The sequence below is a fragment of the Leopardus geoffroyi genome, chromosome X (genome assembly GCF_018350155.1).
Source record: "Leopardus geoffroyi isolate Oge1 chromosome X, O.geoffroyi_Oge1_pat1.0, whole genome shotgun sequence".
Lineage (NCBI taxonomy): Eukaryota > Metazoa > Chordata > Mammalia > Carnivora > Felidae > Leopardus > Leopardus geoffroyi.
Window position 1 is genome coordinate 116,604,237 of NC_059343.1, and position 72,089 is coordinate 116,676,325.

At 42.9% G+C, this 72,089-nt stretch overlaps 1 long non-coding RNA gene across 1 annotated transcript; it reads right to left on the reverse strand.

Annotated features, from left to right (window-relative positions):
* Positions 1–28,700: 28,700 nt before the first annotated feature.
* On the reverse strand, positions 28,701–31,006 carry LOC123594999. Its single transcript, XR_006710973.1, has 3 exons — positions 30,832–31,006; positions 30,382–30,468; positions 28,701–28,909 (listed from the first exon to the last, which is right to left on the reverse strand). It is a non-coding gene; the product is annotated as an uncharacterized LOC123594999 (long non-coding RNA).
* Positions 31,007–72,089: the final 41,083 nt, after the last annotated feature.

Genomic DNA, 72,089 nt, shown 5'->3' on the forward strand with positions numbered 1-72,089 from the left:
ATCAGCCCAGAGCCTGACGCGGGGCTCGAACTCACGGACTGCGAGATCGTGACCTGGCTGAAGTCGGACGCTTCACCGACTGCGCCACCCAGGCGCCCCTAACTTTCATCTTTCTACGTAAAGTGAGGTGGAGTTGAGACAACTATTTAAGCATGTGGAAGTCCCGTATTTACCTCAGTTGTTTTGTTGAAAGGCTGGCTAACTTCCTTCCTTGAGCTTCATGATCTGGGCTCCCTTGATCAAGGCCAAGTATACTTCTTCTGAACTCTAAAGTGAAGTATGAAGCATGGAAGAGTCCATTCTACACACATGCTACACACAGTCAGTAGCTTTGGGAACAGAGCTATCAGCTCATGCTGTCTGAGAAGTATTTCCTCATGTTATTTTTTATTTTTTTAATTTTTAAAAAATGTTTGTTTATTTTTGAAAGAGAGAGAGAGAGAGAACAAGAACAGAGGATCTGAAGCGGGCACTGTGCTGACAGCAGCGAGTCCAAGGCTGGGCTCGAACTCACAAACCGCGAGATCACGACCTGAGCTGAAGTCAGACGCTCAACCGACTGAGCCACCCAGGCGCCCCTCCTCGTGTGATTTTAATTTGAAATGTCATGAGTGACAGTCTAGAATAGAGAAGGGACTGCCACTGAGGGATTCCAGTACTGCAAACAGAGGTAGCCTTGTCATCATTTCTTTTTAAAGGGGATGGTACTGTTTCCATATGAAGATGACGGTGTTCTGGAAAGATGTGGAGAGTATTCAGCATAAGGGCCTCTGTCCTTGTATGGAATATCAAGTGAGGAGATGGGTGTTCAGGGATGAACGGGCCCTGTGCTTGTTGAGCAGAATAGCATCTTGTTACCTGGACTTATGTAATTTTTCTGTCTCTGTTGCAATTATTACCCGGTAGAGTCATTGTCTTATTTTTTTCTTTCTCACCCCACCCAAATTTAGTCCAAATATTTTGGGCAAAATCTGCTTTGTCCCTAATTCAGACACCTGAACTGTAGAGTGAGGTGGGTGAGGTGGCTTGTCCGGAACTTCCGCATCCCATTAGGAGATTCCAGACACGGACTTCAGTCACAATTTCCTTTCTCTTCACTTTGACGGGGCGAGGGAGGGTGGGTTGCCCGATCTGTAGCAGGGAATCTTGTGGTCTGTTGTGCCATCCAAGTCGCGAAATGAGTTGAACTCACTTCGGCCGTAAGTAACTCTGGAGCGTGAGCGTAGAACGCTTTCGTAGCATTGGCCGTGTCTACATAGCTCTAGTCCCGAAAGGTGAGGGATCAGTCAGATCGCTACCTGCCCGCCTACAGTCTGCTTCCCACACTCAAGCCCTGTGAACAACAGTGCCCCGTCCCATCCCGGGTGCCAAAGACACTCGGCACTACCTGAGAGAGAGTGAGGGGTGGGGGCGGGAGGTCATGCCTGGGCCAAGATTACCCGAGCATTCTGTTTCAAGACTCAGCCAAGGATCCTGAGAAGAGGGAGGAAGGCGCGGGGGAAAACGCAACGAAGGATTTCAGCAAGTCAGCCTGCACTCGGCCAGGCCGCTCCCCTGGCACTCGGTGTGGAGCGTGGCCACAGCCCTTACGCACTTACGGTTGGGGGAAAGCCACATGGGGTTGTGGAAAGGGCTTGGGATCTGGGGTCACCGGGCCAGTGTCTGAATCCCTCCTGGGTCACCTGAAGCAAGTCACTGCCTCTGTCTGCACCCTGCTCACCCCGCGGGCTGTGGTGAACACCTAACCCAACAATAAACCTCAAACGCATTTTTTAAAGATTTTATTTTTCAGTGATCTCTACACCTGTCGTGGGGCTCGAGATCAAGAGTCGCGCGCTCTACTGACTGAGCCAGCCAGCCACCCCCTCAACACATTTTCTAAAACCACAAAACACTAAACCAATAGAGTTTTTTTTTGTGTGAGAGCTTAGGACTGGAAGTGTTGATTTGAGCCATGAATACAAATGTAAGAAAAAAAAACCAGAGCTTTTGTCTGTCCATTTCAGTGCTTTAGATGATCAGATTTTATAAAGCCAGATTTCTCCTATCAATTTTGCTTCTCATGTCGTTGACCTTTTTCTTAAGAGTCTTTCCCCTCGACGGTGAATTTGGACCCTTTCTTTGCAAAGCCATAATCCTGGCTGGGAGACTCTACATTTATCTGTTCAAAAAGAGACTTCTGCTGTTAAGCCTTGCCACTCTGTCCTTTTACTGCATGAGATATCTCTTCTTGAGCCTCCAAAGTTAAGCTGAGGAACCAGTTAGCCCAGTTGGCCTCCTCTGCCCTGATGCCTCAAAGGACATGCACAGCACAGTGGGGCACCAGGGATGCATAGGTCCCAAAGGGGGGCTGGAACTCGAGGGAACTCCTAATCGTTCTTGAGTAACAGTGGCAGAGACTCCACCCCACTGAAAATGAGAGTGGAGAATTAAAACTGCAGATTTGGGTTCTTCCTTATTTGGTACTTAAATCCCACAGATTTCAGTGCTTGTTTTCAGGGGGTCAGATAAAGGATTGGGGCGTGTGGGCATTGAGGCACTGAAAAGTATGAACTACAACTAGATCAAATTGCCTACAATACATAACTTGACACAGTCATTTCATTTCAGACTGTGGCTTTCGTCACGTAGCAGGCAATGATCTGTGTCGTTATTTTCATGTCAGCTTTCTGAAAACATCGTAAATCCACAGTGTTGGCTACCTATTCAAAATTGCTAAGCAGGGAGAACCTTCTGAACAACACAACGCAACAAAACACAACCCAGGACACTCTCGTGGAACGGCAAGAAAGGCCATAGCTATAAGCGTAGATGCTTAGAAATAAGTTAGAGCAGAGGCTACTCTGTTCCCTGTCATTTTTTCCATACTGTGAAGATTCAGAGTGGCATTATTTGGAGGCAGGTGTTAGACGTGCAATTATCATAAAGACTCTGTGAGGAGGATGACCACATGATAGAAATTTATCTTTATTCTAATATAGTTTACAGAGTTTTTTTCCTGACAAATTACACTACACTTTATGGAAATGTAACATTTTGTGTGAATGGGGAGGATAAGCCTGGTTGCATGCTAATGAGGGAGACAAAGTAGCCTCACTCTTATTTGCAACTGGCCCAGACCTTTCCATTAGCAAATTAAAATCTGTTCAAATTTATTTACTAATATATTAGGAGAAGCTTCAGGCTAACCCCTTGACCTGTATTATATAGCAAACAACTGTAGCAGTGAAAATAATTAATAGCATGTAATGCACCTCCTGTTTATTTCTTCTTCATGCCCAGGGGTCAGCCGTATAGTGGGTTTGCCATCTGCATTCGGTTACAAGGGTATATTTACTTAAAAATTATCAATTATAGTTTTAAATGGCTTTCCTTAATTGCAGCCTTCTTATTCAACTGTGATACATATCATATGTATGCTTTGTGTTTATTTGTATATTATATCACCTGCTCCTGACCAATTCTGAGCGGAGCCTATTCATTTGAAAATAATGTCTCCTGAAGCCCGTTATGTTGTTTGTGTTTACTGCATGATCACGAGAGCCATGGCTTTGTTCATCCTCATTATACCAATACTGAAACGATCAGTAGTGTTCACTTTATACATCTAGGAAAACCTCTCGATTATCTTGTGGATCCTTATAAGAGCGGTTTGGTTGCTAACGGACCTGAAATTTGCAATATGAATGTCAGAGTCTGCAAGTCTTCCCAGGAGTAGATGAGTGGACTGGGCTTTGCTGACCTCTGCTGTCTGTTTTTTAAATTTTTTTTTTTCAACGTTTATTTATTTTGGGGACAGAGAGAGACAGAGCATGAATGGGGGAGGGGCAGAGAGAGAGGGAGACACAGAATCGGAAACAGGCTCCAGGCTCTGAGCCATCAGCCCAGAGCCGACGCGGGGCTTGAACTCACGGACCGCGAGATCGTGACCTGGCTGAAGTCGGACGCTTAACCGACTGCGCCACCCAGGCGCCCCTCTGCTGTCTGTTTTAAAAGGCAACGGTGGGTTTTCTTGCTGCAGAGTTGTTTCGAGGCACTGTTGGGTGTCTCATTGTACAGAGAGGCTGCTGATCACAGCGTGGGGAGCAGTGGAAATGAAAAAGTGCTGTTGGGATAGCAAGTGCATGTACCAGAAGGATATGGTCTGTGCCTGTCTCACTTGAGAGCCAAGCCCATACACCTTTAACAAATATCACTCAAAATTTGCAGCCAGGAATTTACATGCATGCAATGTTATCTTTTTGTTGCATTTTTTTTTCAAAATCTTTGTCAGAAAATGTCCTAATAGCTCATTGGTTTAAAAATAATATATATGCTGGGATGGTTTTATGATGAGAGGGTCCTCCTGGTAAAAGTAACTCTCAAAGAGAACAGATGGAAATAGAAGTATAAGTTGTGGGAGTGGTTTGGGTGATTATTCGGATAGACTAGCTGGGTGAATGGGAGACTTCCGATTTCTTTTTTAAAAAAATGTTTATTTATTTTTGAGAGAGTGCAAATGAGGGAGGGACAGAGGATCCGAAGCAGGCTCCTGGCTGACAGCAGCAAGCCTGACATGGGGCTTGGACTCATGAACCGCAAGATCATGATCTGAGCCAAAGTTGGATGCTCAACCGACTGAGCCACCCAGGTGCCCCTCCTATTTTTTACAATGTTTTATTTTTATCGACTTTGAGAGAGAGAGAGAGAGAGAGAGAGAGAGAGAGAGCCAGCAAGTGCGCACAAGCAGGGGAGGGACAGAGAAAATCCCAAGCAGGCTCCAAACTGGCAGTGCAGAGCCTGATGTGGGGCTCGAACTCACGAACCATGAGATCATGACCCGAGCCAAAATCTAGAGTTGATTGCTTAACCGACTGAGCCACCCAGGCGCCCCAGGAGACTTCTGATTTTCATCTGACAAAGGTGAAAAGTATATTTCCTTATATTTATGATCCCAGGAAATTGTATTTTCCTTTCTCTCCAAAATTCTCCGGGTGAAGTTTTTTTCTGGCTGTCGTCTACCTGCTTGTGAAACTCAGAAGCAATCCTAAATTGGGGTGATGGAAAGTCAAGGCATTGTTCTTAGATGAACTCTCTGTAGCCTCCATCATGTCAGTATCCCCACATTTCCAGATGCCAAGAAGTAGGGCTAAGGACAGTTGTTATTTTTCTTATCCACAAAAGCAATCCTCTCGTAGGGTATAGATGGGTGTGGTTCTGTTTCCTGTTTCTACCTAACCCAAGCTGGAAAAATGCCTTGAATCACAGCAGTCCCTTCTATTTGAGTGATGTTCTAGGTCTCCCAAATAACCCGGGGAGACTGCCAACAGTTGTTGGCAGCAGTTATTATTTGCCTATTTCACAGGTGAGCAAACAGGTATGGAAATTGCACGACATGGGTAAAAGTCACTAGATGTAAAACAAGATAGATATAGAATAGAACCTGAACTCCTGACTTCGAAGGTTTCAAAAAAGCATTTAGCCCTGGCAGGATTCTGAAATAAGAAATCCTTGTGAGGAGCGCCTGGGTGGCTCAGTCGGTTAAGCCTCTGACTTTGGTTCAGGCCATGATCTCGTGGTTCTTGAGTTCCAGCCCCGCATCGGGCTCTGTGCTGACAGCTCAGAGCCTGGAGCCTGCTTCGGATTCTGTGTCCCCCCCTCTGTCTGCCCCACCCCCACTCACACTCTGTCTCTCTCTCAAAAATAAATAAAGATTAAAAACACAGAAATCCTCGTGAAATGCACATCATGCACTAACACCATCTCTTTCCCTGGCATCCCCAATCCCTTCCTTCCGTTCTTCCCTTACCACCTTCCTACCCTGTCCCCCAAATTCCTGGCCAGTGCCTTTCATCCTGCTTCTCCTGTGGCAGCCACTACCAGTTCTTGCCTTGACTCTAACTACTCAAAGCCCAAGGAGCCACGACATGCCCCTTCCAGGTTTGGGTCCATACTCTTCCTCTTCTGAGGGGGAAATTCAAGGACTTGCTTATCCTATGACAAATGACTCTTTTTTTTTTTAATTTTTTTTGTAACGTTTATTTATTTTTGAGACAGAGAGAGACAGAGCATGAATGGGGGAGGGTCAGAGAGAGGGAGACACAGAATCCGAAACAGGCTCCAGGCTCTGAGCAGTCAGCACAGAGCCCGATGCGGGGCTCGAACTCACGGACCGCGAGATCATGACCTGAGCCGAAGTCGGACACTTAACCGACTGAGCCACCCAGGCGCCCCGACAAATGACTCTCTTCATAATTAAATTGCTCTGCTGGTGCCGTAAGCAAAACTACTTTTGTCTGTAAAATTTAGCCCCCTTTGCCTAATGGCTCTCAGCTTCCCCTCTACCTGCAGGATTAAGATCTCTATTGAGAGGTGGCATAGGAATGTAGGCTGTTAGGTTGTTCCTCGACATGTTGCAATCAGTTTTTTGATTCTGCTGATTGCGTACTTTCTCTGCAGTAATAAACCAGAACACTGTCAGTAGGTCAGTGGTTCTTACCCTCTGAGTTATACCAGGCATTTACTGTGGACTGAATAAATAATATCTCAGAAAACAAATATATTGTAGTTTTTTTAAATGTATGTAAGTACTGTTATGCTTAATGCAAATTGACTTTAAAATATTATCGACCTTATAGTAGCACTTTATGAGTTAAGAGTTTCTAAATGAACCAATGCTACTATTATGTGGGAGACAATGAAACATTTCAATAGTAAAATAGTATCCTAATATTAAGAGATAGGTAGATACATAGATAGATAGATAGATAATCTATAGCAAAAAGAACTGACCTGGAGTTTAGAGGACTTGGGTTCTAATTGTGGCTCAATTATAAATTCTGGATCCATTATATACTGAGTAATTTGGAACAAGTGAGTTGTTCTCTAGTCCTGTGTTTTCCCAGTCTAATTAAAACAATTCATTATTAATATTTATTGAGATTCTGTTATACTGCTAACATATCAATATGTCATTTATCAGCCTTTTTAACACTCTTAGTGGCCTGTAAGGTAGGTACTGTTAGGTCTTCTTTCAGAAAAGGAAAAAGAGGTACATAGAGAAGGTATTGGTTCTTCCCTATTATTTTATTTATTTATTTATTTATTTATTTATTTTTAAATGTTTATTTATTTATTTTGAGAGAGAAAAAGAGCCTGTACACGCACGTGTGCACTTGTACGAACTGGGGGGTGGGGAGGCAGAGGGGGCGGGGAGAGAGAGAGAAAGAGAGAGAAAGAGAGAGAGAGAGAGAGAGAGAAAGAGAATCCCTGCTATCAGCACAGAGCCTCGACACAGGGCTCAGTCTCATGAACTGTGAGATCATGACCTGAGCTGAAATCAAGAGTCGGACACTCAACCGATGAGCCACCCAGGCGGCCCCAAGTAAAACTGACTTTGTGATTACTGTTGACTGAATCCTTTTATAACTTATTTTAAAGTCAACCTTAGGACACCTGGGTGGCTCGGTCTGTTAAGTGTCTGACTTCGGCTCAGTCATGATCTCATGGCTTGTGAGTTCGAGCCCTGAGTCCAGTTCTGTGCTGACAGCTCAGAGCCTGGTGCCTGCCTCGGATTCTGTGTCCCCCTCTCTCTCTGCCCCTTCTCTGCTTGTGCTCTGTGTGTCTCTCTCTCTCAAAAAGTAAACATTAAAAAACTAATAATTATTAAAGTCAACGTTTATCATATGCTTAAATTCCTATATATACAGGATCTGCTTCTGGACTCTACTGGTCCATTGATCTGTCATCCTAGTCCTGCGCCATTTCACTGTTTCAATGACTAGCTTAAGATGTTTTGATACTTTGTAAGGCATGTGTAATTTCCTTATTTTTTCTTAACACTTCTAGAGGTTAAAAAATTCACACCATTTTTGCCCATTTTCCCTTCTGGATGAATAAGTCTGAGATGTTCGTGTTTAACGGGAAAAAATGCATTGGATTAAAATTAATTTGTGGAGAACTGACTTTTCCAGACTGTGGTAGATGGCTTCATCTGTCCTCATCATTCATATCCTTCAGTAAAGTATTATTGTTGCATTCATGTGAGTCTTATGCATTTTGTGTTAGGTTTATATCTAGAGAAGATTATTATCGCTGTTGTGAATAGGTAGAGATAGCTTTTGGATGATGGGTAAAATTTGGATTTGGGAAACGAAACTAGCATAACTGAAGGCTTAGTGAAGAAAATAAGCATGTAGTGACTGGGAGAAGTTAAGGGTTAATTACTGGATGGTAGCAGCTATATGGGTGGGTCCCTATTATCTCCAGGATAGATTTTACTGATAATACTTCTCTTACCTCCTTGATATGGCATTTATGAAGGTTCTTGAGGTACATAAAAATTAGTCTTCTAGTCTAATGAAAAATTAGCAGAATTGTTAATTGGGGACTATTGAAGTGTTAGATGAGCACGTTCTGACACCTTGTGGTCATTTAGGGGTATGTGTGATGTTGTAATTCCGTTGGTGGAATTGAAGGCACATGGATTGTGCACAGAATCACACTTAGAGCTAAAGGAGAGGTTTAGAGGTAATGTAATCCAATTTTCTGGTTTTACACATGAGAAAAAGTGAAGCCCAGAGAGAGAAGGGGCTCCGCCTAAGCTCACACAGCTGCCTAGTGACAGAGCTGGGATCAGTTTTTCTGACCTGTTACTCTTTTTACTATATAATGTTCCTTTTGCTGATTTCCTACACTTGTAGGAAAAAGGGGTCTAAAATCAAATTATTATAATTTTAAATCTCAGAGATATATCTTTATGTAATTTTGATGTCATCTCTGAGGAATTTAAATAATTTATGTGTGTATGTGTTGGGGGTGTTTTCTGAGCGTGAGAGGGAGAAGTAGGGCTGGTTTCTGGGTGTTCTTAAAGCTGGCCCAATTGTAACCCCTAAAAGACTTAGGCACTGTGGCTCAGTGCAGTGGGTCTACACAGCGCTTTGAGCATCAAGGACCTAGTATATTTTTTAGGCTATTCACAGGTTTTCCTTAAGGAGGTCTACATCTTCCAGGAATGGGTCTTAGTGTGCCTGCTGCTCTCAGTCATTGGGAGTGTATTCTTAGCCTAAATGTAGCATTGGCTTCAGAGCATAGCATCTGGGGCCATTGGTCAGTTTCACTCCCTGGAGCTCTGAATGATGTGTTTCCATGACTGTTGGAGTCCTCCTGTTGCTTTGCACAGATCTGTTTTTCTCCTCACAGGTTTAGGGAGCACCTGCTCCATGGTTCCCATGTACTTTTGTCTGGGAACGCAGAAGAGGGAGGTTAGTGGGATGACCTTCAGCCCTACACGTTGCAGTTGATGTTGTGGCCATAAGTGTCACACATCTTCTCCCTCCTCCACTATCCATCCTAAGTTATCTCCTCAACAGGTGGCTTGCCTGGTGGTATGACCCAAACCTACACTCATGAGTGCACCGAAACCTTAGAAATCATCCCTTCTTAATCTGCACTTGTCCATTCACAGTTACCATGGGGCATGGGTACCCAAGTGGATCAAGCGAGTTCCACACATAATTCCTCCGGGCCCCCTTGTGTAAAAGTAGTCCTACCTTTTTTTCCCACCAATAAGGGGCAGTTATCTCTGCTAGTATCATGACTCCTCTTGTCTTCTGGTCCTTTGGCACAAGGGACCAAAGTGCTGGGGCATCAGCCCTCATTGGAGTTCAACAGAACCTTTGCTGTGTTCCCTGGAGTGTGTCCCCTTTGGGAAACAGGACCCCCATCCCTGCAGAGTTCAGAGTTGAGGGGACAGAAAGCACTGTATTCCCTAGTTGCTCACTGGCAGTCATATTCAGTGGGACCAGACCTGCTTCCTCAGTTCTTGATCCATTTATTCTTCCTAGTTGAGGACACAGCACTGTATTGAGGTCTTTAATGAACACATACACTGCGTTTCTCTGGGTGGCTTCCCATCCTTTCAGAGTGTTGTCTCCAAGCTAGCGTTTCAGCTGTGTCTTTAGAAAGCCATTCCAGGGGCACCTGGGTGGCTCAGTCAGTTAAGCATCCAACTCTTGATTTCAGCTCAGGTCATGATCTCACAGTTTGTGGGATTGAGCCCCATGTCAGGCTCTGCATTGACAGCGTGGATCCTGATTGGGATTCTCTCTCTCTCCCTCCCCTTTCTCTCTTTCTCTCTTTCTCTCTTTCTCTCTTTCTCTCTTTCCCTCTTTCCCTCTCTCCCTCTCTCTCTCTCTCTCTCCCCCTTTCTCTCTCTCCCTCTCTCCACCTCCCTCTCAAAATAAAATTTAAAATGCCCTTTAGAAAGTGATTCCAGCGCTCTCTGGACTGGCTGCAGCTATATAACTGGTAGGTCCCATGGTTATGAGTCCACTCCCACGCCTCCTTCATTGTGAATTGGGTCTTCTGTCCATGCTTGTGCCTTCTGTAGGCTCCAGGATAGTGGTGCTGGCTGAGGTTCTGCTACCAGGAAAGGAAAACTCATTGCCAGAATAAGTATCTATCCCTGTGAATGTGAATTGTCAGCCCATTCAGAATGGGAAGGTCAGGTTATAGTCTCTTTAAAAACAAGTGGCTAGTTGCTCTCTTTGAAGAACAGTGTCATATCAGGAGTGCAGGGTTGGTCTCTGTTGCTGACAATGTGGACATTGAGAGGTAGTGATAGCTAGTTTGGCTTTTGTAAGTGGGGGTTCATGCTGCTGGGCCCATATACAGACTCTGTCTTTGCACTGTGGTCATTTCATTCCTGTGCCCATCCTGATGGTTCTGGGCTGGCTGGTGACAATGGACAGCTAATGTCAACTGGTCAAGTTATTTTTCTACTTAGTAAGTGTAGCTTCTTAGTCAATGTTTAAATTGAGAAGTAGAAGTTCTCCAGTTTTGTTCAAGACTGCTTTGCCCATTATGGGTCTGTTGCATTTTCATATAAATTTTAGGATCAGCTTGTCAATTTCTGTATTAAAAAAACCCTACTGACATTTTGATAGAGAGTGCATTGAATCTATTAGTCAATTTGGGGAGAATTTCCATTTAATGATATTGTGTCTTCCAATCCATGAAGATTGAATGTTACTCCATTTATTTAGATCTTCTGTAATTTCTCTCAGCAGTCTTTTGTAGTTTTTAACTTGCAGGTCTTATGTTTGTACAAGTGTTTTTATCTTGGGGTTTTTTCTGGTCATGAAAGTGTTTTGGATTTTGTTGGATGTTTTTCCTATGTCTGTTGACATGATGTGATTTTTAAAAAACATTTATTTATTTTGAAAGAGGGAGGGAGAGAGTGCAAGTGGGGGAGGGTCAGAGAGAGAGGAGGGAGAATCCCCAAGCAGGCTCCACGCTGTCAGCACGGAGCCCGGATGCAGAGCTCGACCTGATGAACCTGTGAGATCATGACCTGAGCCGAAATCAAGAGTCAGACACTTAACCAACTGAGCCACCCAGGCGTCCCAGTTTTTTTCCCCTTTATTCAACTAATGCAGTATATTACATTGACTGATTTTTGTATTTTCAACCAGCTTTCATATCTGGGATAAATCCCATGGCCATGGTGTATAGTCCTTTTTGTATGCTTTTAGATTCAGTTTGCGAGTATTTTGTTGAGGATTTTTGCCCGCATATTTATAAAGGGTATTGGTCTGTGGTATTCTTTTCTTACGATGTCTTTGGCTTTGGTTTCAGAGTAATATTGGCCTTGTAGAATGAGTTAGGAAGTGTTTCCTCCTCTTCTATTTTTTGGAAGTTTGTGCAGAATCAGTGTTAATTCTTTTCAAATGTTTGGTGAAATTCACAGGTGAAGCCATTTGGGACTGGACTTTGTGGGAAGTTTTGGAATTACTGATTCAATCTCTTTGCTAGTTATAGGTTGATTCAAACGTCCTATTCGTTCCTTAGTCAATTTCAGTATTTTGCATCTTTCTAGGAATTTTTCCATTCCATCTAAATTTTCTAATTTGCTTACATATAGTTTCTTATAGTATTTTCTCATAATCCTTGTAATTTCTATAAGGTCACAGGTGATGGCCTCTCTTTCATTCCGTGTTTAGTCTTGCTAATGGTGGCCAATTATTGTTCATCATCTCAAAGAACCAGTTTTGGTGACACTGATTTTCTCTATTGTTTTTCTGTTTTCTATTTCATTGATTTCCACTTTCCTCATTATTTCCTTCTTTCTGCATCCTTTGAGTTTGGTTTTCTCTTCTCTCTTTTTTTAAGTGAAGTATAATTAACATACAGTGTTATATTAGTTTGAGGTGTACAACATAATGGTTCATCGATCCTATACATTAGTCAGTGCTCATCATGACGAATGTACTCTTGATCCCCTTCACCTATTTCACCCATTCCCACTTACCTCCCTTCTGGAGTCTGTTTTCTTGTCTCTCTCTCTTTTTTTTTTTTCATTTGTTTTGTTTCTTAAATCCCATGTATGAGTGAGATCATATGGTATTTGTCTTTCTCTGAATGACTTATTTCACTCAGCATTATACCTTCTAGGTCCATCCATGTTGTTGCAAATGGCAAGATCTCATTCTTTTTAAGGGCCAACTAATATTCCATTGTGTATGTATATACCACATCTTGATCTATTCATCTATGGATAGACACTTAGTTGCTTCCATATGTTGGTTATTGTAAATAATGCTGCAGTGAATATAGGGGTACATATATCTTTTTGAATTAGTGTTTTTGTTTTCTTTGGGTAAATGCCCAGTATTGGAATTACTGGGTCCTATGGTAATTCTCTATTTAATTTTTTGAGGAACCTCTACAGTTTTCCACAGTGGCTGTACCAGTTTGCATTCCCACCAACAGTGCAAAGGTTCCTTTTTCTCCACATCCTTGCCAACACTTGTTGTTTCTTGTGTTTTTGATTTTGGCCATTCTGGCAGGTGTGAGGTGATATTTCATTGTAAATTTTTTGCATTTCCCCGATGATGACTGATGTTGAACCTCTTTTGATGTGTCTCTTGGCCATTTGTATGTTTTCTTCGGAGAAATGTCTGTCCAGGTTCTCTGCCCTATTCTTCTAATTTGTCAGGGTGGAAGCTTAGGTTAATGTTTTGAGATTTCTCCTTTTCTAATATGAGTGTTTAAAGCTATAAATGTTCCTCTAAGCACTTTTTTGCCCAAATCCCACACATTTTGTTATGTTGTGTTTTCTTGCTCAATTAAAAATATATCCCATGTTCCCTTATGATTTATTATTTGACATTTAACCTGTGTTTTTTTTTTTAAAAAATCCAAGTTAGGGGGTGCCTGGGTGGCACAGTTGGTTAAATGTCTGAGTCTTGATCTTGGCTCTGGTCATGATGTCTCAGTTCAGGAGTTTGAGCCCCACATTGGGCTCTGTACTGATACTTGGGATTCTGTCTCTCCTTCTCACTGCCCCTCCCCCGCTCGTGTGTGTGTGTGTGTGTGTGTGTGTGTGTGTGTGTGTTTTGTGTGCACGCGCGTGCACACGTGCACACACACATGTGCATGCTTTCTCTTTCTCAAAGAAATAAACATAAAAAATTGAAAAAAATATAAGTTAACCTATAGTATAATATTGGTTTTAGGAGTGGAATTTAGTGATCACTTACATATAACACGCAGTGCTTGTGACCCATGGGTTATTTTTAAGTGTATTATCTAATTTCCAAATTTTTCTTGTTTTCCCAAATTTCCTTCTGTTGTTGGTTTTTAATTTAATTTAAATTAAATTTGGATGGAGAACATACTTTGTTAAATTTCAATCTTTTTAAATTTATTGAGATTTGTGTCATGGCCTAGTATATGAACTGTTCTGGAGAATGTACTGTGTGCACTTGAAAATGAGGTTTTCATTTCATTTGAATATACTGCAATCATTAGATGTGGTGTTCTATAGATAATCAGGTCGAGTTTGCTGATAGTGTTTTTCTAGTCTTCTTTATCCTTGCTAATTTTCTATCAATTATGGAGAGGAGAGGAAGGTATCAAAGTCTCTATTACTATTGAATTGTCTATTTTTCCCTTCAATTCTGTCATATATTTTGGGTTGTGTATTACATTTAATTGTTATAGCTTCCTGATAAATGGACATTTTATTATTGTAAGACGTTCCTCTTTATTTCTACCAAATTTTGTCTTAAAGCTGCTTTTGTATGATATTAGAATAGCCACTCCAGTTCTTTTTTGGTTACTCTATATATGGTATATCTTTTTCTATCTTTTGCTTTCAATCTGTTTGTGTCTTTGAATCTAAAGTGCATGTCTTATTATTTTTATTTTTTAGAGTTTATTTATTTTTATTTTGAGAGACAGAGTGAGCACATGCATGTATACTAGTTGGGGAGGGGCAGAGACAGAGGGGGAGAGAAAGAATCCGAAGCAGGCTCCATGTTGTCAGTGCAGAACCCAGTGTGGAGTTTGATCTCAGGAACCATGAGATCATGATTTGCGCCAAAATCAAGATTCTGTCGCTTAACCGACTGAGCCACCCAGGCATCCCTGGACTGTATTTTTAAAATTCAGTCTGAGAATATGCCTTTTAATTTGTTTTTAATCCTTCTGCATTTAATGTAATTATTCACATGATTGGATTTACCACTGCCATTGCGCTACTATTTTCCATATGTTACATATCTTTTTTGTTCTTCTGTTCCTCCTTTGCTAATTTTTTGTGTTAAATATTTTCTAATATACCATTTTACTTCATTTATTGATTTTTTACTATATTATTTTCTTAATAGTTTCTCTGGGGATTACAGTATACATCTTTTTTTTTAATGTTTATTTTTGAGAGAGAGAGACAGAGTGCAAGCAGGGCAGGGGCAGAGAGAGATAAGGGGACAGAGGATCAGAAGCAGGCTCCACACTGACAGCAGAGAGCCTGATGCAGGGCTTGAACCCATGAACTGTGAGATCATGACCTGAGCTGAAGTTGGATGCTTAACTGACTGAGCCATCCAGGTGTCCTTACGGCATGTATCTTAACATATCACAACCTACTTTAGTGAATGCTAACTTAATTCTGGTAAAATGTAAAAATTTTCTTTAATATTGTTCCATTCCCTCATCTCTTCTTTGTGCTATTTTTTCATGTATATTCCATCTTTATATAAGTCCAATCATTCAATTTTATAATTATTATTTTATGCAGTCATATCTTAAGGTAAGAGGATAAAAGTGAAGTGTATACCATGTTTATAATTAACTATGTCATTACCTTTACCAGATAATAGTTTTCTTCATGTGAATTCAAGTTACCATCTGGTGTCCCTTCTTTAAACTTGAAGGATTTCTCTTAATTATTTCTTGTAGGGCAGGTGTGCTAGTAATGGATTCTCTCAGTCTGTTTTTCTAGAACGATTTCTCCTTCATTTTTGAAGGATAGTTTTTCTAGATATAGGATTATTGATTGATGATTTTTTTCCCTTTTTCTGTAATTTGGTATGTCTCCCAATGCTTTCTGGCCTCCATTGCTTTTGACAAGAATTCGACTGTTAATTTTCTGCATTTCCCTATATATGATGAGTCTGTTTTTTTTTTTTTTTTAACTGCTTTTAACACTTAGATTACGAAGCATTTAGGCATAAATCTCTGTGTTTATCTCTTTGGAGTTTGCTGAGCTTTGTGGATATGCATCTTCTGAGGGCAAGCAGCCTCATGTGTGTGTAAAGCCTTCCAGGACACCGGAAATATCTGGTAGCCTGTCAGGGCTCACTATGGCTATTTTGTTTCTCTTTAAATTTCTGGCTGGTATGTTGCTTGTCCCACGTAGGACTGCAGCTCCAAGCAGCTGTGACAACAGCCTTTCCCAGTTGTTTAACACTGAGGTCTGTTATTTTTGTCGCTGCCCCTTGGCTTTGGGCTTTTTCTCGAGTCAGGGCCCTCTGGCCACAGGGCAATAATTCTACCAGAGCAGTTTGGGGATAGGAGCTCAACATCAAAGACACACAAGTTCAGTGCATTCTCTTGTATAAAAGCTTTTCAATCTGTTGTGTGCCTTTGGTCAATTTACAGAGTCCTGAAATAACTGTTTTTGACAACTTTGGCCGGTTTTCTCATTTCCTTTGGGGAGAGGATTTGCCGGACTCTCCGCTGTACGATTCCCACACTCCTCCTCCCTCCGACAGCCCCTTTGTTCCTTTTTCTACTGTCCCGAATATTTTTTTCTTGCTGAATATTGGCCATAGCTTTCTCCAGGCTACTAAAATACCCCCAGTGACATATGTGCACCCACGAGGTCCTCACTAGGGTGTTAAATCTTGTGTCTGAAGAAAGTACTCCCAAGTCAATGAGCTCCCGATTATTAAGTCTTATGTTCCAGCCCCCTGCAGCGAATGGCCTCAGAATCCCATCTCAAGAATGCTCCCATGGATCCCGTGGATCCTACAGACACACACAGGGTAATGTTTACAGTTTTTTCGGCATACGGTCACATTTCTCACTTATCAGGCCCAGCACATCATCATCTGGGTTACCCTGGAGTTTCACCTCAGCTATTGGTCTTAGGAGGTACTCGGGAGAGGGGGTTAAGGCAGCTCCTTGCCCTAGCGTCTATTATCTGGCAGCATTTTCTAGTATAGGGGAAGTGCTTGTACTTACTAGGCAAGGTTGGGCCACTTCTGGGATCCTGTGTGTTCAAGAACTACCATCTTCAGGGACTTTCATTCAGATAGATGTTCTGTTTTCATCGTTCAGTGTCCCACGTTTCCTCCACCAGGGCCCTAAGATTTCCATAACTCATCTTACCTTGGCCAAGCATCTCTAACCCTGCATCTTTAACACTTAAGGTTTTAGTTGTGTTTGCTCTTCACTGCGGGAGAGAACAGCCTCTTCGTGAGCTACCCTGACGCTTTGCTCTCACACTTGGCCATGAACTACTCGTTAGAGGCCCACAGACTCTCCTTATCCCTCTCAAGGGCATCAGTACAACTTACCGGTAACTGGCCAACTTCTCTGTTTTTGGAGGCACTATTACATCCTGGTCTCTCAGATGCCTCAACCGTCACTCCTGCAACAGCATTTCCCTCCACTAGGGACATTCCTCAGCTCAGCACTGGGGAACCCTCAGCACTTCTACAACCACTGGGTGCCAGAGACCATCCGTGTTCCATCTACCAACCAGGATGCCGTCCTCTTCCTCTACTGGGTCGCGGGTGAGCCAGTCCCCAGATATGATTCTTCTTGCCTGTTTTCTCGGCCCACGCTCGGTACCTTTTGTGCAAGTTCTGGTCCCCAAGAAGCAGATGCTCAGGTGGGTTCAGACGTGCCGAGAATTATTAGGAAGAGTGCTTTCTGGGAAAATGTGAAGGTTGCCAGAGGAGGCTGGGAGAGCTGAAAGATCACAATGCAGTTTAATCCTTATGAAGGAAATGGAGTGGGAGGGATGCGTGAAAGAATCTTAGACTAAGAGCCATTCTGAGCAAGTGTGGCAAGGCCAATGGGCAGGGCCGGGGGTCTCTGAACTGAAGCTGGCTGCAGAGGTGTTCTGCGTCAGGCAGGAACGGGCCTGTGTCACCATCCTGGCCTTGTTCAGTCACTGCCTACGAGCAGCTCGTGGGAAGCGTGGCTTCGGTGTAAATGCAGGCATAGATCGCAGAGCGCAGCCGCTGCGCCCATCAGGGAAATGTACTCCTGAGTGTTGGGAGTTCTGAAAGGCCCCGTAAAGAGAGATTTCGTGACTACTGACATTCATTCTGTGTCTTCCTTGAAACAGCTTTTCCAGATTTTCATTTTTCCTTAGTCTCTTCTTTCCAATACTAATCTCCCTCTGCATTTCATAATTCATATTTAGGCAAGGTGTCATTGAGTTCCTAATTGTTGAAGAGTAAAAGTAGAAGCAAAAAGAGTCAGAAAAAAGTATGGGAAGATAAAAGTGGGAACAGTGGAATTCCAAGGGAATATATGCTAGTTGCCACAAAAGGATGCTGAAAATTGCAGTTTAAAATTGTTTTCCCACACCCCTTAAAGTTTATAAAGAATATAGAGAAGTTTTTAATCTCTGCTAGAAATAATATTAAAGTTTTGTTTTCCATAGAGTATGACGCTGCCCATCTACTGTAGTAACTGTCCATTATCTCTATGTCTCTTGGGCCCCTTAGTCCTTTTGAATGCCTTTCTGTGTATGCCTTGAATCGTCAGAGGTAACCTGTACATAACTACTACCTAAATGTTTTCGCTTTGTATTTTCTTAAGCAGGTAACCAGGGGCTCCTGCACTTCTCAGTGGGTTGAATGCCCGACTCTTCATTTCTGCTCAAGCCATGATCCCAGGGTCGTGGGATTGAGCCCCACACTGGGCTCTGTGCTGAGCGTGCAGCCTGATTGGGATTCTTGGGATTCTTTCTCTCTCCCCCCCCCCCCCTTCCCTATTCATTCTCTCTCTCCCTCCCTCCCTCTCTCTCAAAAAAAAAAAAAAAAAAAAAAAAAAAAGAAAAGAAAAGAAAAGAAGTAACCAGAAATCTTAGAACTTTACAAAATCAGGTTTATATGATCATATATGTTGCATTCCTATTAGTATAATGCAGAATACTTTTATTATAGACACGCCTCTAAAATAGGGATCTTTCACTGGGGTGAACTTTTTCCCTAACATTCTCTGATGTTAGGGACACAATTAAGTGGGTGCGGGTCACATTTCTTCATCAGATCAAAGCAGTTGGCATGGGTGGAAGAGATCCCCGTCTGTGTATTCCTGTGTGTTGGAATAACACAGGTTCCATATGTATGTTTATGGGACATGTTTTGTCTAAGAAAACAGTTTGTTCACAGAACCCTGTTTTAGATGCTTAGAATTTCCCTGCAAAATGAAGCAACCAAATAAGCTGTTTGACCCTCAGTATAATTTGATGAAAACTGCCCTATTTCTGTAGCTTTGGCCCTGGATATTCATCTTGATTATCTTTAATAGAATTAAATCCCATTTAGCATTGTCCTTGAAAGTCATATTGTCATTGCTAGGTTAGCTTTCATGTAAACCTGAATCTGATAGATTAAACTGGTAGATTTACTCCCTGAAAGAACACATCTTTGTCTTCCTGGATATCTTTTTCCACCACCAATAATGGTGTTTTAACATTTTGATAGAACCAGTTGGGCTCTTTTACATTACTATATATGGATTTGGGAATAAATTTTAACTGGGAATCATCATCTTTTATTTTTGCTTTGATATTATTTTTTTTAATTAATTAATTAAAAAATTTTCATCTAAGCATCTAGTGCAACAGTGATTTCAGGAGTACATTCCTTAATGCCCCTTACCCATTTAGCCCATCCCCCCTCCCACAACCCCTCCAGCAACCCTCCATTTGTTCTGTATATTTAAGAGCCTTTTATGTTTTGTCCCCCTCCCTCTTTTTGTATTATTTTTGCTTCCCTTCCCTCATGTTCATCTGTTTTGTATGTTTAAGTCCCATATGAGTGAAGTCATATGATACTTGTCTTTCTCTGACTAATTTCGCTTAGCATAATACCCTCTAGTTCCATCCATGTAGCTGCAAATGGCAAGATTTCATTCTTTTTGGTTCCTGAGTAATACTCCACTGTATATATATACCACATCTTCTTTATCCCTTCAGCCGTCAATGGACATTTGGATCTTTCCATACTTTGACTATTGTTGATAGTGCTGCTATAAACATGGGGGTGCATGTGTCCCTTTGAAATAGCATACCTGTATCCCTTGGATAAATGCCTAGTAGTGCAATTTCTGGGCCGTGGGGTATTCTATTTTTAGTTTTTTGAGGAATCTCCATCCTTTTTTCCAGAGTGGCTGCACCAGTTTGCATTCCCACCAACAATGCAAAAGAGATGCTCTTTCTCCGCATCCTTGCCAACATCTGTTGTTGCCTGAGTTGTTAATTTTAGCCATTTTGACATGTGTGAGGTGATACCTCATTGTGGTTTTGATTTGTATTTCCCTGATGATGAGCATCTTTTCTTGTGTGTGTTGGCCATCTGGATGTCCTTTTTGGAGAAGTGTCTATTCATGTCTTTTGACCATTTCTTCACTGGATTATTTGCTTTTTGGGTGTTGAGTTTGATAAGTTTTTTATAGATTTTGGATACTAACCCTTTATCTGATATGTCATTTGCAAATATCTTCTCCCATTCTGTTGGTTGCCTTTGGTTTTGCTGATGGTTTCCTTCGCTGTGCAGAAGCTTTTTATTTTGATGAGGTCCCAGTAGTTCATTTTTGCTTTTCTTTCCCTTGCTTCTGGAGACGTGTTAAGTAAGAAGTTGCTGCGGCTGAGGTGAAAGAGGTTTTTGCCTGCTTTCTCCTCGAGAATTTCGATGGCTTCCTGTCTTACCTTTAGGTATTTCATCCATTTTGAGTTTATTTTTGTATATGGTGTAAGAAAGTGGTCCAGGTTCATTTTTCTGCATGTTGCTGTCCAGTTTTTCCAGCACCTTTTGCGGTCTTTATTCCATTGAATATTCTTTCCTGCTTTGTCAAAGATTAGTTGGCTATATGTTTATGGGTCCATTTCTGGGTTTTCTATTCTGTTCCATTGATCTGAGTGTCTGTTTTTGTGCCAGTACCATACTGTCTTGATGATTACAGCTTTGTAATACATCTTGAAGTCCGGGATTGTGATGCCTCCAGCTTTGGTTTTCTTTTTCAAGATTGCTTTGGCTATCTGGGGTCTTTTCTGGTTCCATACAAATTTTAGGATTGTTTGTTCTAGCTCCATGAAGAATGCTGGTGTTATTTTGATAGGTATTGCATTGAATATGTAGATTGCTTTGGGTAGTATTGACATTTTAACAATATTTGTTCTTCCTATCCAGGAACATGGAATATTTTTCCATTTTTTTTGTGTCGTCAATTTCCTTCCTAAGCTTTTTATAGTTTTCAGTGTATAGATTTTTCACTTCTTTGGTTAGATTTATTCCTAGGTATTTTATGGTTTTTGGTGCAATTGTGAATGGGATCAATTCCTTGATTTCCCTTTCTGTTGCTTCATTATTGATGTATAGGAATGCAACCGATTTCTGTGCATTGATTTTATATCCTGCAACTTTGCTGAATTCATGGATCAGTTCTAGCAGTTTTTTTGTAGAATCTTTTGGTTTTTCCATATAGAGTATCATGTCATCTGCAAAGAGTGAAAGTTTGAATTCCTATTTTCTGAGTTGGATGCCTTTTATTTCTTTGTGTTGTCTGTTTGCTGAGGCTAAGACTTCCAATATTATGTTGAATAACAGTGGCAAGAGTGGACATCCCTGTGGCGTTCCTGACCTTAGGGGGAAAGCGCTCAGGTTTTCCTCTTTGAGGATGATATTAATGGTGGGTTGTTCATACATGGCTTCTATGATCTTGAGGTATGATCCTTCTATCCCTACTGTCTTGAGGGTTTTTACCAAGAAAGGATGCTATATTTTGTTAAATACATTCTCTGCATCTATTGAGAGGATCATATGGCTTTTGTCCTTTCTTTTATTGATGTGACGAATCACGTTAATTGTTTTGCAGATATTGAACCAGCCCTGCATCCCGGGTGTAAATCCCACTTGGTCGTGGTGAATAATTTTTTTAATGTATTGTTGAATCTGGTCGGCTAGTATCTTGTTGAGGATTTTTGTATCCATGTTCATCAGGGAAATTGGTCTATAGTTCTCCTTTTTAGTGGGATCTCTGTCTGGCTTTGGAATCCAGGTAATGCTGGATTCATAGAAAGAGTTTGGAAGTTTTCCTTCCATTTCTATTTTTTGGAACAGCTTCAAGAGAATAGGTGTTAACTCTTCCTTAAATGTTTGCTAGAATTCCCCTGGAAAGCTATCCAGCCCTGGACTCTTATTTTTTGGGAGTTGATTACTCATTTGATTTCCTTCCTGGTTGTGGGTCTGTTCAAATTTTCTATTTCTTCCTGTTTCAGTTTTGGTAGTTTATATGTTTCTAGAAATTTGTCCATTTCTTCCAGATGGCCCATTTTATTGGCATATAATTGCTCATAATATTCTCATATTATGTTTGTATTTATGCCGTGTTGGTTGTGATCTCTCCTCTTTCATTCTTGATTTTATATATTTGGGTCATTTCCTTTTTCTTTTTGATCAAACTGGCGAGGGGCTTATGAATTTTGTTAATTCTTTCAAAGAAGCACCTTCGGGTTTCACGGATCTGTTCTGCCGTTTTTTTGGTTTCGATATTATTGATTTCTGCTCTAATCTTTATTATTTTCTGTCTTCTGCTGGTTTGGGGTTTTATTTGTTGTTTTTTTCCAGCTCTTTAAGGCATAAGATTAGGTTATATCTGAGATCTTTCTTCCTCCTTTAGGAAGGCCTGGATTGCTATATACTTTCCTCTTATGACCGCCTTTGCTGAATCCCAGAGGTTTTGGGTTGTGGTGTTATCATTTTCATTGGCTTCCATGTGCTTTTTAATTTCCTCTTTAACTGCTTGGTTAGCCCATTCATTCTTTTTTTTAAATATTTTTTTTTCAACGTTTATTTATTTTTGGGACAGAGAGAGACAGAGCATGAACGGGGGAGGGGCAGAGAGAGAGGGAGACACAGAATCGGAAACATGCTCCAGGCTCTGAGCCATCAGCCCAGAGCCTGACGCGGGGCTCGAACTCACGAACCGCGAGATCGTGACCTGGCTGAAGTCCGACGCTTAACCGACTGCGCCACCCAGGCGCCCCGCCCATTCATTCTTTAGTAGGATGTTCTTCAGTCTCCAAGTATTTGTTACCTTTCCAATTTTTTTCTTGTGGTTGATTTCGAGTTTCATAGCGTGGTCTCAAATATGCACAGTATGATTTCGATCTTTTTGTACTTGCTGAGGGCTGATTTGTGTCCCACTATGTGGTCTATTCTGGAGAATGTTCCATGTGCACTGGAGAAGAATGTATATTCTGCTGCTTTAGGATGAAATGTTCCGAATATATCTGTTAAGTCCATCTGGTCCAGCGTGTCATTCAAAGCCATCGTTTCCTTGTTGATTTTCTGTTTAGATGACCTGTTCATTGCTGTAAGTGGGGTGTTGAAATCTCCTACTATTATGGTATTACTATCAATGAGTTTCTTTATGTTTGTAATTAATTGGTTTATATATTTGGGTGCTCCCACATTTGGCACATACATGTTTACAATTGTTAGGTCTTCTTGGTGGATAGATCCCTTGGTTATGATATAATGCCCTTCTGCATCTCTTGGTATAGTCTTTATTTTAGAGTCTAGATTGTCTGATATAAGTATGGCTACTCTGGCTTTCTTTTGTTGACCATTAGCATGATAGATGGTTCTCCATCCCCTTATTTTCAATCTGAAGGTGTCTTTAGGTATAAAGTGGGTCTCTTGAAACAGCATATAGATGGATCTGGTTTTCTTATCCATTCTGTTACCCTATGTCTTTTGATTGGAGCATTTAGTCCACTGTTACCCTGTGTCTTTTGATTGGAGCATTTAATCCATCGATTTTTTTGGTAATTTTTAATATTTATTTATTTTTGAGAGACAGAGAGAAACAGAGCACAAGCGGGAGAGGGGCAGAGAGAGAGGGAGACACAGAATCCAAAGCAGGCTCCAAGCCCTGGGATGTCAGCACAGAGCCTGACGTGGGGCTCAAACCCATGAACCATGAGATCATGATCTGAGCTGAGGTCAGATGCTTAACCAACTGAGCCACCAGGGTGCCTCTAGTCCGTTGATGTTTACAGTGAGTATTGAAAGATATGAATTTATTTCCATTATGTTGCCTTAGAGTTGGAGGTTCTGGTGGCGTTCTCTGGTCCTTTCTAGTCTTTGTTGCTTTTGGTACTTTTTTTTTCACCTTTTCTCCCCTCAGAGAGTCCCCCTTAAAATTTCTTGCAGGGCTGGTTTATTGGTCACAAACTCCTTTAATTTTGTTTATCTGGGAAACTTTTAATCTCTCCTTCTATTTTGAATGACAGCCTTGCTGGATAAAGAATTCTGGCTACATATTTTTCTGATTCAGCACATTGAATATATCCTGCCACTCCTTTCTGGCCTGCCAAGTTTCTGTGGATAGGTCTACTGCAAACCTGATCTGTCTTCCCTTGTAGGTTAAGGACTTTTTTCCCTTGTTGCTTTCATGATTCTTTTCTTGCCTGAGTATTTGTGAATTTGACTATTATATGCCTTGTCAATGGTCAGTTTTTGTTGAATCTAATGGGAGACCTCTGTGTTTCCTGGATTTTGATGTCTGTGTCTTTCCCCAGGTTAGGAATGTTTTCCACTATGATTTGCTCACATAAACCTTCTACCCCTTTTTCTGTCTCTTCATCTTCTGGGAACCCTGTGATTCTGATGATATTCCTTGTTAAGGAATCACTGAGTTGTCTAATTCTTATATCATGTTCTTTGCCTCAGTCTCCCTCTTTTTTTCTGCTTCATTATTCCCCATAGGTTTGTCCTCTATATCACCGATTCACTGTTCTGCCTCATCCATCCTTGCCACCGTGGCATCCATTTGAGATTGCAACTCAGTTATAGCATTTTTTATTTCATCCTGACTAGCTTTTACTTCTTTTATCTCTGCAGAAAGGGATTCTAATCTATTTTCAACCCCAGCTAGTATTCTTATTTTCGTGATTCTGAATTCTGGTTCAGACATCTTGCTTGTATCTCTGTTGATTAATTCTCTGGCTGTCATTTCTTCCTGTTCTTTCTTTTGGGGTGAATTCCTTCATTTCATCATTTTGAAGGAAGAAAAGGAATTAATAAAGTAAAATAAAACTGAAAAATTAAAAACAACACAGAAAAATCAAATAAAGGGTGCTAGATCCTAGGTGTGTTTTGGTCTTGGTTTGAAAGAAACTTGATCGATTCAAAAAAAAAAAGGGAAAGATAAGAAAAGAAAAAAAGGAAAACGTTTGAAAATTTGAAAAAAATGAATACAGTAAAATAGAATAAATGAAATGATGGAGGTAAAATAGAATATAAAAAATTTACAAAAAAGTAAAAAATATAGTAGAAAAAAGATATCTTTTTACTCAAAATGGAAAATAAAGATAACTTTTTTCTCTTTCTGTATTCAAGAATAAGAAAAGAAAAAGAAAAAGAAATTGAATAGATGGACCAGCAAACAGACTGAAGTACAATTGAATTACATTGGTTTCCCCTAGAAGTCGAACTGTGATGCACTTTATAGTCTGTAAACTAAGCAGGTGGAGAGACTTGTGGTGTTCCTGAAAAGTGAGGTTGGCCTAGTTGGGCAAGGGTTAGTGTAAAGCCTCCCTTATCCACTAGATGGCGCTGCTTAGCTTACTGGGGTGGATCGTTGTGGTGCTTGTAGGTGTGTATGCACATGGGTGGGAGGGATGACAATGGCATCACCCAGCTACCCAGTCTCTAGTATCAGAACTCTGTACTCTCCCTGACCAGTAGTCTCGCACCCATCCTTTGTCTCTAGCTTCCGTCCACTCCCCGCTTTTGCACTGTCTGTGACCAAGCCATCAGGCTGCCAGGCAGTACCTGCCTCCTGAGTTTTATTTCAGATGCAGCTGTGTTTCCCAGCACCTCTCTCCTGAGGGACTGCGGCTTTGACCTGCTCAGACCCTCTGCGGGAGGGTCTCACCGAGCAGTGGCTGAGTGCCGGCCACACCCAGGAATGTTCGCGGGACTGTGCTGCTGCCGATGCCCAGAGACTGCGGCTGGGTGCCAGCCCACCCCAGAAAAAGTTCATGCGGTCGTGGAGCGGCAGCGTTTCAGGGATTGTGGAAAATCACAACACACACCTGGAACCAGGCTTCACCCTTAACGTCCTCACTCCAACATCAGCAAATGTGACTGTTCTCCGGGGTCCTCTGGGACCTTTGCCTGTTGGGTGGCCGCACAGCCTCTACCAAATGTCCTCCCAGCGGGGGACCTGCCTCTTCCCGTGTGGCCCTCGGACCTCGCTCTCTGCTCCTGGAGATTCGCCCTTCCCACCAGAGCACCGCCCGGTAACAAGCTGTGGAGTTTCAGACTCTGCGCTCCCCCTGTTTATAGAGTCTTACTGGAACTTAAACCCTCTCCTTTTTCCTTTTTCCCTTTTTAGTTCAGTTGCTGTGGCTGTTTCCACTTTTCCACTTTCTCTCCAGCTACTTTTGGGGAGGGGTGCTTTTCCCATATTCTCCCCCACCCACCTGTCTCCGTCCTGTCTCTGCACGCAATAGTGGCTCCCTGCCCTCTGCGGCTTCTCTCTCCCCCAGTTCACCTCTCTGTGCCACGTACCTGCTGAGTTCTGTGATTCAGGTTGTGCAGATCGTTGTGTTAATCCTCAAATAAGTTTTCTAGGTGTGTGAGATGGTTTGGTGTTGATCTGGCTGCATTTCAGGGATGAGAGATGCAAAAAAACCTTCCATGCTGTTCCACCATCTTGGCCCCTTCTCCTGGGAATCATTGCCTTAATCATGTGACCATTTTACTAGAAAGATGTACCACCGTCTGTATGAGTCTCTGAGTCTCTTATGGGTGTGGGTTAGTAGAGAAGGATGGTAGGAATAGACCTTTAAACCATTATAGTCAGTTCTCAAATTTATGTGCTAAGAAGGGAGTGGCCCTGATAATCCCAAAGTGTGGATCATCTAACAGCTGTTTCCCATTATTCACTCTTTAGGGGATAATGAAAATTTTTATGTTTTCTAATATACTGTCTTAATTTTATTTGGCTTATGTAATAAAAAGTAAGTTTTGACTTAACTTATTTGTGTTATAAGAGCCAGGAGGAAGAGGAGAAGGGCATTCCAGAAGCATGCTGGTTGATGTGAAGAATTTGGCCTGTATTAAACATTGTTAAAGATACTCAAATTGGGTAAGCCAAATATGGAAACAGAGATTGCTTTAGCTCAGCTCCTTAATGGAGCACTGAATGATCAGGGGAGTATCCTTTCAATTTAAATTTTGGGGAATTATTTTTGAAAACTTTGTATTTATTTTGATATTTGTGCACATTAATGAAATACACAAGGATTGCACATTTGAATTAATTGAATCAATGCAGATTAAGATCATCCACATAACTAGATAACCAAAGTAGATAGCTCAGTAACAAATATTCCAGGTACTTTTTGTCAATAGCAAGGTTTCTTTAATTTGTTTTCCATTTTGCCTAGATTTGCTTACTTCAAAGTAGTCCTAAAATGGCTGCATGAAAAAATAATTACACTTTACATGGCTGTATGCTCAGGTTTTTTTTCCTACTTAATTTTAGTTGAACAGATAAGTTTATACTTCTTTAAATTCTTTATGATGTGATATATTTGAATGCTGGAGTCGGAATCAGAATATATGGGTTGTGTTCAGAGTTCTACCTCTTCCTGCTAGTAATAGGAGGACACATCATGGCTCACTTTTGTGTAATGCTAATTTCAGTTTGGTGATACCACTTGAAAGAACTTGAGCTTGACTACAAGCTTGATATGTGCAAACAGTGTGATCCATATTAAAAAAAAAAAAACCCTCCTGATATTATCACAGGCTGGGCTAATAAGAATAAGTATCTCACGAAAAAGAAGATGGTTATCCTTTTCTGATCTGCCCTGTAAAGACTTCAACTGGAATAGTATGTTCATTTCATGACACCATGTTTCTGGGCGGGTCATTGGGAGATGACTGGTATCTAGAACCGTGGCTTTCAGAAATTTTTTGACCATGATAGGAAATATTTTATTTATTTCTTGAGGTCTATGTATCTAGAGAGAGTGTGTGCATGCACAAGCAAGGGAGGGGCAGGGAGAGAGGGAGAAAGAATCCCAAGCAGGCTCTGTGCTGTCACCAGAGAGCCCGATGTGGGGCTCAATCTCACAAACTGTGAGATCATGACCTGAGCTGAAATCAAGAGTTGGACACTTAACTGAGCCATCCAGGTGCCCCATCTCTGGAAATACATTTTATATCACAACCCAGTGGTGTGTGTGTGTGTGTGTGTGTGTGTGTGTGTGTGTGTATGTGTGTGCGCGCGCGTGCGCGTGTGCTCACTGTGTATAACAGGAAAGTGTCATAAAATATTTAATACATGTAATAACAGTTTTTTAGTTTGGTTTATTTAAGTAATCTCTACACTCTATTTGGGACTTGAACTCAGAACCCCAAAATTGAGAGTCTCATGCATTTTCGACTGAGCCAGCCAGGTGCCCCAGGGATAACAATTTAATATATGTGATGCACTATGATATTTTCCATTTACTAAGTAATGTTATGTTATGATCTATTTTTAAAGGATCAGGACCCTGAAGCAACTCAAGAGCACATCCCCATTATCTTGGAAAACACTGATGTGAAATATGTGATGGTTATAATTTAGTGGTTATCATCATCATCATCATCATCATCATCATCATCATTAGTTGATACTAAATACCACCTTAGTTAATATGCAATTGCTTATCTAATAGTGTGTATGCTGTTCAGTATACACTTATATGTTGCAAAAAATAGTCATTCCACCTGTCAGAGGGAGGTAGGTGGCTAGCTACGTACACAATTAAAATTACTTTAGCAAGAGCTAGTCTATGTGGAACCACTGCTTAAAAAGAAAAACAATTCTCTTAATTTTGTTTTAACTTTGTGTATCAGTGATGTATTTGTAAATTGTATTGTCATTCCCACAGGGGAAAAGAAGAGAAAAATCAGATATACCTAAAAACTCAGAAACACCATTGTAAACAGACAAAAAAGGAGACTACATTGTACAGTCCATATAATCAAATACAAATTAAATTCCCACTTACTGCCTAGCTCCCTTATTTTGTCTACCTCCTGTCCCTTATCAAAGTACTTCTCTCCTGCATTGTTAAGAATCTGAATTCCTGACACGCAATGACACTTGCAATATATTTGGCTGAAAAAATAGTGGCCATACTTTTCTGATTACATGATGCATTTATTGTTTCCGGTTGTGTGGTTGTATATGAAAGGGAAACTATGGATTGAGTTTTATAAATCCATCTTCCTTATATTCCATTTGATGCGTCTTTTAGGTATAGCATATGGTATATCATTGTCTCGCTCGATTTTCATCTTGGAGGTGGTACTCTTGTTTTTCATTATACCTGGAATAAAAACACAGAGGAATTATTGTTGGTATAAATCGGTTAAAAGATCAACAGGTGTTATAGCTATATTATTCCGTAAATCGAACAAGGTGAGTTGACTATCTCAAACCCTACTCCTTCCCTTCCCTCACTTTCTGTCCCTTCACTGGTCCAGGATGAGGTGGCACAGCCTACTGGAGCTGAAAGGTGTCCTGAGGCTCACACCCCCAGTAGATGGGTGAGGAGCGGTGGCTTGCTCATGGCAGGCGGTGAGCAAATATGCCAAAGATAAGGAAAAAGGACACCTTTCAGGAGGGGAGAAAGCTGCAAGCCCAGCCGTGGCCTCCTGGCTCTTAGCGCTCTGCGTCACGTGGTCTCAGAGAGTTCCAGGAGGGCCAAGACAGAAGAGAAACCACCAGAAGTGCCGCTCATAGGACTGCTGTGTGCGGTTGTAGAATTTGTGTGCTGCACAAAGGCACCTAGCGGGTGAGAGTGGTCAGTAAGGCTTGAAGATCAGCCTATGTTCTGTTTGCTATGCTAGGAACCCACAGGGCAGTACAAACCCACAGAGGGATCTCATTTCTAATATGTCCAGCAAGGGGGGATATGTGACTAATTCGTTAATCTCAAGGGGCACCTTTTCCCAAATCCATTTGTCCTGAGGGGGCATCTGTCTCCAGTTTGCACAAAAGTGCCATGTAGGCTATTGGTGGCCACACTGGTATGCTCTGCAGTCATGCAACAGTGTCCCTGGGAATGGCTACGGATCCTCACTTGCCCTCAACTTCCCTTGATGTCCCTAGAGTAGTAGGGAAGGGCAGAAGGTAGGGCTCCTGCTTAGAAGGAGATCTGAGGGAGGTGACACGTTAGAGATTAGTTTAGGAAGCTTAGGAAATAACTCGGAATTGTACAAGGAGCTGGAAATGTAGTTTTCCTGTGGCTAAAATGTTGAATGTTAATAAAATTAATGTAAAGCACTCCATGTCCAGTAGAATTATTTTACTGTATTTGCAAGTATCCACATCAAGTATTTGCCATCATTAATGTGGACCATTAAGGTTACAGTCCATTTGGTTTCTGGTCTGCTTTGTTTTAGGGTAAGAAGCCTCTTCATCAGACAATAAGAAAGGCAGTGTCAGGGAGGGGCCAAGACTAACACAAGTTAAGTGTTATGATACTATGTAGATACTATTTACTTTGTAAGAAATCGAATCGTTTTTGCATACTGCACATCTCCAACAAATACTCACCTTCTGACTTTACTGATTGTCAGGTGTCGATTCCTGTCTTTTGAGATCAACAGAATTTTCGCTAGTATTCAAACAAAACATGCAGAGCCAAACAGAAGACAACCCGAAAGGATGCCGTAACACTTGCAAATCATCTATGTCTGGACTAATATTCTCTACCACTAAAACATGTGCATCAAGTGACAATTACAGTCAGGTTCGTACGATCAGGGTTAGGAATGAGGATTTTGCGCGACATACCTGAATATTTTGATGGATATTCATTGTGTTGATATGCTTCGTTGTTTTCATTTGATTCATTTGGCAATCCATGGAGTTTTATGGGTGCTGCAAAATATTTGCAACTATTTACTTATCTTGAAAACTTGTCACAGGAAAATGTAATTACCCTAGGATATAATTGTACTTCCCCAGTGGCTAGTGGTACTTGTTTTTTAAAAGCTTTATTTATTTATTTTGAGAGAGCGAGCGAGAAAGTCGGGGAGGGGCAGAGAGAGAGAGAGAGGGGAGTGAGAGGATCCTGAGCAGGCTTCACGCTCTCAGAGCCGGATGTGGGGCTCGAGCTCACAAACTCTGAGATCATTACCTGAGCGGAAGTCAAGACTCAGATGCTTAACCAACTGAGCCACCCAGGCGCCCCAGCTAGTGTTACTTTCTAAGCTTATTATTGTCCAGTTAATTTTTACTCACCAGAATCAGCTACGTGTAAATAAAGGTGACAGTCCACTAAAAGCACAAAAATAAAAAAGCAAAATAACTTAGGGCATTTGTCCATTATTTAAATATTTTAATTCTTTTATGGGAAAAAGTTTAACTGTGGCCCAGTTATCTGCGCCTCCTCTGTCCTTTGAACTAAGGTGCTCTGCTGCCTTCAGGGTTCTGAAGTAGGGCCACTTACTATGAGGTCAGCACGCATCACTATGATGTATGGCCTCACAGAGTCAAGCCGGCCAGTGGGGTGACTGAGAGAATGAAGGGGCGGGCCGAGCAGGCTACCATAGCAGCTGTGGAATTAGCTCCCTGCCCTCAGAGAGCTTGTAGTTAGTAACAGGAAGCTGACAGACATCAGTGGTAATGCAGGCTGACTCACATCACGAGAGTCCAATAGAGGAGGGAGTAGAATGTAAACAAACAGGAGGGATCTTGTGACCAAAATGCCTGGATTCCAATCCTGGTCCCTCACTTATCAGTTGACGTTCAGCAAGCGACTTGCTTTCTGAGTCTCAGTTTTCTCGTCTGTAAAATGGGAGTGAAAATAGTACTTCTTGCATATGGTTACTGTGGTGGTTAAATAAGTTAATCAGTGTAACGTTCCCACAGCTGTGTCTGAACAAATGGCAGCTGTTGCTATTATCCATGGGAATATCTACATCCAGAGTAAAGCAACAAGTCCGTACGCTTCTAACCCCCGAGATATTATTCAGAGACCTAAACCCAAGTGACTGCCTCCCAGAGTTTATTTTACGGAGGCAAAATGGATAATCCCCAAATGTGAAAATGGAAATGAAATGTAGGTGGCATACGGGAAGGTTGTTAGCCCCTTGCCCTTGTCCTTGCCCTATCCAGAAGTTCTCATTATGCACGAGGCAGTCTCAGGCTGCCCCTCTTCCACAGTCACATAGAAGAGAGCGAGCCAGCAGGTCTTTGGACCCTTCCCAGACCCACTGAGATTAAGCATGGGATCCTGCCTGTCCTGTGTGAGAGCAGCAAAAGTCAGCTACCCTTCATGAATCTCGTGTGGATGATTGGTTTCGTACCCACCTGATAGCCCTAGGCTTTTTTCTTGTGGCAGGCTTTTGCTTTATTCCTCCAACCCCCTATTCCTGTCTTCTTCCCATCATTCTCTGGCTGTGAATGGCCCTTGTGAGGCCTTGGCCCTTGCTGTGTCTCTACCCTGATTTCTCAGGATTGCATCTCTGACTCATTCCTTCCGTAGTTGTTTGTCTTTAGACCTGGATCAATCCTGCTGTTTGTTCCCTTTTGTCTTCATGTTGGGCTATCGATCTTCCCATGGCACGGATGCTTTCGTCAGTGTAGAAGTCAGGATTCTACCAGAGAAATAGAACCAATAGATATGTATGTCATACATACATACGTACATACATGCATATGTGTGTATATCCTATATAGAGAGAAGATATACATATAGTATATGAGTACATATATATTTTCTATATATCTGTATATCTCTGTCTATCTATGAATTGGCTTACACAGGTACAATTTTTTCTTCAGCCAAACCTCAGTTTTGTTCTTAAGGCTTTTCCACTGATCGGATGAGGCCCACTTCCATTGTTGAGGATAATCTCCTTTACTTAAACCGATTGTAGATGTTAATCATAGCTACAAACTACTTGCACAGGAGCACCCAGAGTAGTGTGTGATTGGATAATGACATACTGTAGCCTAGCCAAATTGACACATAAAGCTAACTAAACATCACACTCAGTCTCTCCAAAATTCCCCCGAGGGCTAGTGAGTACATTGCTCCCCTTAGACTTGGTCTGTCTCTTGGCTTTAATATGCCATGTACCCAGCCTAGCTGGCTATCCCTACCCACCTGCAAGGATATGGCTCTATATTAATGATATTGACAGAGGTCTAGAGGGAAGCATGGGTTAGACAGCCATTTAATTCTGTTCTCATTTTATAATCCCTCTGGAGTTACAGGTAAGGCTTTAGTAAACAATTAGGCTTGAGATAAACTAATGCTGTATTGGTGATATATAAAACAGTGCACTGCAGATAATACTACGTTGGGAATCTTCTAGTCTGTGATTTTGGAAACTACTTCCCGTAGAGAACTTTAAAAATACAGATTCTCAGGTACCAACCCCCAAGACCTATTAATTCTGTGTCTTTAGGGAGATACTGCACATATACATTTGAAAAATCTTTTTCCTGGTGATTTGGACACTCCTGATATGGTCTGGCCTCCTCGTGTGACTGACAAGGAAATTCTTACGACAATCTTTCAGCTGATCTATGCAAACTGTACATTCTGTCTTTCAAAGTTCTCTTATTTCTAGGAAAGGGTTCCCTTTAGGGTTGATTCTCTGCCGTAAGATTAATTATGCGTTCTCCTCTCCTTCACTGTCTCCAGTTGCGCTACAACCTTCCACAAACAGGCTCAGCAGCACTCCCAAATCAGACCAGTCTGGCCCGCAGAGAGGGTACTAGAAGGGCCTCTGTACCCGTATGCAACACCTCCTTACAATCTGACTTTGGAGCATCAATCCTGACTATTTTAACCAAGCTCTTCCCTTGTTCTCTGTGCTACTGACAGCATCCCTTGCCTTGCTTTGCCACCGTCAGAACCAGGGTTTGGCCTTTTTCTGAAAGTTACTCTTCTTTAACTAACGTCCCGCCAGTGAACCAAAGTTCTAATGGCTGGACCTCACCACTACTCTTTCCTTCTTAGCCTTGCTGCCTTCCTGTTTCCTTTCCTTTCTGCTGGTTCAGTCTCTATAATCTGGCTCCCACCCTCTTTTTGCCACTATCACTCTTTTGTGATCTCTGTGCCTTATGCTATATTGGGGGATAATATTAATTCATACCTGTGCCTCACCAAATTGCTATGAGACGATGAAATAAGCATTCTAGTCTAGAATTGTTTGGCTATTTGCCCAGCTCTCATAGGTTACTGGTGCCTTGCCAAACTGTGGCTGAGCCTACTGTAGTCCAGTTGTCTCTTTGAAATGTGGTCCCTTCTGCATGCAGAGTAGGGAGATCATAGACAAAAAACGTGACAGTGCCTCCTGGCAGCATGTGGCACGTAGGAAAGGAGAGACAGCAGGATCTGGCCTAAGATTGAGGCTGGAGATAGAGGAGAGGTGGCTTGATGAAATAAATCAGTGACACTAGTACAAAATGGGGGAGGATATCTGTTTTAACGGGAGAGTGTCATACGAAGAGCTCTGGAAATCTGAGTTAAACACAGATCTACTTACCTACGTACAGTAGCACAGCTACTAAAAATAGTTTAATGATTCGAGGCTACATCAGTTTTCTTTCGTCTTTACAACAACTCAATATGGGACAAGGCGTGCAAGGTATCCTCACATACTCCCATGGTTTTCATTTCAATTATAGGCTGGTCACTTCCGGTTTAGATCTCTAGTTTCAACCTCTCCTGTGAAACTCTATCCAGCCTTCACGACATCTCCAATAGAATCACAAATTCAGTGTTTCCGAAAGAGAGTTCTTTAAAAAAAATTTTTTTTAACATTTATTTATTTTTGAGAGACAGAGCATGAGCAGGGAAGCGGTAGAGAGAGAGGGAGATAGAGATTCTGAAGCAGGCTCCAGGTTCTGAGCTGCCAGCACGGAGCCTGATGTGGGGCTTGAACCCGCGAACCGGGAGATCGTGACTTGAGCCAAAGTCAGATGCTTAACCGACTGAGCCACCCAGGCGCTCCCCAAAAGAGAGTTCTTGATTCATACCTTCCTCCCTCAGATCTGTTCCTCCTCCTGTCTCCCCATCAATTACCTGGCATCACCATTCACCCAGTTACTTATGTCCATAACTAAGAGTTATCCTAGATTTCTTTTTTCTTTTACCTAGATTTTATTTTCCCTTACTACAGCACCAACTAACATCCTGTTGACTCTACCTCCAAAATACGTCCTGAATTTGAACTCTTCACATCACTCATTCTGCTTCCACCTGAATCAAACCATCAACATCTTTTGCCTGGACTTCTGTAGGATACTCGTCACAGAGCTCCCTGCCTTCACAACTTGCCAAGATATAGTCTGTTCTCAATAAAATAGTCACAATTATAATTTAAAAACATAAATCATATCAGGCAATTTTCCGGCTCAAGTCCCTGCAGCAGCTTCCCATTGCAATTAGATATCTGAGTTTATTGCTGTTTCTAGTAGGGCACTGTGGGATCTGACCCTTGTCCACCTTTTTGGCCTTATCTCCTACCTCGTTCCATCTTTTTGTCCCTGGGCATGTCTGGCCCATTCATTCCCAGGACCTTTGCATTAGCTCTTCTGTCAGCCCAGGAAACACTTCCGCGTATAATTTCTTGCTTTCTTCCTTGTCATTCAGGTCTCACCTCAATGTCAATCTCTCAGAGCGGCCTTTCCTGACCACCCAAGGATGCTCTGTCATATTATTGTGTTTTATTTCCTTTGTAGCACTCATCATGATCTTATGTTCTTATTATTTGTATGATTCCTTGTATTGATCTGTCTTCTGTATACAACTTATAAGCTCTTTGAAGCCGTGGACCTTGTCTGTCTTATCTGTGTTGTACCACAGCACCTAGTACAATGGTTGACCTTCCCCACTACCCTGTGCTTTGTTCTCTAGTGTCCTGAAGTATATCCGATCATCAGAAGTCACGACTCTAGTCTTCTCTGTGTTCTTTAGCCAAAATCTGGGCTACTTTGATGAGTTTGTAGTACCGTCTTCTGAAAGACATACCAGAGAAGCTCCAGAGAAGAATATGCAAAATGGTGATGAATTTTGAAACTTCAAGACGAACAGGTCGTGCCGTTTCAGTGTTTAATATGGAGCAAGGCAGGCTAAGGAGAGCCATCTTAGGTTCATCACTGGTTTTCATCATTCTCTTGCTCATTTGTGCTGTCTTGCTTTCTCCCCAGTTTTTAGTTATTAATGCTTCTAGTTGGGTTAAAAATAGACTCTAATTCTGGGCCTTCTTTTCTTCTTCTAATGAAAAGCTTTGAATTCAGATGGAAATTGCACTTTTGTCTAAATTCTCAGCAGAAAATTTGAGCTTCTTATGTGACCTTCTGTGGTTTTATTTATGCTATACTTGCATTGGTGTGATCTCATGCTCGAGGCTATGTTCTGATAGATGCAAATGGCTGGAAAATTCAATTGACTTTCCTTTTATGCAAAGAAAAGTAGTTAAATGTATTATATTCTCCGATTTCCTAGGCATTAGGTTGCAAACACCAGCATCTTTTCTCTTATCTCCTGATTTAAAAAGAAATTAGAGCCGTTTTTGTAGCAGTACCACACATGGGGACATCAGCAGCACAGGATACAACCTCAGTGGAATGTAGTTCCGATTCTGCCAGTCCCTCTGCAGAGACTGGTTCTATTTTTCCACTGAAGTAGGTCGTGACTCATCTTCCCTTGCTGTAGGAGTGGTGAGCGTGGCTCTGTTGTTGAGTCTGTTAGTGCGCCTGCTGCTGTTCAGCGGTGCCGTTCTCCTTGTCCCACGTGGGGATCCAGGGATCAGCTCCAAAGACACACGTGTCTCACACAGTGCCATTGATGACCTGCCTTAATGATCCAGGGTCCATGGTTACTCTTGAGAATCCTTCCTAAACAGTTTATTTCAAATATTTTATTTAAATTGGATTGCATTTTAATCAGGAAGTCATTTAGATCAGGCCTAGAATAGAGTCACTCCTGTTGTGTAAATATTCTTTCCAGAACTCTCCAATGAAGATATTTGTATCTTTTTAAACTTTTAAAAAAATATTTGTTTATTTTTGAGAGAGAGAGAGAGAGAGAGAGAGAGCGAGCGAGCATGAGTGGGGAGGGGCAGAGAGAGAGGGGGAGACACAGAATCCGAAGCAGGCTCCAGGCTCCGAGCTGTCAACACAGCTTGAACTCACGGATCACGAGATCATGACCCGAGCTGAAGTTGGATGCCCAGTCGACTGAGCACCCAGTTGACCTGAAGGTATTTGTATCTTGCTTGGAAATGGTAGCAGTCTCAAATACAAGATGAAACTATAATTTTCCTTTCTCCTGCTATCCTTTCCCAGAGTTGATATCACGGTTATAATAGCATAATAGCAGATACTCGTGAGGCTGGACTTGAGAAGTTACTTTTGTTGTTTAAAAAGAATTTCTCATCGATCATTCATTAAATGGTTTTGGCAGCTGCTGAAGATTGTTGCCTAGATCCATTGTTTTGTTGAGGGTTGCAAAACGGTGATTTTTTTCTCTAACTTTCTCATCCTTTCTGTATATATTCACTGGAAATTTGCTTTAAAAAAGAGCTTCCCCTTGTTAGCTACTTATGTTGAAATGCAGTCCACATAGGAGAGTTAAGATAAATGCTTGACTAGTTCCCTTTGCTTATCAATTTTAAGAATAAGGGGGTGTTACCTTAGTAACTACCAGTGATGACTATTGATTTGGGCGGTTAATTATGATTTTTACATATTTGATGCATTATAGTCACTTTAGGCATTATTACTATTATTATTTTGATGTTTATTAGGAGCCCCTTCATGGTGGCTTTTGAGTGGAGCTGGAAGTTTCCATCAGGTGACCAAACAGGCAGGTCAGATCAAGAGCTCTTCCAGTGGGATGTCTGGGAGGGAAAAGGGGTGGTTGCTGAGAGGCCACCTCTGGTTACCTGGCCTAAAGCAATATGCAGACTCACAGTGAAGCCATATAGTTCTTTCTTCATGTTTGTTACTGTGTTATTTAGGACTAAGTGATTACTTGGGTACCGATGTTAATCTCCTCATATTTAGTCTTCTTTTGCCTCTCTACGTAATTTTACTACACTGAGCACTATCCACACCCCACTCTTGCCCTGGCACAATGTTGAAAAGAAGTGGCAAAAGTGGGCATCACTCACCATGTTTCCAGTTTCAGAAGAAAGCTTTCAGCGTTTCAACAGAATGTGTGAAATTTGTGCACTCTCTACGGACGCTCACCAACAACCCTGCCCTGCCCCGCCCCTGTGCACATTTGTAGATACTTTTTAAAAATGTTTATTTATTTTTGAGAAAGAGAGAGAGAGACAGTGCATGAGTGGGGAGGGGCAGAGACAGAGGGAGACACAGAATCCGAAGCAGGCTCCAGGCTCTGAGCTGGCAGCACAGAGCCCGACGCGGGACTTGAACCCACCAACTATGAGATCATGACCTGAGCCAAAGTCACTTGCTTAACCGACTGAGCCACCAGGCACCCCTACATTTGTGGGTACTTTTTAACAAGCCATGATGAAGGCTCTAAGCCGCAAGAGCTGCTGGGTTTCGCTACGCTGCCATGTATTCAGTTGTTAAGGAGACAATGAGCCAAATGGGCACAGTCTGTTACTTACGAGTACAGCAAAAGCAAGATTAGAAGGTTAGCGTGGTGTCAGCCTTCCACATCCCTGATCCCACAGAACGACAACCAGAGGGACAAGGTGACAGATGACATGAGCAGTGCGTCACTCTGTCGTGCAGGAGCTGTTTCCATATGACATCCGGTGGGGTGTAGAGCCTGAAGGTTTACTCTAAGGGAGGAAGCACGATGGAAAGTCCCATGCCTCCCCACAGAATAAGGACGTAGTAAGAAACAGTCTTCACCAGACTGCTTGTCTTGCCGTGTTCCACGGATGATCCCAGGGCATTTCACCAAAACTCAGGTCAGCTTGCAGTTGAGGCTCCATTATGGGGCCTACGTGGAGATACCTGAGCTGAGGCGTTCCCCATAACCAGAAAGAGAGAATGAAAATTAAGGAAACTTTTAAACTATATTGATAAACAGTAATAAAAATACTTTGATTTTTATGTACTTATTACAATAAAATTATAGTAATATTGAAGGGGCCAGTGGTCAACTTGTTCTTTAGAAATCATTCAGTCATGGTAAATCCGGATTTTACCACTAGATGGCGCGTGACAAAACTCGTCCAATTGGTCAGTACGGAAAGCTTTCTCTAGTGCTCGCTTCGGCAGCACATATACTAAAATTGGAACGGAAAGCTTTCTGTAAATGAGAGATTATAAAGCTAATTGTCATTCATTCCAAACTATATATGAATTTTAAGTATTGTGCAATAATTATTTTTAAAATATTTTATTTTCTGGATTTTAGACCAAAGAAGAATATGGTAAAAACTTGTGTATACTTAGCCTAGATTTACCAATTATTAACATCTTGCTACATTTGCTTTATCTGTCTCTCACTATGATTTTTTTCTAAAGCATCTTCAGAGTAATGGGTAGACATTATGGCACTTCGCCTCTCAGTACTTAACATGTATCGCATGAGAACAAATCCATCATTCTATATTATCATACCTAACAACTTTTACGTTGACCTAATATTATCTAATATCTAGTCTGTATTCAGATGTCTTAGTTGTTCCGAAAATGTCTTTTATAGCTGTTTTATTTTCTATCCAGGATCTAATCAGAGATCACACATTGCATTTGGAATACTTCTTTTTCTTTCTTTTTTTTTTTGGGGGGGGGGGTCCTATCTCTTTAATCTTCTTTAATCTAGAACAGTTTCCCTTCCCTTCCTTTTAAAAATATGACAATTTTATACACATATACAAATATATATATTACTTACATATTAAAATACTTAATAACAATTAAAATATTTACTATGTATTCCTTTACTTCCTCCACATACCAGGAGTCCAGTATGTTTAGGCAAACGATGTAACAACTGTAATTATAAATGTTACCCAAAATTGATGAAATGTAAAAAGTATGTTAATGAAATATCTCTTTCTAAATGCAGCAGTTCTACGTGTCATGTATAATAAAAACCCGCATAGAAGTTTTGGAGGTACTCATTCGTTAGATTATGAGCTTTTAGAAGGGAACAGACTGTGTTTTATTCATTTTTATAATGTCTGCCCAGCATACAGTATATTGAATGTGGTGAGACTCAGTACATGTTTGGGGAGTGAATGAATGGTTCTTTTTTATTGTAGCAAAACATACATAACATAAAATTTAACTTTGTAACTATTTTAAGTGTATAGTTCAGTGGCATTAAGTACATTGGCATTGTTGGGCATGGTTTTCTTTTACTAACCTAAGGGATGTATGTTAACTGCAGAAAAGTTATTATATCATCAGAAAGAAACACGACCGAACCCCCCATCCAATTCTACCATCCATAGAAAGCCCAGACGTAATCACTGTTAACACGTTGATGTATAGCCTTCCAGGTTTCTTTGTGTACATTCATTCCTGTCCACATAAGTTATACAAGTGATCGCATTATACATATTGTACAACAACCTGCTCTTATTTCCTTAACATGTAGTCAATATTTTGTCATATTAGTGTTAATATTTACCGAGAAGGGTTGTTTTTGATCTGGTTGTAGGTCATCCACTGTTTTTCTGACATATACCTCCAGGAGCCATGCTGATGAGTGGGGGTAAGGACACAGATGAATTCTGTGCATTATTTGTTTTTCTCTGCGTATGGTGTATAATAACAACACTGGTATGGGGCCTGAACTTCTGTGTGTAATTTGAGGATTGCAGAAGGCATCAGGCGTCTTTTTGCTGAGGCCCATGTTTAGGTCAAGGGTCTAATGACAGCATTGCACCAAGGGAGGGCAGAAGAACAATCTGTCCTTAGAATGGAATGTCACTCCAATCCAAAATCTTCCTCTGGAGAACTTGTCATTGAATGCCTGACCCTCCTTGTTATTGACCTGGGGAAAACACATACTGAGCAACAAAATGCTACCAGAGACTAGACCTTGTCGGTGTTCTCTGATGCCTAGTAGGACCACTGCAGAAACCAATATTAATGAGACTGTTGCTAGGAGACGGGAGAGCCAAAAGCCCATGGCATTGTAGGGGTTCCACGGGAAACCAAGGCAATTTAAGTGTGGTTTAGATCAGAGGTTTAGCTATTAAAATCTGTTCCTTGATGCGCATGTGCTTTTTGACATGTGATGTTTAATATGATTTTACGTTTTTGGAGGAATTTGACGATAATCCCAAGGCATTTCATTTCTTTCCATAGAGCTAATCCCTTCTTCAGAACACAGCTCATTTTCAAGTGGCTGCTGCTGTTTTTCCCCCACCCCTTCAGTGCGACAGCCTCAGAGCTGGTGGAAAGGCAGAGCGCAGGCAGTTGGTAAGTAGCTGAGAAATCTTTTGTAAAATAGATCCCCAAAATACGCTTTGCAAAGTGAACAACATGTTTTGATGGAGTAGAATAATACAGAACGATCTAGGAATCCCTGATTCTAATCACCAGTATTTGGAAAATGGATTAATTCTAAATATTCCACAGTCACGTTACTAGTTTAAAGCTTGTGTCTTACATGGTAAGTGGGCCGCCGGAGGGAAATCTAGAAATGTCCCCTTGTGATTCTGGTAAGATATTTCCCAACATATGACTTGATGAAGTTGTTACCAAGATGAGAAATTGTGTTCGGAACAGTATCTCAGCTTTATGATGTTTGGATGAGGCTTGAGAAAATGGGTTACGATTCAACATGTTCTCAGATCTGAGTTCCTGTCCCAGTGTGGAAAGAGTATGAGAAAACTGTTACTTGGCAATGGGAAGGATACCATGCCTCATTTTTTTTTTAATTAAGAAAATCATGTGACTGGATGTCTGTACAGGAGAGAAAGTGAGGAGGGCAGCCTGTAACGTTCGGCTTAATTGCTTCATGTGAGAGACGAACATGTGTTGAAGGGGAAAGATTAAAAGTTGGTTTTAGGCTGAAAAATCGTGAAAATGAAATAATGAATATTGTGGCTGTGCCTTTATTTTGAAAATCATCTATTTGTACTTGTGGACATCAATTTGTACTGTAAAGGCAGAATATTCTCAGTGCCTCTTTATTTCACAAGGGATGGAAGAAGGAGACCAGAGATTCTTATCAAAAAAGCTTTTATGTTTGTTTCTGAAAAGTGTCTGAAAACGTGTAAGATGTTGTGCCCCCTTTTACCTAGAAATTGCATTTGTAGATCCATTTCTGCAAGAAAACAAACAAACAAACAAAAAAACTGGAGCAGTTTATTTCTTTTGAAATTCAGACTCTCTTGACACTTCAGCAGGAAGGAAGGAGGAAAAAAAAAAGCATACGTAGATTTGTGAGTTAGATGACAAACAGCGATCAAGGAGGAAACATAAGAAAGAAAAGCTTTAAAGAAAACCCACAAGATGGGCCATTTTTCCAAGCTGAAAATGTCCGCTGGTGGCATATTTTGCACGGGGAGTAGGGGAGAGCGTGCCGAAGGCAGAGGGAGGGGGGCATTGAACTGAGCACTGCGGCAGAGAGAATGACTGACGCATCCTGGGACATGTGACCGTTCTCTGGTGTAGTGAAGAAAATTTTCCAGGAGTCCATCTTGTATAAGAAATTCTACACCTACTAACCTGAAAATAATACTGTAATCTTCTTGTAACTCACACTGTGTTTGTTTTCCTGGATCTCCCACTGGCCCATAGGTACATTTAGGCTTTGTTTTGCTTGTCTTTATCCCTAGACTTTCTTTTCTGTGCTCCCACTGCTTTTATAGCAGTCATGAAATTACTGTCTTTCCCCTTTATGATAAAAATTTTGCATATTAATTGTTTAACATTTGCAAAAATTACCCTCAGTTCCTCTTTCCTGAATATGTACAAATGAATGTGTAGAAATGTATATTTGTATAGGAAATGAAAATCATATGTGCATACAGTTTTGCAACTTGCTTTAATCATCATTAAACAACATGGAGAGCGATTCATCATTTTCTAAACATTCCATAAGAATGCAGGGTTCTATGGATGCATAATTTCTGATCACTTAAGTGTCCCACTAAATGTCTAGTTATCGAATGTTTATAGGTGCAATTTTTGCTGTTATCATTTAAAGAATATCTTTCCATATAAATCTCTGTGTGCTTTTCTGGTTTTTGTTTCCCTAGGATAAATTTGTAGACGTGGAATTTCTGGATCAAATGGTATGAACCAGTTTAAGATTTGTCCTCCACCGCCTCCTTAAACACTATCGCCTAATTTATTTATCATATGTGGTGACAACATTATTTCCCAGTTGTTGTTTGCCTATTGATTTTGTACCATTCATGCAGCTTTTTTTTTTTTTCCCCATGTTGCAGCCTTATAGTTTTAGATATCCACAGCTATCAATTTTCTGATTTGGGGATTTATTTCTTTTCATTGATGAGTACACTCACCTGCCTTGTTTTCCATTCCATTGCTTCATTTTTTACAGTTAACTCTGATTCATCTGGAATTCATTTTGGTGTATGGTATGAATTTGAAGGAGGATCTAATGTTGTTTTTTTTCCAAATAGGTCACCAATTGTTTCAGCATCATTTATTGAATAATCCAACCTCCTTCCACTGATTTCAAATGGCAACAACTTCTCTCCCGTTAGCTAGGGCAATAGTGTCCACAGGTCGGCCATTTTCTTTCTGCCCCAGGTGGTCCCTTTCCGCAATAGTATTTGTACCTTCTTGCAGCTTCCGGTAGCATTCTAAAGCATCACGTTCGTGCTTATGCCTTTCAAGGATTCTAGACACATGCAGTATAGCTCAGTGGTTTTCAGACAGGATTTTTAAATTTTAAATACTCCCAAACTGTACTTTTATCAGATGCTTTTTACAAATTAAAACTGAGGGAAGTGAATATATAAAACCACTGTCCCAGATGTCCTATTCCCCTTGGACACAGTTGGCATCCTAATTGTGGGTTCAAAACATACCCCCCACCCCCCGGGGTTAGTGTTACTGGTAAGGTTCCTCCTTCAACCTCTTTTTCTACTCCTCAGGTGCTCGGAGAATTAAAGCTGTCTGGACTCAGTTCCTGGAGTTTTCTAGAATGGTATAAGAAGGAAATGTAAGAGCTGTGAGAGGAGCAGAAATAAATAACGCTCGCCAGCCTGTTGCTGGCAGTAGTCTGATATAGGGATTTAAAGGAGGTAGACTGCAACCGTCTCTTGTAGGTAAGGACACACCCCAGTGCTTCACCTCTTTTCACTGCAGGCGGAAGGCTCAGGCATGAAACAGACTCTTAGTCTTAGTGGGAGAAGAGTTAAGTGTTGCTCACAGAAATATTTGATTATTAAAATCACCTGCCACCCGCTGCTGACACCCCCCACCCCACCCCACCCCACCCCCCATCCCCACGTCTAACACAGCCTTCTTTGTCTCTTGACTTCGGAGTCTGGCCTCTAGCCTTTGCTGATTCAGGAAGAAACACAGGGGGCATTGGGGGGGAGGATGCCTTGCGTGCCTTCATTGCAAGGGGCTCTTTTGGCTCACAGCCACGGCCCGGTCACTTCTTGACTTGCCGCATTAGGCTGTGATTTGTTTGTGACTGGAGGCTGGTTTCCCTGGCAACAGCAGCTCGTCAGGGCATGCGTGTTGACTCCTCTGCAGTGGCAGAATGCGGCTGTGGGGGCCGCAGTCACTGAAGGCGCGCTTGTGCAGTCATGATGTCAGTTTCTCTGGGTTAAGCTGCCGTCGCTATTGCATATCGAGCGTTGTGTTATCTTGTAATACTTGGAAGGCTTTGAGCTGCTCCCTTTTCCTTTCAAATTACCTGCTTTCGCTGTGTCCAGCAGTGACCACGAAGTATTCCCAGTGTTTGAGGCCACTGATGCCCCCCAGGCCCTAAGGGGATTCATGGTAGTGTGGGCGCAGGAAACCGGCTGCTTGCTTTCAGACCTCCACCTCTTGCTAGTTGCGTGGCCATAGGACGATTACTTAATGTCTCTGTGCTTCGGCACTCTCAGATGTAAAATGCAGATTAATAATGGCACCTTTAGAACAGTGTCTGTTACATAGTAATGTTTGTATGAGTGTTGGCATTATTATTTGTAGATAGTAAAGGACAATTTGCCCTGAAATAGACTTGGGCTGCAATGTACAAACTTACCCTCTAAGGCCCACCGGTCACGTAACACACACACACATTTACCCTTGCAGCACCCACACTCTGAGCACGGCACATGGACAGGCACACAGTCATCTCCCACGTCACTCAGACTCCCCCAAAGACACACATATTGTCTGTGAGGCAGAAAGTCTCACGTCAGGGACATAGACCTGCCCCACATGACGCGACTCGCCCTTCCGTAAAGACTTTCCCACGACCCACCCACAGTCCCGACATCACAGACTGTCCCAATAGCACGCGAGCCCTTGGTGTGGCCCAGGCTCTCTAGCAAATACGGACTTACCCCACAGGACACAGACATGTCCTACAGGACACACACCACAGAACGTGGCCTCTGCCCACAGCCCACAGATTTCTCCCGGTGCCCTGCTGACTAAATCCAGAGCTGAGATTCTCCCAAGGGCACAGACTCCCCTCGCGTCCCGAAGACACTCCCTAGAGCATGCAGGCACCCCACTTCAGGGCACGTGGCCTTACCCCGTAACACAGATGTGCCCTAGAGCATGCAGACCGTCCACAGAACACAGACGTCGCCCCAGAACATGGTTCCTGATGCAGCTCAGAGACCCACACGGGAAGGCACGCTCCCCCACGGCAGCTACACTTGCTCCATGGCACAAAGAGAGGCACCGCGGAACGCACGCACACCGCCAGGCCCAGTTCGCTCCACAACAAATACAGTTACCACACGACACCAACCCTTGCCTCACGGCGCGCTCGTTTGCCCCGCATCTGGGCCTCCGCCGGCCACGCACACTTGCGAGACGAGGCGTGCCGTGTCCCTCCGTCAACATACGTGCCCCACGTTCCTTAGACACGCTGCAATAAATAGCCATCCCTCTTCCCCAGTGCACAGCACCGCATCGCAGCGTGCACGTGGGCCCGACAACGGACAGATTGGCTCCACAACAGACACACTCGTGCCGCGGCACCACCTAATCTGTCTCCAAGGTGTCCGGAGCCACTCCTCAGGGCTCACACAGCCACCCCTCAGGGCGCAGTCGCAGACGTGATCCAGACTACCCTCACTCATTTTGCAACACGGACGCCACCCACAACACACAGACCCATCCCACAGCACGGCACCCCCCACCCCCCCCCCCCCCCCGCCCCACAGCGCACATGAACGTGTCCCAGCACATTAGCAGACATACTTGCTCTGCAACACACGCAAACACGACCGAGCCCCGAAACTCACCCTGAGTGCACGGACGAGCCCCGCCGTGTAATCACACTCACACAACTTACAATTCGTGGGCTGCCTATAAACACATAGATTTCTTCTGCTGTGCACGCATCTGGTCATAGCGTGGACTCGTTCTAACACAGCATACCTACACATCACATGCACAGTCCCCAGTTCGTAGACATGCAACACGCGTATTACGCCTGCGAGGTGAATGTTTCCATCATGGATCGCGGACGTAGCTCACCACGTTACTGAGCTCCAGCTCTGACCTGCAGCACAGACACAGCTTGTGTAGTGGTTAAGAGCAAGGCCTCTGGACCCAGACAACCTGGGTTGAAATCCAGATTCCACCCCTTTCTAATTGTATCACCTCGGGTAAGTACATGTCTCTGTTCTTTAGTTTGCTCGTCTGTAAAACAAAGGTAACAGTAGTACCTACTCAGAAGGGTCGTCGTGAGTAGTAAATGAATTAAGATACGTGAAGTGCTTAGTACAGGCACCTAGAAACTATGCAGCTGTTCGTTTATATGACCGTCACTCCCCCCACCGAAGCCTTACTGTTAAAGTGAAAAAGGCCTACCCCAAATACCTAGAATCATCTGGCAACACAAAGATTGGCCGCGTGATACACGGGCTGGCTTGAGAACATGTAAAAACACGCTACAGCACACAGATACGCCCCCACAACCCCCCCCCCCCCGAGCACACACAGAACCCTAAACCAGATGCCACTCACAATAGACACAACTGTATCACAATCAACAAGTTTGCTATTCGGTGCACAGGCTTGCTCTATTATACGCAGGCTCACACCACAGTATTCAGACTGGATGCATAAAGCCCGGCCTCACCCCACGAGGCACAGACCCACAACACAACACACACCCACGTACACACACGCAAACACGCATCCATGCACCCTACAACTCAGCAATATGCCCCGTAGCACACCAACACATCCTCCCGGGCTCACATTTTTGTTGTATAACGTGTGCATATATTTTCTATTCACAAACATGCTCACGAACGTACAAGACTTGCACCATGATACTGAGACTCATCCTGCGACACACAGACTCACCCAACAATTCGGGGGTTCCCCAGGAGGGAGACTCATGATAATACACAGACTCATCCAAAGACACCCAGACATGCTACAGTACGTAGATGTGCTCCAGAACAGCTTAGCATGTCCAGATAGACCCTGTACGATACACGGAATTGCATTATAACATTCAGAGTAAACCCCCAACGTAAGTCCTCTCCTATAAAGTAAGGCTTGCCTCATGAATACGGAGAACACTCTATAATACCTATTACATATCCCGGGACACCTAGGGGTACTTCAGGACGGACGGAGAAGCCTCGCCATGCTCTCCATTGCACGGTGCACCATGCGCCACAGCCGAACTCCACAATGCACAAACTCATCCCCCCGCAAAACGCCCACTTGCCTCTATCGTACAAACAAACATGTCCCACAACACGAAGACGCTTCCCATGGATATGGACCAACCTTAAAATGCACAGACACATTCCTCACGAACGCGCCCATGTGCACGTGCCCACACACACACAACGCCCAGAGGCAGCGCACAATGCACAGACGGCCCCCTCGGGAAGGTAGCCGTTAGCCCCAGCATACCTGGAGACCCCACGGCACACGCACGCCTCGCACAGCACGCGCGGTTCCCCCGTGACTCGCGGAACTGCGTCACAGTGTACAAACCTACCCTCTAAAGCAAAGGCTTGAGCAGCTAGACTGACTCCACAAGGCACAGGTACGTGCCGTAATCCAGGCAGTAGACTCTCAAGGAAACACACCTTTCAAAATAGGTACTCACGCAAACGTGCCAATTTCTTTGATTGCTCACAGAATTGCATAACCACATGACTTTCCCTTAAAGCAGAGACTTCATGCCACTTACACAGTTGGCCCACGATAAAAAGCCTGCCCATGCTGACAGTGCACACATGAGCCCCACATTACTTGGATCAAACATATAATCCCTTGTGTCGTGTGATGCAAGATACGCCGCCACAGCTGTGCGTGCCCCGCAAGGCCCAGAGACCTTCCAGAAGCACAGCACACCCCAAAACAAAGGGGCAGTGTAGATTGCGGTTAGAAGCTGACACTTAGGATTCAGACTGCCTGGGTTCCAGGCCCACAGGGACTGTTGACTAATTGTGTGACGTTGGAAAGGTCTCTTAACTGCTCTGGGCCTTAGTTTTGTCAGGTACAAGTTGGAATAATAATAGTACCTACTTAGTAGGGCTGTTGAGAGGAACAAATGAGTGAACGCCTATAAAGTGTTGAGAACAGTGCTTGACACGGAGTTAGTGTTATCGACGTTAGCTAATCTTGTTGTTACTGTTATTGTTGTTGTTTCTACACATGGAACTGGACTGTGCTGGTAAGACTTAATTGGAAAAAATTCGAATCAGCCCATGACACACGGAGTCCACCTACACGAAGCCCAGAATCCCACCATGGCTCCCACTCTCACCACCGTTTGCTTACGATTCCCAAATGACTGCACACAACACACCCACGATACAGATTCACCCATCCATGCGAGGATTCACCATGTCGGATTCACCAACCAAACGCAGCCTCTCCTATATACACGTGCCCTTACAACACACACGCTCAGCACAGAACACGCTGGCCGGCGTGACGTAAGGAACGGATGAGCCCCACAGTGCTTGGATAAAATGTGTAATCCCGAGTGTTCTCCGTGCACAGAGGAGCCTCGCTTCAAAATCCCTGGAAACAGTCCACGACACGTAGCCTTGACCACCACACAAAGTCACATCCCACTGTCGCCGTCACAGCCCACACATCTCACTCGTACACCCCAAGTTGCTCTCTTTCCACAGGGCCCACGCTTGCTCCACCATACCAGGCTTGTCCCTCAGCGCGTGGATTGCCCCCTTCCCTCCAAGCAGATCTGGAGCGCACAGAATCACGGGACAAAGCAGACCTATCCCGCAGTGCCCGTATCAGGCACATAACACGCACGCCGGCTCCGGTAAATACCTTCGTTTCACAACACCGACGCCTGTCCTGCAACGCCCAGACCGGATCCACGGTACCTCGGCGCCTCGCCCAACCACGCACTCAGCAACACGGTGCACACTTCTCCCACGCAGCAGAGACAGGCCACACAGCACACCGTCCTGCCCCACCGTGCACCATAGCCTCACAACACCCGGACATATCCCCTAATGCACAGGCACTCCCACAGCACCCAGCTGCCCAAGGGAACAGAATGATATCACAACGCAAAGGCCCCAAACACCTTCGGTTGTCTCCACGTAGTCCCCTGAAAGATATGCAGGTGCAGAGAATTCAGATACAAGCTGTAACCACAGACTCATCCCGCAACCTGCAGACATGTCCCGTCATACACAGGCATCTCCCACAATGCCCACGTGTGCCTGCATCACCCACGCTCACATCGGAACATTCAGGGTCACCTCGCTGCCCACAGATTACAACCCACAAGCTTGGCCCACAACGTACACACGTGCCTCTCGAAGTATGGACCTGACCCTAACCCACAAGCTCGCCCCATAGTGCGCAGAGTAATAACAACACGATGCCAGGGTAGGCCCCACAAGGGCCGCACTGTCGCACAACACACACAGTCATTGCGTAGCATAGTCACGTGCCACAGTGCCCCGTATGCCCCCCAACAAAGCACAGGTAAACCCCACGGTGCACAGGCCTGCCTCCTAACGCAGGCGTGCCCCGCAACACAGCCTCTCCATGCACAGGTCGGAATCACAACACACAGACTCACTCTCTAAAGCTGATTTGCTCCACAACATATGCAGTCACGCCACAGTGAAGATACTAGAGCCACGGCACCCAGGCTCACCGCAAAGCATTCTCCCCCCATTTCTCTACCACGCAGAGGCCCTATAATGCATAGATATGCCTCTCAACTCACAGACTTGCCCCTTCACACCTGGACACACCATACAGTGCGTAGACAAATGTCGGAGCGTCTCACGCTCAACACGGACGTGCCTCGTGTAACACGTAGTCCACAGTGGACTTATCCCATGACGCACAGGTCCACCCTACTGAGTTTGATCTAATACCACAACCCCTAGACTTGTCCCCGCACACAAAGGCGTATCCTGAGATGCACAGACATGTGTCACAACGTCCAGAACCACCCATACCCAGAGTCACTCTACGATACCCCTAGCTCCTTGCACAGCCCACAGAATTGTAAAAAACCCAAAGCATGGACACAAATGCACAACTCAGACGTTTCCCATAAAGTACACAATCATATTGCAAAGCACTGATAAGCCCCCCCACAATGCACAGTATCAAGTTACAGTGGGGACATGACTCTCATGCCACAAGACTTCCCACAAATCAGAAACATGCCCCAACCTGCATCTCTTCCGTGACACAGTCATTCGGACATTCTCTACAATTCCTAGGTCGAATGCCAAGACTCTGCCCACCACTCGCAGACCCACACAAAACCACACCAGAGTGTGCGAATTTTCCATGAGTTGTATAGGGTCAACTCATGGCACATAGATGTACCACATAATATTCAGAGTTCAGACACACACACACACACACACACACACACACACACACACACACACACAACTTTTACACACATGCCTCAGCAAAAGATGGAGCCAGAAACACGTGGGGTCCGTGGCAACACTCGATCTCCTGTCCCAGCAAGGTATGGAACAGCATCACAAGGCACAATCCATCCTACAACATGTAGAACAATCCCACAATTAACAATTAATTAATTAATCCCACACTTACCTCATGGTGCAAAGATTTGCCCAAGCGCTGCATGCACATGTACTGCAACTCGTAAGACTGTCTTAAGACCCACGTAGGGTTGTGCCCCCAGATGCACACTTCTGCGACACACAGGATTACATCACAGCACATCAGCTCACAATTCAAGATGTAGATAAGCCCAACACACTTTTGCCTCACGCCACACTAACTCCACAAATCCCAAACTTGCCCCCAAACCCTAACTTGCACAGATTTGACCCACAGCATCTCAAACTCACAGTACGACACACAGACTCTAAAAATCGCTGCCAAGTCATATTAAAACACAAAAACGTGCCCCCATGGAAACCCTCACCGAGCCCATGCTTGCCCTGTAATGGATAGAAAGGAACAATGGCTTTCAAACCCAGCTCACAGGTTTTTGAGTTGCCTCACAATGTGCACAACCATGACCAACAACTCACAGACCAACGACTCACAGACCAACGACTCACAGACCAACGACTCACAGACCTGCCCCAGAGAACAAAGGCTCCCCCACTGCACACTGAACGCAAAATTCCCAACGTTGGGCTAGACACTCACGCTCGGCCCCGAGCGCACAAACCCAGCCTGCATCAGACACAGCATAGCACATAGATTGGCCCTCACTTAGAATCAGCTGAGAACCCACATTCGTCCCACAATGCCCAGACGTACGCTACAACGTGCCGACAACGATCACGGCTTAGATACTCCCTGAACAGTGCCCAGATTCCAGTAACAGCACAGAGCTGTCTCTGTGATATTCACTCCACAGCGTCCCAAATCGCACGAGCACCCACACTTGTTCCAAAATGGACAGCTTCTCCCACAGCTGCAGACATCCTGCAATACATAGATGTGTCAAATAAGATACAGGACCCACCCTGAAACACACAATATCGCGTAACAACTTAGAGACGTTTCTCAGAACATACACCCCGGGATCAGTGGACTCCCCTAAAACATCCAGTCGCATTCTCAAAGGCTTATCTGACCCCACCCACCACCACCAGCATTCTTGTCCAGGAGGTCTAAACCACACCACAGAAAACAGACTTGCCCCCCAATGCATGGACATTTACACAACTCTCAAACTCCTTCTCCAGTGCACAGACTTTCACCCCTACACACGGTGCTATCCCACACCGCAGAGACTCAAACACAAAGCAAATAACGAACCCGTCACCTACCACAACTACCAGATATCTGCCCAAACACACAGACGCACACCACGACATGCCTGTGAGCTTCACAATATCCGACTGGCCCATAACCCCCACGCTCACCCCTCAACACTGAGGCCAACTTATGATGTCACACATGCTCCATGACGCGAGATCCCCACCACAGCCCGTGGAATCCCATCACAATGCACAAATTGACCTCACGATGCAAACATTTTCCAAAAAAACGCCGAGACCTACCCCGTAAGCCATCCAATATTACCATAATACCCAGATTTGCCTCAAAACTCAGTTTTTCACCATAACACTACAGAAATGCCTCCCCATACCTACAATGAAGTTACAACGAACAGACTTGCCCCACAACGCCCAGACTCACCCCATAACATCAAGACGTGTCCTGTCACCCACAGTTAAGTTCCACAATGCATCATCTCCCTATAATGTACAGTGTCACTCCACCACATAAAGTTACCCCACTGTGGTAAGAATAGACTGCAGACATCCAGCCGCACCCCGAATTCAGTCTGGCCACACAATACGAAGACAGGTCTTACCATGCACAAAATAGCTCCATGGTACCCAGATACAGCTAACTTGCTATAGGCAGAGGTGCCTTATAGCACATAGGTTTCTCCCACAAGCACAAAACTGCATTCGGATGCAAAGATTCAACACACACACACACACACGCACACACGCACACACACAGTCATTGCATAAGACACATACCCCACAAAGAAAAACGTGTATCCCCCAAACCCAGAATTGCCCTATGACACACAGACTTGCCTCACAGGATGAAGACATCTTTCACAGTTTTCACCTCACCAGACATTCTTTTTAAGTGAGCCTTGCCCCACAAGGCAACCCTGATCTCCACAACCCAGACACGATCTATAGTGCACACACCCCCACGACACCTTGGCCAAACCTCCAACGAGAAGATGCGTCTGACAATGTACAAAGTACCTTGAAAACACACAGGCCCTCTGCCACAATCCCGGGCTGGCCACACCACCCTCAGACTTTGTCCAACACCATATTCGCGATCAGCCTATATCATACACACTTGCCCCACAATACACAGCATTGGACCGCAACTTCTAGAAATTCCGTATCATGTACAGACACAGTCCCATACCTGAGAGACTCTCCCTGCTTTAAAAAACCCACATAGATACCCCACGAGGCACAGACATACCCTACCATGCACACTGGCTCTATGACAAAACAGTTTGCTATACAATCTCTAGAAACAACCCATGACACATAGTCTCACCCCATTACTCCAATATATATCCCACAGTGTGCAGATTGCAATGCATACTCCACACCTAGACATGCCCTACAACGTGAGGACGTGTTCCATCATCCCCAGATTTTCCTGATCGTACCTCCAAAGAATCACAGCCACGAAAGTCACAACACCCAGAATCACTCCCACAAAGCAAGTGACTCCAAATCAGAAGCTCAGGACTCACAGGACCCATATTTCATAGAGACAACCCAGAATCCACGGCTTCACCTCATCCCCACCTTGCTACGCTTCCCTTAGTGTGCACCGAGAACAGCCTCGCAGGACACATATGAATCATGCGAGTCACAGACTGACGTCACAAGAAACGCACTCACCAGACCAACAGTTTCCTGATACACCACAAAACCCGCATACGTGCCCCACGACATCCAGACCCACCTACCCTCAGACAGGCTCACCCCACAATGTAAAACTTAACACCCCAAAACGTGTAACATCAAGGCACGGTACAAAGGGATTTTGCCGTAACAGATTGTCTCCACTGCCGTCAGACTCACCTTGCCTTACCAGACTCGCCCCACAACACTTAGCGTCCCACCGTAGCACAGGGATTGTTTTTTGAACATAATTTATTGTCAAATTGGTTTCCATACAACATCCAGTGCTCATCTCAGCAAGATAGCACAGAGATTATAGCTATACAACCAGAGACCTAACTCAAGACACATTCACCACATGGCATCTAGCGTCACAGGGCTACACAGAGACATGCCGCCTAACCCAGGAACTAGATCTGGAACACTCAGACTTGCGCCACAGTCCTCAGAGACTCATACCACGGCACAGACAAGATCCACACACGGAGACGTAACCACAACACGCACATTCACCCCAGAAGACCCACACTTGCCCCCAACTGCACAGTCTCATTACACAAGTCTCAGGAGGCCTCATCCACCAAAAAGAACAGCACAGTATGCATGCTCACCCTGGACTATACGGCTTCCCTTCACGAGGCCCATGCTCACTCTATCACACTTCCTCCTCAACAACATGTTGCCCCACAGGGTACGAACGGAGGACCTCCACGCTCGCACAAAACTCTGACGAGTGACTTGACTTTTCTGAGTCTGGACGCCCATTTGTAAACATGGACAGAGTGCTTCCTTTGAGGTCATCCCGAGACTTCAGTAAGATAATTTCAAGAAACAACCACGGCTTAGAGCACGGTCTTTGGAGGCAAACATGCCTGCTTACTGGCGCTGGAACCTGGGCACATTCGATGGTAGAAATGGTCAGTGGTAGAACAGAAGGAATGTGGCTTTGGTGTCCATCAGGCCCGTGTTTGAATTCTGCCTCTGCCACTTGTTGGCCAAATGACCTACAGGACGCACTCGGACTCTCCGATCTACAGCCCTCACGTGTAAACTGGGGGTGACGCCGGCTCCGGCCTCTTAGTCCGTGATAAGGATGAAATGACACCAGGCCTCTTCATCTGAATGTCGAGGCAAAGACAAGTAGGATGAGCAAGTAAGTGGGGGTGACTCTGGAGCCCTCTGTAATAGGCAAGCCTGGGGAAGCGGAAGGTGGGACGGAGGCTCTGTGATGGGTGGACTTTGGACGGCCAGGCGGCGGCATGCGGGCTCTGCCCGGGGCCGGAGAGGAGGAGGAAGGTGGGTGTGCGCCAGGGTCCCCCACATAAATGCCTGCGACGGTGGTGGGATTTGAAGAACTGAGGAGCCACCCACTTTTTGTCTTCAGATTATAAAAAACCTGTGTTCTTAGACCATAGTCACCAGCTTCCATAATCCACATTTTTCCAAAGAGTCCATATTGTAATGTTTATTTTCTTGGCTGCTTCAAGAGTAGGAAGAAAAGCTTGAGCTCCTTCTGCTGGCTGAGTCATAGACAAGCAGGTGTGGAAATGACCAGAAAAGTTTTTCGGGAAGGAAGTGCTCGCATCTGTGCACACATATTCATCAGAGATAAGTACACGGTAGAACGCACACACACACGCACACACACACACAGTGCCACAGATATTCACACTGACCCAGACCTACAGGTGTGTCATAATCCCACACACCATAGATTCCTACAGCCACAGCCAAAGACCTATGTTTTCCCAAGTATGAACATAAAATTCGGAGTCCCAACAGGGGTCATCTCCTACATACACAGATACATATATGCATACACACAGGTACACACAAATGCCCACAGCTCTGTGTGTAGGTGCAGAGCAACATACACTCACAAACACACAATCCACACTCACACAGACCCAGGGAAGCGTGCAGAGGCATATACGCTGACCTGGCCAGCATCCAGAGGACGTGTTTACTGATTTGTAGCCTCAAAGATGCAAAATCACAGATGCACACGCATATATGCACTTCCAAAAACACGTAGAAGCCTCTAGAGGCTCATGAGGCATAGACACATGCTCAGACACCCCTCGACATTTATGCAGAGATGTAGACAGGCATATGTGAACCCACACAGACACACATGTTTGCGTGTGTGCATGCGTATAGACAGATGCATAAAGTCATCCATACGTGGACACGGGTGCATGTGTATTTACTGAGATGCAGACACGGAGACATGAATGCAAACATTGAAACATAAAGAGTCATTTGCGGTTAGACACGTGTGTTTTAAACATGTACTTACCGGTGTTGTCATGCTTATAGAGTCACATACGTGTATACACAGCAGCATAGTTGTTATTGTAGCACACATGTATAAACAAGTTTGTCCACATGCATACCATGAAAATTTAGTGTGCACACGTGCACATGCATGAAAATGCATATGGAAGTACAGAAAGGAATGTTCGTGCATGTGGGTGTACATATGGAAATACACAAGCACGCAGGTGTACACATATAAATACATTTGTATGTGGAGACGTATACATGCACACAGATACAAAACAGAGATTTCGACTTGCATATACACAGAGAGATAGTGGCATATACATTTAGAGAGACGCTTGTCTATCTAGAGAGAGATGTATTATATATAGATCCAGAGAGAGAGAGAGAGAAAACAATTGGGCAGAAATGCTTTTATATGCAGAAACATATACCCACACTTACAGACATGGGCCTAAAGACCCACACAAAGATATACATGGGCAAACACTTCTGCACTCACAGAGACTCACTCAGATGCGTGAGAGGAGCATGTAAAGTCACATACACGTGCAGGAGCACACGTGCATTCACAGAGATGCAGGCATGTGCACAGAGGCAGTGGACCCACACCCATATAGAATCACGAAGAGATGGATACGGAAGTTTGAGCAGATACACGCAGAGACACATATACAGATTTCCACACATGCAGGTATTCCACACGGATGTACAGATAGACATGGAGACCCACAGACATCCACCGGAGCAAACACAGAGGCACACAGAAACACGCGTGTCTGTTGATCTGTGCACCTAGTCTTAGAAATGCATGCGCACACGGGCAGAATCCAGGATACCCTTCAGACATACAGTTGTGCAGACACTTGTATGTACCGCCGTGTGTGTGCATCTAAACATAGGTGAGTGTGCACACCACAGAAGCGTGCACAAACACGGCCAGACATGTACACACAGACATGCAAAATTCCCACGCATACAGAGTCCTTCTATCATGCAGCAACACGAACATCTGCACAGGGACGCACAGATCCATTCACCTGGAGAGCCAGCCAAAGAAATTCCTTCTCGCGTAGACAGATTGATGTAGACACACTCACGCCCGTCCCCATGGACATGCAGATGGTCACACACACAGACATACACAGAGGTGGCTGAACAGATGGATGAGCACTGAGGCACACACCTGTGGAGGTAGAAGCACCTCGTCACAAAGAGGCTTCCAGGCAAGGATGTACAGGTCCAGACCCATTGACTCACACTCAGACACAGGCACAGACATTATGTACACACAGACCCAGACACATGCCCCTACTCACACAGATGAATAATTGCAAGCGGTGAACATGAGGACAAAACATTTCCACACAGACATAGATGCCATTGATACACATGGACTCATGCAGAGATATACACATGAGAGTATAGGTACAGGTCTACAGACTTACATATGGACACGTAGACATGGGCACTGCCTCCAAAAAAAACAAGATTTCATCTACTCAGATGGTGACACACTCCCAACCCCCCTTATAGGCACATGCGCACACAACTCTGTAAGAGCATATGTGTGTGCAACATATGGGCACATAAATGCACATGCACATGTCCACTCAGATGCTAGCTGTACCCACCCAGAAATACACGCCCTTGGCATATAAAAGAGACGTTCACACATATATTTGCAGATAACACGGACCTAAACATGGTATAAAATACACATCCGCAGGCACACAAATGCACAGACATGCACCTTCACATGTCAACATGGATACACATTGTCACATGTGTACATACACACAAATAATCTACAAATGTACTCCTGTGCCCACGTGGCACTCAATCCTAGACGTGCATCAGATATATGGATGCACACACATACATGTGCCAACATACACATATAGATGGATACATGGACTCAGTCATGCTGCAAACAAACACAGACACATGCACAGATATGGAAACATATGCAGATTTATACATGTGAAAAAAGAGACTCAAATACTTACAAAAAGACACACAAATAACACTTTTTCAAAGGACACTATGACTTTTAATGTACCTTTTTCTTAGCCTCTTCAAGAGAAAACAGAAATTATTGAGCTCCCTCCAATGACTATACAGGATAAAAGCAGATGCAAAGATTACCAGAAAGAGATCTAAAAGATCCGGAGTGCACAGGTGTTTGTGTGCGCGCGCGCACACACACACACACACACACACACACACACTTCCACCTGCACAGAACCACACAGAAGCACAGAAAGACAAATATGCATAACCAAACGCAGAAAGACACATAGACAAGTGTGCACACACACACACGCCCCACTGAAACATCACACAGTATACTATTTAAGGGCATGGCTACTGAATTAGGAAAAACAAAACAAAACAAAACCTGCATTTTCCTACTAACTGAATGGTTTGGGGCCATTTTTCTGCTTTCTTACCTGTAATATGGGGTAATATTAACACCTATCTCTTAGAGTTGTTTAAAGGTTCAGTGAAATGAAGGTTTTAGCCTTCTGCTTGGAATATCATAGATGCTGCTTTTTGGGTTTGCTGGAACTGAAGTTCATAGCTGCATAAGGTTTGGGTTTTATGATCAAAGTGCATGGTTCTATAATAGAATGTATTAATGTTATTTGTAGATGGTATTAATGAAGGGTAGGCTACCTTCATAAACAAGGCCATTTATGAAATATTCAGAGATGATAAAGGCTTATTACTGTCCCTGGAAAATGGGAACAAATATTTCCTGTAATTATTTGTTGTGATTGTCGCTGTTAGTCATATCCTTTTCCTTTTTGCAGGAGGAGATTGGATGATTGAGAGAGCCCTTGGAAGAGGGGAAGAGGGCTGCATGCCCAGTGCATATTTGCCATCTAGTGACCATGGTGAGTAAGTGCAGTGTTTGTGGATTGCTCAGAATATCCCTACAATTTCACCCATTGCAAGGTTGCATTACTGGCCTGGCAAATAAGCTGGTATACTTCAACTTATAGTGGTTTCTGCTATATTCAGAAATTAAAAATGACAACAAAATAAAAGAAATCTCTCTAAATTTCCTTTCCCCCACTTCGTTTTCCTCTGGGCTTCACTGAGACTGTGTTCTATAGCAGTGGTTTTCAAACTTTCCAATTATAGGCCTGCTAAAATAATTTTGAGAAATCTCAACTCCATCATCCATCTTGAAGCTGGCATCTGAAATTTCTTATCGCGTGTTTAATTATTTGTAGTTATTATTTCTATTCTAGCATATTATAAATACTTAGACTTTTAAATAAAATGATTTAATCACATTTTTATATTCATTCAGTGAACTAAAACTACCATAATATCTTGATACTTGTCATTGTTGATTTAAAAGCAAACAAAGGGAAAAAAAACATGGTCAGAAACTTGACCTGAAATCTCCCTGAAATCCCCATTCTATGTAACTCCCCTCAATAATTTATCCTAATGTAATATATTTTTGTGTTTAAAAGCCTTTTACTGGTCATCCTACTGTACATCTCTGTGTTTTACATATGGGTTGAAATAAATTTTCCTCTAATTCTAAGTTTATTAACTATTAAACTTTTTATCATTGAATTATTAGTAGTATACAGTTTCTCAAAACAATATGAAATTTTATATATATTTATAAGTACTTACTAAAAATGAAAACTCAAATTTGGTTGGAAATACATCCTTTGAGTGCCTATAGTTGTTATTTCCCCCAAATTAGTTCATGACTCTAAGGATGACTGTTACTTCTAATGAGACAGTACAGTATAAATTTTATTCCTATTTTTCACATATAGAACTCTAAGAACTCAGAAAACTTTGTTCCCATAAATAGGTAGAAGCGAATGGAATGAATGGCCAAGTCATAAGTCAAAAATCACAGGATCTGTCACCAAAAATAATTTTTAGTGATTTAAATGTTTTAATTAAAATTTAAAATTCTTAACAGAGAACTTTTGATTAGTTCCACGAAAGCAAAGAAGCCCCAATTTTACAAAAGGATTTGTTGCCGAATCATTTATTTCTGAGTTTTCTGGTAAGTTTACCAAAATGACTTTACCATGCTTTAGCAAATGACTATAATATCGGTCATACTTTCATTTTGAGGCATTATTTTTAATCCAGTGTGCTTACAAAAGGTTGGAAAAATCAAAATACTTAGATGAATATGCCTTATCCGATACAATAATTTTGACAAAGTGCCTTGAATTTGTTATACCCTTTAAATATAAAACTTGGAGGCTGTAACTTCGGGTCATGATTTCATAGAAAATATTTATCATATAACTTAATTGGCAAAACCAATGTCCATATCAAAATAATCAGCCATATCAGCTGTACCTTCAGAAAAAGTGTTCTACTTCATTTCGCAGTGGAAAAAAGGAACTGATATGCACTTTGAGGAGTAAATAGATTAAATATTAGTAGATTAAATAGACTAAAATTATAATGAGATTTTAATCTACTTCAAAATAAATTAAGAAATTAATAATTTTGTTTCTCATGTGATTTTAAATTAAAGAATGTAATATGTAGCCAACAATTCATGTATGAAGCAAGAAATCCGATGGCAGACGTAGTTTCCTTTGGTAAACACTTACGCATATGTTTTTACAACTCTGGTGTCAGGTTTCTGGAATAATTAACTAGGAATCATGTACAAAAATTTTAAAATCCATTAATTTTATTAGACCACAGAATCAAACGTTTCAACCATATTTTATCAGGAGAAAAGTATACATAGGTAAAGAATAATCGGTCTGGAAAATACCATATTTTGTTTTTGAAAATGGGAGGTAGAAAATACTTATAAAATGAAATGAGGGATGACTTTGATTGGAAAAGTTATTTCAAGATTCAACCTGAGAAAACAGGTTTTCACTCATTTAATTGAATGATGGACCTTATAAGAAAGAAATCACATACAATTTCTATGCATCGGTTTTACCAGTGTCACCATTTTGCAATATAGGAAAACACTCTAGTTATATTTGCAGAATCAGCATCAGCAGTCTGTCCTGCTGTTAGTCAAGACGTGCATTTCTTTCTAGTTAATGATGCATTTAAGCAAGCGGTATTGAGAATAGTTGCAAACTAATGCTTAATTTTAAGCACGTGGAAAAAAAAAAGTTGTTTTTAGGCAGATAAATTTTAGTAGAGAAGATCCACGAGAGCTGAGAATCTGAGAGTGGATCCCATGCAAACTACCCCTGCTCGCATACTTCTGGAAAAGATTTCATGTACCAGTACCCTAGTTTGAAGACCACTGCCCTAGACTGTTTTCAGCAGAATTGCTCTAGAGCATATATTGTTGTCATCATTGAGGTACTCAGTTCATTGTAATTGACATTCACCAGAGTGCCGTGGAAATGGCTGCCACTATTGAATTTCTGCTGAATGTTCTGGAAGGGATTATTTTATTTTGCCGATAAACGTTATGTGTTGATTTGAACTGCATTGTCCCATACAGGAGCCATATGTGGCTATTGAGCATTTGAAATGTGGCTGGTGCGAACTATGATATATTGTAAGTGCAGAATACAGTCTACGCCAGATTTCAAAGACAGGGCAAAGATAAATACAATACTTCATAAATATTTTTATACTGATCACACGTTGAAATGGCAATATTCTGGATATATTGAGTTCAATAACACATATTATTAAAATGAATCTTACCTACTTTGTAAACTTTTAAAAACGTTGCGCATGAAATTTAAAATTTCATCTGTAGCTTGCATCATTTGTATTGTACATGGTGGTGCTGCTCTAGACCTTACGTTGGTGTTCTCGAACTTCCTCTAAAAGCATGACCACAGGAACAACTGATCTGTCCACGAATCTGGTTCAGTATATTGGTAACTCTTGTGAAGCTAGTACCTTTTACCAGTGTTTGGGTTTTCAGGTTGGGGGGTTTCTAGTTGTAAGCAGGAGAAAGTAAAAAAACCCTCAATATTCCACTAAGGATATTTCAAAAGTAGTCTTTTATTAGCACCTAGGAATTTTCTCAGTACGAACTTTGGGTGGCTTCTCAGCGGGTGCATGGGCAGCTTTTCAAACTCTTCCAAAATGCCAGTGGCAGATATGGCATTCTATTGAAGATATGAAGTATTTCATCACATTTGAGATGCTTTTTTATGGAATTAAGTTTTTATGTAACACCAAGAAAGAAAACAAACACCCCTAAATAAACTATGATGTAATGCTTTCATATCCATAGAATTTTAATTTTATATTTACTGAGAGAGCTCCTTTTGGCTTATTTAGATATATGTTTATCATATGTCATGATACTACAATAGCCATGACCAGATTTCAGTATATACACAGGCAATGACAGCTCCCTTTCAACTGCCTCCTGGCTGACAGCGATGGTAAAATGCCATTGATTATAAGGTGCATTCTGATTTCAGAGATGTATAAAAGGCAAGAAAAAATACATGTTGGAATCAGGTAAATATGGTAAGTCATTTCTTCAGAAAAAAGGACCGTGGAGGACAGAAAGCAAACCCTAAGACATCCCCCTAGCGAAAACACCTGTGCTGTGTTTGCAGAAAACAAAATGTGGCTCTTATCTAAAAATTTATCCCAGCGCACTTAAATGACATTGCATTATGCATTTCATCTTAGTTGTCGTTTCATGGTTTTCTTAGCATTCTTTTATTTGTTTCCTGGCTCGGGAGTGGGAATCGTGGTAGGTGGAGTATGGCTGGGGAGACTGGATCTCTCCAGACTGAAAAGGTCTAGCATCTCTGTTGTGAGAACCACTTAGCACAGTCTTGTGTGAGGCTGTGCCTTCAATGGCACTGTTTGTTCTTCGTAAGTGGGCTAACAGAGGGGGCCTTTCTCCTTGTGGTAGTTTAGTTTAATTTTAACATATTCATTGTATCCTTTCTTGACTGAAGGGCTTGAGAAGAGGGACGAATGGAGATCGAGCGGCTTTTTGAGTTTTTGTTTTATATAGTATTCAAGAGGGTCAGCAAGATGAATCAGAACTCCACAGGAAGTACATTATCTCAAGAATCAATGAAAACAACCCTAGATTTGCTATCCAGGAATTGTGACACATCTCTGATTCTAATGATACTCTTGACAATAGAAGAGATTTACAAGAGGTAACAGAAAAAAGTTTTCATGAAATGAGAAGAATAGGAGAACCAATAACATGTTTCCTTCATTGCCCCTACAGTGAAGCATTATTCTAAGATTTACGTATCTCTTAAGGGTTCAAAAGCAGGGCCAGCTTCACGGACTTGTGACTTGTGCGTCTCATAGGGCTCCGTGCTTGGTTTAAGGCTCTGCTGTCCTGGTCTTGACATTCTTATTAATAAGTTTGGTAAAAGGGGCCCCACGTTTTCATTTTGCACTGGGCCCCACCAATTACGTAGTTGATCCTGTTCAAAAGGAGACACTTGCGAGAGAGAGAATAATGAACTCAAGTTGCAAAGTTAAATTGGAAGTGTTGCTTCTCTAATGTTATGCACTGAAACTGAATTCTTTATGTCAGTACTCATAAACATAGTATTCATAACCTACCGTTGCTGCTGTTGTTGTTAGGTGTAATAGTTGTCAAAGTAGTAACAGGAATAGTATTACTCAACAGTCCCTTATTTTGACTCCCTCATTTATGCATATGACCTGGGGCATCTTCTGCATCTCTACTTTCTTCCTTTAAATTTAAAAATTTTTATTTTATTTCATTTTATTTTAATTCCAGTACAGTGGACATACAATGTAATATTAGTTGCAGGTGTACAAGATAGTGATTGAACACCTCCATACAACACCTGGGGCTCCTCATGACAAGTGCCCTCCTTAGTCCCTGTCACCTATTTCACCCATCCCCCACCCCACTCCCCTCTGGCTACCATCAGTTTATTCTCTATAGGCAAGAGTCTGTTTCTTGCTTTGTCTCTCTCTCTCTCTCTTTTTTCCTTTGCTCATTTGTTCTGTTTCTTAAATTGCACATATGAGTGAATCGTATGGTATTTGTCTTTCTCTGAATGAGTTACTTTTTAATGTATTTTAAAAATTCTATTTACTTTTAGGGGCGCCTGGGTGGCGCAGTCGGTTAAGCGTCCGACTTCAGCCAGGTCACGATCCTCGCGGTCCATGAGTTCGAGCCCCGCGTCGGGCTCTGGGCTGATGGCTCAGAGCCTGGAGCCTGTTTCCGATTCTGTGTCTCCCTCTCTCTCTGCCCCTCCCCCGTTCATGCTCTGTCTCTCTCTGTCCCAAAAATAAATAAATGTTGAAAAAAAAAAATTAAAAAAAAAAAATTCTATTTACTTTTAAAAAATTTTTTTAGTCTTTATTTATTTTTGAGAGAGAGAGAGAGAGAGAGCAAGTAGGGGAGGAACAGAGAGAGAGGGAGACACAGAATCCAAGGCAGGCTCCAGGCTCAGAGCTGTTAGCACAGAGCCCGACGTGAGGCTTGAACTCACGAACCATGAGATCATGACCTGAGCTGAAGTTGGACTCTTAACTGACTGAGCCACCCAGATGCCCCATATTTTATTTTTTAATTTACATTCAAGTTAGTTAGCATAATGACTTATTTTGCTTAGCATTATACCCTCTAGCTCCATCCATGTTGTTGCAAATGTTGCATCCTTTTTTATTGCTGAGTAATATTCCCTTCTGTATATCTATATCTATCTATATATCTCTATCTACCTCTCTCTCTCTCTCTCTCTCTCTCTCTCTATATATATATATATATATATATATATATATATATATATATATGCCCCCTCTTCTTTATCCATTCATCTGTGGATGGACACTGGGTTGCTTCCATAATTTGGCTATTGTAAATAACGCTGCCATAAACACAGGGGTGCATGTAGCCCTTTGAATTTGTGTTTTTGTATTTTGGGGGTAAATACCCAGTAATGTGATTACTGGATCATAGAGTAGATCTATTTTTAAATTTGGGGCGAAACTCCATACTGTTTTCCACAGTGGCTGCCCCAGTTTGCATTCCCACCAACAGTGCGACGGGGTTCCTTTTTTCCCACATCCTCACCAACACTTGTTTCTTGTGTTTTTGATTTTGGCCATTTGACAGGAATGAGGTGATATCTCATTGTAGTCGAGATGGGATTACACCTGATGATGAGTGATGTTGAGCATCTTTTCATGTGTCTGTTGGCCATCTGGATGTCTTCTTTGGAGAAATGTCTGTTCATGTCTTCTGCCCATTTTTTAATTAGATGATTTGGTTTGGGGGTGTTGAGTTGTCTAAGTTCTTTATATATTTTAGATAATAACACTTTGTTGGGTATGTCATTTGCATATTCTTCTCCCGTTCAGTAGGTTGCCTTTTAGTTTTGTTGATTATTTCCTTCGCTGTAGAGAAGATTTTTATTTTGATGTAGTCCCAGTAGTTTATTTTTGCTTTAATTTCCTTTGCCTCAGGAACATATCTTCAAAAACGTTGCTATGGCCAATGTTAGACATTACTGCCTGTGCCCTCTTCTAGGATTTTGGTGGCTTCCTGTCTCACGTTTAAATCTTCGATCCATTTTGAGTTTATTTTTGTGTACAGTATAAGAAAGTGGTCCAGTTTCATTCTTTTGCATGTAGCTGACCAGTTTTCCCAGTACAACTTGCTGAAGAGACTGTCTTTTTCCCATTGCATAAACTTTCTTGTTTTGTCAAAGGTTAATTGACCATGTTAACTGTAAGTTTATTTCTGGGTTTTCTGTCCTGTTCTGTAGATCTGTGTGTCTGCTTTTGTGCCAGTACCATAATCTTTTGATGACTACAGCTTTGTAGTATAACTTGAAGTCGGAAATTGTGATGCCTCCAGCCTTGCTTTACTTTTTCAAGATTGCTTTGGCTATTTGGGGTCTTTTGTGGTTCCATACAAATTTTAGGGCTGTTTGTTCTATGCGTTTCTATTTTTCTTATCTATAAAATGGCATTGCCGTTACACATACCCTCCTTAACCCTAGATGAGGCTAATTTAGAATCAGATTGAAATGCCCAGGGAAGTACTTGTGAACTGTAAAGGCTAAAACAGATATAAGAGCATAGAGTCTGGGCAGCAGCCACCTGCCTAGGGGTCCTGGGGGCCTGAGTTGGGCTCACCGGTGAGGTTGCTCTGGCCCATGACTGTAGAACCCAGAGGGTTCTAAAGCCAGAAAATCAGTGCCTCTGAAATTTCAAGAGCCCAAGCAGTGCCTCTCCTTACTGTCGAAAGGGCTGGGTCAAGGCACCTGGATGGAAATCACAAATATACAACACGGTTAGAGGGTTGAGTAAAGAGGAGAGGAAGTGTAGCTGGGAAAGCACCTCTGAGCCCCCGGGGCAATGCCACAGGGCTTTTTCTAGGGCACCTGCAGCTACATCCAGGATTGGGGAGGAAATGGCCAAAGATGCTAGCCACCTCAGACTACCACAGTTTTCTTATTGCCTAGAATGGAAGTGTATTTAGAGTTGCCATTACCTGCGTAAGAAAAGGAAACTTTTGTCCCCATTGTGGGAAGGAACTCATTTTCTCAGAAGTAAAGAGGGAAAGTGGCACAACAGAGACCTTGAGGAGGTCAGGATGCAAGAAAGCCTGCCAGTGATTTCCATGGTGAGTCCTCCCGGCCTTTGTTAAAAGCTTTTGCTTTTAACAGTACAACGGAGAGATGAATGTAGCACTTCAAATGAGGTCACAGGAGATGCCATTCAAAATATCTTGGCAATGTCTCCTTGTCACTGATGGGACATGGAGATCGATGGTTTGCATTATTTCATACATCAGAGATCTTTGAAGACTTTGTCTCTTGTGGGTGACGCAAGCAAGGGTAGGGATGTAGCTTTTTAGGACTGAGTGTCCAGGAGAAGACTGTTTTCTGGCCAGGACGATACAGTGTATTTGGTCGCACGTCTCTGTTGGGAAATAAGGGTGGCTGCGTTGTGCCAGAATGAAGGGGTGAAATGGCTGGTATGTGTTTGCACTATTTTGATTTTTTTTTTTTGCACCTGAGTTTGCCCACTAGGCCCAGTCAGTGCAAGGGCTGAGGACCTGGTAAGCCAATAGCAAAGGGCCAATATCTAGTCTGTGAGTGGTTCAGATCTGAGACTTACAGCTACCTAGCACCTTGACTTGAGGAGGATGCATGACAGACCAGATCGGGAATGGAGACAAGGGACAAGTGTGCTGACTGGGCAACTGTATGAGCGCGTCATTGAGCGGGTTCATTTTGAGAGGTTTTCATCACAAGAGAACCTGCAAAGGGGAGTTGGCTGTAGCACATAGAGATCTGGGTGCAGGCAGAGAGATCCGTGCACATGAGAGGGTAAGGAGCTGGGAGGGTGCTGTTGGGGGGCTTCGTGAACTAGTTGGATGGGGAGTTGTCTGTGCAGGTATCTGTAACTGACTTAGTTAAGCTCTGCTCAGGTCGGGATAGGAGCTATTTTGAGCTACCTGTAGCTCTGCCTGAAATCCCTACCGTGTTCCCAGCCCAGCAGAGAGAGGCCGTGCCCATTGGTGAAGGTAGGTTGGGAGTTCGGTAAAGTTCTCATTTGTAATATGGCAAGATTTCCAGTGTTTCTCTTAGGACCCCAGTTGAGGCTGAGGACCAGAGAAGGGAAGATGATAATATAGTCTCAAGTTGCAAAGAACCCTTAAAGACCATTTAGTGCAGTCTCTGTATCTCCATTTTGAAATCTGCAGTAAGTAGTTTCTTCTACCTTGGTGTGAACATCTCCAGTATGGGGCACTCCGTGTCTTCTGAGGTGGCCCATTCAGTCTCTGGCCATCTTTATAGTCCTGCCTCTTGTTGGACTGAAATCTGTCTCCCCGGGATGCACATTCTGAACCTGGGGCAAGTCACTTCCTGCTGACACATGACCCTTTTTAAAAAAATTTTTTTAATGTTTATTTATTTTTAAGAGAGAGAGAGAGAGAGCACGAGTGGGGAGAGGCAGAGAGAGAGAAAGATACAATCTGAAGCAGGCTCCAGGCTCTGAGCTGTCAGCACAGAGCCCCGCGCGGGGCTCGAACCCACGAACCCTGAGGTTGTGACCTGAGCCGAAGTCAGACGCTTAACCGACTGAGCCACTCAGGCGCCCTGACACATGACCCTTTGGATCATTGAAGACAGTTCCTGTCTCATTGAACTCTTCTCTTTGCCTAGGTTAGCCTCTCTCTGCCATTCCCCATTTGACAATTTTGGCCCCTGTTCCCCTTGTTTTCTCCTTCTCGACAGGGTACAAAAGTCAGGTACCCTCTCACCAGGGTACTAGAGTCTTACACAGTCTGACCACCTGTTCCTTAAGCTGAATATCATCTCTCTACTGAGCGCGTGGCATTTACGGTCAGATTGTTGACTCTCTCAGAGTTTCCAGAAGTCTAAACTGAGCTTGAAGATGCCTGAAACATGCCTCAGTAAGAACAAAGGGGTAGCCGATGCTTCTGACCAAAAGTAGTTTCCCCACTGAAAGTTGGGTCATGGTGGTACAGGGAGGAACGAAATGGAGGGTAGAAAGTTATGTGGCATGTTGTCTTTTGTTAAGAGCTTTACTATCTGTTTTTCCTCAACATATCCCTAATTTATTTACATATCATTTCATATGGAGTCTGGGAGCCCGAGAAAACATGGAAAAATAAACCTTAAATGGGGTTGAGGAGCTGTATTAATCACACACATCGCTCATGATGCAGCAGGAGTGAGCTTGAAACTTCCTTTCTCTCTTTATGTCCCCCTCCCCTGACACAGTCTTAGGAATGAACAACATTACCTGCGAGTAGAGGGAAAGAGGACTCAGTCACTAAAGAATACAGCAAGGCGATTTTTTTTCTTCCTCTAGAATTTCGCTAATAAGTTTGCTCACTAGATGGGCTGAAAAGTCTGCTATGTCCTATATCTAAATAACTCAACACTAATCCCCAGTAGAAGGTAAAGAAGATGTTATATGGTGGATTCATGCTTCAGACAAATGAGGGGGAGCAGGATCCAGTGTGATACTCCTTCTTGAGAATGTTCACATTCCTGGCTCATTTACATAGCGCACATCATAGTAATCACTCGCTTAAAATCATGTAATTAACACTCTATGCAAGGGTTATTTTACAACAAGAGAGGTGATAGCTGCAAATGTATTTATGGACAGAGCGGACCACACTATTTAGTACTGGGAGTGTTCCGGAAAGAAGAGCCATATGGATGAAGACTTTGCTTGCATTGTACCATATTCACAATTACATATTCTCCCCCCCGCCACACACACACACCTCCTTGCCATCTACTACACTTACTGCTTTTTCCACCTTCTATCTTGGGACTGGAGTTTTCCTAGTTTCGAATCTTGTTCCTCGCCTCTGCCCCACTCGAAGTGTCCTGAGGAAAACCGTGTGTAAGCTTCAAATACAAAACTGAGTTCATTTAGAAAAGGAAAGAGAAATACATTTTTCCTGCATAGGAGTTTTCTTAGTAGGAGAAATGATAAATACAATAAGCAGGCTTTACTTAGGTCAAGGGTGCGCTGAGCTGGGATATTGTCTTTTTTCAAAGTTTGGAAATCTCTGGACCAGTGAACGAAGAATTACGTTGGAATGTGTTGAATCTTGGCCTGACTTGTCACGCACAGCAGCACGGGCCCTGTGAGCCTGTGAAACCAGGTGTACTGGCTTTGACTGTAGTCGTCTCAGCTGGCAGTGGGAAGGGACAGCCATGCCCAGCTGCCTTCACTGGGAGCAGACCTTTTGGAAGGGGCGGGATGGGGCACAGGCAGCAAAGTTCCTCTGGTGCCCTGGCCCATCCCTGCCCTGGATTCTTCCTTCCCTTCTTTGGCCAATAGCCTGTCAGTAGGGAGACAGTGTAGACAGGTAGCGATGCCTCATGTGGTTAAAGGGCCACTCCATGCTCCTTCACAGATAGAAAGCCGAGATAGAAGAATGAAAAGTAGAACTTCCAGTCCTAAAGATACTACCTGACTTTTCATTTGAATGAAACTTTTTTAAAGTTATGAGCTTCAGGTTTAATTTAAATATTCAGGAAACTATATTTTCTTATTTATTTATTTACTTATTTATTTTGCGCAAGAGAGAGAGCGTGCGTGAGCGAGCCATCAGGGGGGAGGCAGGGAAAGAGGGAGAGAGAGAATCCCAAGCAAGTCAGCGTGAGAGCCCCATGCAGGGCTCGGACCCACAAAACGCGAGATCATGACCCAAGCCGAAATCAACAGCCGGACGCTCAACCTGCCGAACCACCCAGGTGCCCCCAGGAAATGATGTTTCTTGTGTAGAGGAAGTGAAGCCATGAGGCGGCAAAAGTATTTCATTTCGCTGCCATTTAATGGCAGCAGGTAGGTGAGCCTTTGATCTGGGAGTTCCTCAGTTCTCTTCCCTCAGCCTGTCCGTTCAAGGTCAGTTCTCTGATGTAATCCCTTCTGGTTTATCCAGACAATGGACGTCTTTGGTATCGAATGCCAGAAAGTTATAGTTTACCCCAGTTGAACATGTTGAACAGGAGGGCAGAAAACACGGATTCGTCATGTCACTGCACTACTGACTAGTTGGGTAAAATCTTTACCTCATCGCCAGTTTCCTCATCTTTAAAATGGGAAGAACAATAATAGTTGCTGTGCTTATTATATCACAGGGTTATTGTGAAGACAAGTGAGAAAATACATAGGAACACATAAAATTTAATGTGATACACAGTTGTGAAGTATTGTTAATTGTAATAATAAGCCTAAGTAACTTTTCAGATGTGGGAAACAATACCTAACATATTGAACATGGGCGGCTTTTGCTGCCCCAGTAAAGTTATGAATACTGGAGATTTTAGCATGTACTTCTGTTTCTTAGAATTTGCAGACATCTTTTGATGTATTTTATAAAGGTAAAGATAATTCAGCTGAGTTAGATCCCAACCTTTTTCGTAGAACTGGTCGGTTTTCATGGATATGTGAAAAGGGGTGGTTTCCACAATTTGGAAATTGCTTTTGTTTTTTTTTTTAATTTTTTTTATTTTTTTTTAAATTTTTTTAATGTTTTATTTATTTTTGAGAGAGACAGAGACAAGATGCGAGTGGGTTAGGGGCAGAGACAGAGGGAGACACAGAATCCAAAGCAGGCTCCAGGCTCTGAGCGGTCAGCACAGAGCCCGACATGGGGCTTGAACTCACAAGCTGTGAGATCATGACCCAAACCGAAGTCGGATGCTCAACTGACTGAGCCACCCAGGCGCCCCTGGAAATTGCTTTTAGATGACAACTCTGTAACCTATCAAACATGAGGCAGTGCTCCGCGTGATACATCCCAAGTAGACCTACTGCCTTCACTGAGAGCAGAAATAGAAAACTTTGGGGTCATTGAGCGTTTTCTAAAATTCTCTAATTATCTTGGGTCACAGGGGGATGGGAGAGTTTTTGTGACACATTTTATTTACCCCCAGCCCCAAGAGAAGCAAATTGGCACACTGTAAAATAATGAAAACTAGGGAAGGAGGTATTGCAGCTCGCAAAGGAAAATGGGTTGATTCTCAGCACACAGGTACCAGTCCCTGGAGTTTGAGATCAGTTCCCCTAGGGAAGGCTTCCGGAACCAGAGTACAAGCGCAATTTGAGGCCGAGTGAATGACCCAGACACAAGAGTGTTCAGCTTGTGACCCGGCGGACCAGAAGCGGACCCCGAGTGTCTGTAAATTACAGGAAGGCTTAGGAAAGGAGGAACAGGGGTGACTGGAGAAGGCAGAGAGATAATATCTGTGGGTAACGACTTGGAAAATATTTTAATCTTTGCATCTTAGAAACTGCAAAGCTACAAAACTTAAAAATGACTATTGACAGAGGACTGTTTAATCCGCAACACAATCACTGTGAGTCCAAACCACAGAATACATTCTGGAGAGGCTTCAGTTTCTTTCCGTGGCGGGATGAACAATTTGCTGAGGTGGAGTTTCAGAGGAAACAAGAAGATTAGCTTTGTATTTGATGCAGAGTATTAGAGGGCTTCCTAAAGAGATTAAATCAAAACCTGATTACGGTCCACTAAGGCTTTATTAATGTAGCAGACATTTTTTTTTTTCTTTTCAAGTTTTTCATTTAAACTTGTGTTTGTGAATATTATTAAACTTCTTGGGATTAAGGACTCTTAAAGTCCCTCGTTTGCAAAGCCCTATTATTCGGCTCTCTGCAGGGGCTCAAAAAGCCCTCTTGGAGTTTACCCCCACACCCAGTCATTATTGCCCCGGAGGTGGGGGGGGG